The sequence below is a fragment of the Babylonia areolata genome, chromosome 20, assembly GCF_041734735.1.
Source record: "Babylonia areolata isolate BAREFJ2019XMU chromosome 20, ASM4173473v1, whole genome shotgun sequence".
In the NCBI taxonomy this organism is placed as follows: domain Eukaryota; kingdom Metazoa; phylum Mollusca; class Gastropoda; order Neogastropoda; family Buccinidae; genus Babylonia; species Babylonia areolata.
Window position 1 is genome coordinate 33,609,063 of NC_134895.1, and position 63,776 is coordinate 33,672,838.

General features: G+C 40.1%; 2 protein-coding genes across 4 annotated transcripts in view; both read right to left on the bottom strand.

Annotated features, from left to right (window-relative positions):
• Window positions 1-17,832, bottom strand: part of LOC143295434 (thimet oligopeptidase-like) — a 41,515-nt gene extending 23,683 nt beyond the window's left edge. For all 3 annotated transcript variants that reach the window (XR_013057015.1, XR_013057016.1, XM_076607129.1), the window contains exons 1-7: window positions 17,453-17,832; window positions 16,903-17,042; window positions 13,072-13,187; window positions 9,673-9,804; window positions 6,490-6,527; window positions 4,575-4,742; window positions 3,688-3,852 (exon numbers count right to left, since the gene is read on the bottom strand). Coding sequence is in view for 1 of the 3 variants with exons in the window: in XM_076607129.1 (XP_076463244.1) it covers window positions 3,688-3,852; window positions 4,575-4,742; window positions 6,490-6,527; window positions 9,673-9,804; window positions 13,072-13,187; window positions 16,903-17,042; window positions 17,453-17,740 (1,047 nt within the window). In the remaining 2 variants the exon portion in view is untranslated. The remainder of the gene's footprint in view (window positions 1-3,687; window positions 3,853-4,574; window positions 4,743-6,489; window positions 6,528-9,672; window positions 9,805-13,071; window positions 13,188-16,902; window positions 17,043-17,452) is intronic.
• A 14,530-nt stretch (window positions 17,833-32,362) lies between these two features.
• On the bottom strand, window positions 32,363-60,372 carry LOC143295241 (uncharacterized). The gene is made up of 18 exons (XM_076606820.1): window positions 60,250-60,372; window positions 58,831-58,891; window positions 56,911-56,972; window positions 54,863-54,937; window positions 54,144-54,348; window positions 52,863-52,948; window positions 51,877-51,956; window positions 48,503-48,577; window positions 47,848-47,962; window positions 47,347-47,401; window positions 45,709-45,820; window positions 44,133-44,263; window positions 42,614-42,839; window positions 41,014-41,090; window positions 39,148-39,319; window positions 36,605-36,764; window positions 33,686-34,504; window positions 32,363-32,599 (listed from the first exon to the last, which is right to left on the bottom strand). The coding sequence occupies exons 1-18, from the start codon at window positions 60,278-60,280 to the stop codon at window positions 32,481-32,483; spliced, it is 2,661 nt and encodes an 886-aa protein (XP_076462935.1). The 5' UTR covers window positions 60,281-60,372; the 3' UTR covers window positions 32,363-32,480.
• Window positions 60,373-63,776: the final 3,404 nt, after the last annotated feature.

Consider the following 63,776-nt stretch of genomic DNA (forward strand, 5'->3'; position numbering starts at 1 on the left):
TTCTTCATTCGTGGGCTGCAACTCCCACGTTCACAGTTTTCTAAGCGAAAAAGTATCCTTGCGTCCTTCTTCGATCTTACTAAAGCTTATGACCGAGTATGGCATAGCAGACTGTTATTTAAGCTGAAACAAACTGGTCTGTCGGGTCATGTTTATGACTATGTTAAATCCTTTTTAAGTGGGAGATATACAGTGGCAAAAGTGGGAGTAACTTTATCAACCTCTAGGCCTATAAACATGGGAATCCCGCAGGGTTCCATTATTTCTCCATTGTTGTTCAACATTATGCTTTATGATTTACATACATGTTTTTCATCATCTACCAAGCTGGCTCAATATGCTGATGATATTACTATATGGATTCAGACATCCTTGAGGAAAAGGACAAGCCTACATTACATCAATTATGTACAGAAACATTTTCAGGGTGAACTCGACAGACTGAGTAGCTATATGCAATCTAATGGTTTTGAGTTTTCTATAGAAAAAACACATTTGATCCTCTTTAATAATGGTTATAATCCCAGCAAACTACCATGATTTTTTTTTAGGAAGACGTGAAATATTTTTCAAGTCAGAAATAAAATTTCTTGGGATCCTATTTACTTCAAAACTAAACTGGAAGAAACACAATGATTCCATGGTGACTAAAGCAGTTAAAAGTTTAAATTTCTTAAAAATTGTAAGTCACTCTCCTTGGGGACAAGACTCCAAAATTCTTTTACATTTAGCGACATCTCTCGTAAGATCAAGATTGACCTACAGTCAAGAAATGTTCTTTTCTGCTCCGCCGACATTTCTAAAGAAGCTGCGAATAACTGACAGTAAAGCTGTGAAACTGGCTTTAGGGGTACCTGTGCATACTAAGACCTCAGAAGCCTATAAGCTTGCGGGTATTCTACCACTAGATGAAATCAGAAAATTAAGTTCTGCTAAATATATTGTGAGATGTACAGCAGTGGATGATTTTGAAGAATTAAATATTAGGTCTGATATTGATTTTCCAAAAAATGCACAAAATAATTCAAATCTACAAACCATTCGCACGTATGCGTCAGATATTTTAAATTCTTCAGACATTGATTTGCATGATATGGCACCTCGTGTTCTGGTGCCACCTGTCCCTCCCTGGGAGTTAACAAAAGCAAACGTCAACATATGTGCTTCTGACACAACAGAAGGAGAATCTCCACATATAATAGCAGCATCTGTCAGAATTGAATTAGAAGAAAATTTTGATTATCATTTAAAAGTTTACACTGATGGCTCGGTCCTGGACGATAGCAGTGCAGGATCTGCTTTTGTCATTCCTGACCTAAAAACAGAAAAATCATATTATTTAGGTAAGGGACATTCAATTTTTACAGCTGAATTGGTGGCCATCCTTATGGCTTTAAATCATCTTGTTGATATACCAATCATAGTAAGTAATATCCTATTTTGTGTTGATTCTCAATCGGTCTTAAAAGGTTTGCTCCTTTTTGAGAATAATCAAAGAGAAGATTTATTTTTTGAAATTAGGTATTTATTGCACTCCCTATCTGTGAAGGGTACAAATGTTGATTTTTGTTGGATACCATCCCACACTGGATTCCGTTATAACGACCAAGCAGACATATCATATAGATAGTATAAAAGTATATTGCCCATTGTCATACAAGGAAATAAGCAATATACTAGAAAGAGACTTTTATAGGTGCTTGAATTCAAGTCTAAAACCTCGTCAGTTGACTCTCTCAGACTTTGGTCCGATTCGCAGACCAATTCTGAGCTTAGCTCTCAGACTATTATCAAATTCATTACGGACCAAGTATTGTTCTAATGTCAAGTGTATATGCTTTAGTAACCTGACAATTGAGCATATAATTTTTCACTGTAGCTTGATGAAGCCTTTTGTACACGAAAGTGTGTCTTCACAAGTGACTGAGAACGTTGATGTTTTTGACTTTTTGCATTCATTATCAGTTGTTTCGCTTGTCAGTTTAACGACTTCTCTCTTACGAAGTCCTTTAAGTAATTTCCTGTAACTGTATTTAGAGGGCTTTTTGTTTTTGTTTTTTTGTTTTGTTTGTCTTCCAAATTTCACCCACATTTTTACCCTCATTTGCCCAGTTTCCCCCAACCCTCCATTCATCCACATCTCCCACCCCTTCTAACCGATAATACTCAGATGTATTCATAAATACTTTAACAAAATGTCTTCAATCACCGATATGTGTGACGGGACATTAAACAAAAATTCCTCCCTCCCACGTTCACTCATATGTACACAAGTGGGCTTTTACATGTATGACCCTGTTTACCCCGCCACGTAGGCAGCCATACTCCGTTTTTTGGGGTGTGCATGCTGGGTATATTCTTGTTTCCATAACCCACCAAACACTGACATGGATTACAGGATCTTTAACGTGCGTATTTGATCTTCTGCTTGTGTATACACATGAAGGGGGTTCAGGCACAAGCAGGTCTGCACATTGTTGACCTGGGAGATCAGAAAAATCTCCACCCTTTACCCACCAGGCGCCATTACCGAGATTCGAACCCGGGACCCTCAGACTGAAAGTCCTACACTTTAATCACTCGGCTATTGAGCCTGTCGTTTGTAAGAACAATCAGGCAATTTGGTAGGAACATTTCTGAATTTGGTAGGAACACTCGGACTCCGAGCCACATCAGCAAATGGATATTTTTCAGTTTGGCGAAACGTCTGTTCCGCAACTGCTTCTTTACAGCTGACACATCTGTGGCACTGTGTCACTTCCTTGGTCTTTGTTCGTCTTGTTTCTCACAATTGGAATCCATGGCTAACTTCTCTGTTTCCAGCCACTTGTTCTTTCCTTGCACTTCATAGCTAAATCAGCCGGACACGTCTGACTTTCACACATGATTACCATCTCCTCTCGGGACATTTCTGACTGTCATAAACAATTATTCTCTTCTCACCTCCCCTTTCTTGTACTCGAGGTACAGTTTGAATTCTTCGTCACGCAAAGGGTGCAGCACATTACTGGCTATCATAAATAATAATAATCTTTCTTGCCTCCTCTTTCTATATTCAAGGTACAGTTTGAATTCCTCGTCACACGGAGGTTGCAGCAAATAACTGACTAACATTAATAATTATTCTCTTCTCACCTCCTCTTTCTTGTACTTGAGGTACAGTTTGAAATCCTCATCATGCAGAGATTGCAGCACATTACTGGCTATCATAAAAACAACTATACTCTTTCTCACCTCTGCTTGTATTTGAGGTACAATTGAATTTGCAGGGCATAACTGGCTATCATAAATGATTACTCTCTTTCCCACCTCTTTTTTGTACTTGAGGTATAGTTTGAATTCCTCGTCACACAGAGGTCATAGGACATAACTGGCTATCATAAATAAATATACTCTTTCCTACCTCTTCTTTGTTGTACTCAAGGTACAGTTTGAATTCCTGGTCACGCAGAGGGTGCAGGACGTAACTGGCTATCATAAATAATTTCACACTTTCTCACCTCCTCTTTCTTGTACTCAAGGTACAGTTTGAATTCCTCGTCACGCAGAGGTCATAGGACATAACTAGCTATCATAAATAAATATACTCTTTCTTCTTTGTTGTACTCAAGGTACAGTTTGAATTCCTGGTCACGCAGAGGGTGCAGGACGTAACTGGCTATCATAAATAATTTCACACTTTCTCACCTCCTCTTTCTTGTACTCAAGGAACAGTTTGAATTCCTCGTCACGCAGAGGCTGCAGCTTTACAGCCAGGTCGCTGAGGAACGTGGACACATTCTCCGGCTTCTTCGCCATCCGCATGTCCAGGACAAAGGCCGCATGCGTTGGGAACCCCAGCAGCTGGGCTTTCTATGATGACAACACACACTGTGTCACTTTTTGTTTGTTCGGTGTTTTTTCAGGGTTTTTTTTTTTAAATTTTTTATGTCATTCTAAAGTCAGGAAAGAAAAAATTCTGTGGGACAGTAAACAAAAATTTCTAGGGACCATGGATGTGTATGTTTAACCATTAACATATATATAAACACACAAATGTCGACACATGTGCACACACACATACATACTCACTCACACACACAAAAACACATACACATCTGTATCACACACACCCACACACACTCATCTCCCCATCTACACATCCTCACACAAATACCACTCACCCCCCTCAGGCTCCCCCCACACATTACATCCCCCTCCCCCCACCCCTAGATACATATCACCCAACCACACCCCCACTTCTACACACACACACACATGCACGCACACACACATGCATGCACACACCCACACACACACACGAGCACACACCCACACATATCACTCAACCACAACCCCACCCTCACCTCTACACACACACACACACACACAGAGCTACACACATACTGCCCAACAACAATTTCATCCCAACCTCTACACACACACACACACACACACACACACACATACACACACAAACACACACACACACACAAACACACACAGCTACACACATACTGCCCAACAACAATTCCATCCCAACCTACACACACACACACACACACACACACATGCACACACACACACACCCCTACCTCATGTCGTAGTCGCACCAGCTCCTCCAGAATGGCGGTGTTCTCCTTCAGACAGCGGGAGTTAAAGGCTTTCTCCAGCTGGCGCCGGGTCTCAGGGTTCCGTGCCTTCTTCATGCATGGGAAGTAGTGGGGGTACTGCAGCGACACCTTGCACTTGCCTGCGTCTGTCTGTCAACATCATCAATGTACTGCATAGTCTTTACATTTACATTTACAGCTTAGTCTTTTGTGAAGGACTATAACTCTCAAACTAGGAGGCAAAATTGCACTGGCTCTAAGTGCTGCAGCCTTGGGGGGCTAACAGACCTTTGGGGAACCATCCCAACGCCAACTGTCCAAAAACCCTTTTGGCTGAGAGAGTGGGGATGTAACTTGGGCAAGACGCTCTCCACTATAATCAAATTCTAGCCCTGATAGTCGGGACAGCAGTTGCCTCCTCTGCTGTTCTGATGGTCACAGTCAGACATTACTGACTATCATACATACAAATACCTTTACACAGCTGAATCTTTTCTTCTTCTTCTTTTTCATATGCCCCAGAATTTGGGACTTTTTTTTGCTGATTTTTTTTTTTTGTTTTTGTTGTTGTTGTTGCCATATTTCAAAACTGTTGAATGATGATAGGGATGGTAACTTGGCTGCTCTGGGGGGTCCGTTTAGGTGTGGGACTACCTACAAGGCTGGGCTCTCATAACATATCCTGGCATCAACCAGGCTGACAGATACAGACACCTGCAGTGTTGGTCAGAAACTTTGGGCAGCACTTCCAAAGACGCATCCCTCGAATGCTTGGTCCCAGTCCTCAAATTTTGAGTCCTTAGCGTACTCAACTTGGGGTAGGAGCTGGTCATAGGCTGAAAAAACCCACCTCTAATGAGGACTGAACCCGCATCCTCCCAGTTGTCAGTCAGCAACGCTAACCACCTCACCACACAACCACTTCACCACAGCGGAAAACAAGGCTTATTATCTTGCGCAGTGACCAACCATACCATTAACAACAACCAAAAAAGTTTAGAAAGACTCAAACGGAACTGAAGTTGTGTCAGAAGGCACTGCTGATTCACTTTATACTCAGGATAAAGTATCTGCAGTCACACAGTAAAAAAGCATAAAAAAACGAAACAGCAAATCATCACAGTGTGAAAAGAAGAGAAAGGGAGTCTACAGATACATTCATATTTTACTCTTTTTTTTTTTGACTCACTTGTGTAAACAAAGTGAGTCTATGTTTTAACCCGGTGTTCGGTTGTCTGTGTGTGTGTGTGTGTGTCCGTGTGTCTGTGGTAAACTTTAACATTGACATTTCTCTGCAAATACTTTGTCAGTTGACACCAAATTTGGCATAAAAATAGGAAAAATTCAGTTTAAAACAATATTGCACCTCTGGGATGGGCACAAAAAAATAAAAAAGAAGCTTAATTATATGCAAACTGCATTTACTGTCATATTTAGATTTTTTGTATTCTCTAAACTTGGCACTTTGACCTCTTATTCTGACACAACAACAAGAAGAGTCATTATTATGATTTTTTGTTCAAACAGGAACTTCTTTTGCTAAGCATGGAATTTTTATTTATTTTGCAAACGTTTTGGTGCAGAGAGTAAAAAAGGGAAATTACTCTGTAATTAATGCTAGGGGATTTAATTTATCACAAGCGAGTCTTGAGGGCCTTGCCTCTCTTGTTAAGTTATAATGTAATCAAATGCAAAACTGAAAAAAAAAGAGAGAATGTTCAAGGAAATGACAAAGCTTCATTCAAATTTACCATCATATTATTGTATTTATTGCACCTTTTGTCACAATTTCTCTCTGGGAAATTTGGGCTGCTCTTCCCAAGGAGATCGCATCACTGTAATGTAATTGTTTTGAAGAAAAAGCTTGACCATGACAGAATGAGCGTGTCATACTTACTCGGTCCAGATTTTTCAAGAAATCCTCTGGAACACCAACTGAAATGAAATATACACATGTATATATCAATACAGATCATACACACACATATACAATGGATAATCAGTCAAAAGTGATCCCTGTAGTAAAACATGGAAATCACTGATTTCTTAATACATAATCCTTCAGTATTTCTATAACAATCTGTTCTTGTACATATAGACCAAACTAGATAAGAGATCACACTGATACCTGGATCACACTGTTACTGTGATCTTTATCAATCAATAGACCATAGTTAACATCACTATGGTGGAGCAGCAAATCAAAACATAATGATGGGCCAAAATCAAAAGCTTTTACAAAAACGGTTCATTCTTTTAATGATCTTTAAGGAGTTTAAAAAAAAAAAAAAAAGGGATGTCATCTTTTATAAATTCTTAAAAACTTTAAAAACTTGTCTGAACCCTGCTGTCATCACCACCACTATCATCTCCAACGAAGTGAAAAGACACACAATGCAATACAATACAATACACCACACCACAGGCACAACACAACCAAACCCAAACTAACACAAAACAACACAAGACACACCACACCACAAAACAACCCAATCCAATGCAATACCCCAAAAAATTACAACACAGCACAACACAACACAATAAAACACTCCACACACAACCTAACCCTTTACAATATACCATCAACCCAACCCAACCCAACCCACCCTAAAAGCCACACCACAATTTAACCCTACCCAACATCATACAATACATCAGAACACACCCCAACCCAACACAACAGAAATGAACATGATACACCACACTGAACCACAACCCAATCCAATACAACTCAATATAACATGACACAGCACAGCACAGCACAACCCAACCCAAAACAACTGAGTACAACATGACAAACCACACCACACCAGACCCCAACCCAACACAATACAACTCAATACAACATGACACAACACACCACGCCATAACTCAACCCCATACAAGTTGCAACTCAATAGAATATGACACACCACACCATAACCCAACCCAACCAAATGTAACTCAACAGAAAATGACGCACCACACTACACCACCACACATACTATAACCCAGTCCAACCAAATACAATTATCTAACAGAAAATGGCACACCACACTACACCACATTACACCACCACACATACTATAACCCAGTCCAACCACATACAATTATCTAACAGAAAATGGCACACCACACTACACCACAACCCACACCATAACTCAACCCAACTCAATAGAATATGACACACCACACCACACTACATTACATCACACCACACTGAACACAACACACCACCCAACCCCTCCACATCACACACAACACTGCATCGCACCACACCATACCACACCATACCACACCACAACACCACACTGCACCAGACCACACCATTTCGCACTGCACCACACCACACCATACCATAACCCAACCCAACTAAATATAATTCAACAGAAAATGACACACTACACTATACCACAACACACACCATAACCCAACCCAACTCAACAGAATATGACACACCACACCACACCATAAACCAACCCACCTCTATAGAATATGACACACCACACCACAATAAACACCACACCGTACCACAACACCACAGTACACTACACCACACCACACCAGACCAGACCACAATGCAATACACCACACCACACAACACCACACCACAATAAACACCACCACAGCACACCCAACACCACACCACACCACACCACACTGAACACCACACCACACTGAACACCACACCACACTGAACACATACAACACCACCCCACCCCAACCCACCCCACCCCACACTGAACACCACACCACACCACCACACCCCACACTGAACACCACACACCACCCCACACTGAACACAACACCACACCACCCCTCCCCACACTGAACACCACACCACACACCACCCACCCCACCCCACACTGAACACACCACACCACACTGAACACCATACAACACCCCACCCCACCACCCCACACCACACTAAACAACCCACCCCAACCCACACTAAACACCACACCCCACCCCACCCCACCCCAAACTGAACATCACACCACACTAAACACCACACCCCACCCCACACTAAACACCACACCACACTGAACACCATACCATACCACGCCACACACACTGAACACCACCCCACCCCACCCAGAACACACCCCACCAAACACACTAAACACCACACCACACCCCACCACACCACACTAAACACCACACCCCACCCCACACTAAACACCACACCACACTGAACACCATACCATACCACGCCACAGACACTGAACACCACCCCACCCCACCCAGAACACACCCCACCAAACACACTAAACACCACACCACACCCCACTGAACACCACACCACACCACACTAAACACCACACCCTACCCCATCCCACCCCACACTGAACACCACACCACATCACACCACCCCACCCCACCCCACACTAAACATCACACCACACCACCCCACACTAAACACTCCACCCCACCCCATCCCACCCCACACTGAACACCACACCACACCACCCCACCACACACTGAACACCACACCACACCACCCCACCCCACACCACACTAAACATCACACCACACCACCCCACACTAAAAATCAGACCCCACTGCACCCCACACCACACTGAACACAACACCACCCCACAACACACTGAACACCACCCCAAACCCCACCCCACACCACACTGAACACACCACACCACACTGAACACCACCCCACACCCCACACCACATTGAACACACCACACCCCACTGAACACACCACCCCACACCACACTGAACACCACCCCACCCCACCCCATACCACACTGAACACCACACCACACCACACCCCACACTAAACACCACACCACCACCACCCCACCCCACACCACACCCCACTGAACACACCACACCACACTAAACACCATACCACACCCCACACCACACTGAACACACCACACCCTACACCCCACTGAACACACCACCCCACCCCATCCGACACTGAACACACCACACCACCCCATCCCACCCCACACTGAACACACCACTCCACACAACACTTAACACACCACACCACACCACCCCAAACCACACTGAACACACCAACCCACCCCACACTGAACACCCCACCCCACACCACCCCACACTGAACACCACCACACACCCAGTTCCTCTTCAGTGAACTCCAGCACAGTAATGTCCTCGTTGAGGTTCTTGCTGTAATCAATGGACAGGTCGCTTATGCGTTTCTTCAGCTCCTTCATCTTGGTCTGCACCTCCTTCTGCAGGTGGAGGCCTGCAGACACACACACACACACATACACACACACACACACACACACAAACACACACACATTATTATCATTATGTAGACTTTCTTTGGGGGTACTCATGCGCATCCATAAACTGTGGGGTTTTTTGTTGTTGTTTTTTGGTTTTTTTAAAGTCTAATATCACTGATAGTGAAAAGACGCTAAACTAAAGGACGAACACACACACACACATCAATATCAGTATGTAGACTGTTTCTCAGGGGGATCTCACACACATCCATAGACTGTATTGTATTGTGTTGTACTCTATTTCTCTTTTTGTCACAACAGATTTCTCTGTGTGAAATTCAGGCTGCTCTCCCCAGGGAGAGCGCGTTGCTACACTAAGAGCGCCACCCTATTTTCTGTATTTTTTCCTGCCTGCAATTCTTATTTGTTTTCCTATCGAAGTGGATTTTTCTACAGAATTTTGCCAGGGACAACACTTTTGTTGCCATGGGTTCTTTTACATGCTGCACATGGGACCTCGGTCTATCATCTAATTAGAATGACCAGTGTGTCCAGATAACCACTCAAGGTCTAGTGGAGGGGAAGAAAATACTGGTGACTGTGTGACTTGAACCAGTACGCTCAGATTCTCTTGCTTCCTAGGCGGATGCATTACCACTTAGCCAACACTCCACATGACTCCACAAGACTGTCTTGAGGCCAGCATACACACATATCATTATCAGTATGTAGACTTTTTCAGGGGGAAATCACGTGCATCCATTGACTGTGTCTTAATGGAACCTCACAAGCAAAAAGAAGACATCAGTACAAGACTGTATCTTAGGGGAACCTCGCACGCATCCACAGACTTGTGTCTTTGGGGGATCTCACAGGCATCAAGAAAAATGAACACACGGACTGTATTTAAGAGTGTGTGTGTGTGTGTGTGTGTGTACGTGTACGTATGTGTGTGTGTTCAAAACTGTGTTTACGGTTGCATTCAAGCACATGCACAACTGTGTACATGTGTGTGTGTGTGTGTGTGTGTGTACGTGTACGTATGTGTGTGTGTTCAAAACTGTGTTTACGGTTGCATTCAAGCACATGCACAACTGTGTACGTGTGTGTGTGTGAAGAAGACAATTTCTGTTGAAAATTTGCTTTGTTTTGACTCTGAATTCTAAAGTCTTATGTTACATTACATTTCCCTATTAGACCTGACCTTGCATAGGTCAGGCATCTATCTGCCCCTCTCTCCCTTCTTTTATGGAGCAGTATACATGGTATGAATCAGTCTGCACGCTTTGACAACTCCCGGAACTGAAACTGCTGAGTCAGTGCTGTGAACAAAAACCACAGTTGCTTCGCCACCCTACGTCCCTTTTCAAAGCAGGGGAGTACTCCCACGCAAGCTGCTCCAAGCTTGTGTGCAGTTCAACCGTAGCCAGCTTCATGTATACACTGATCAAATGGCTTGCATGCATGTGTGTTCGTTTAATTGCAAGCTCTATCTCTCTCTCTGCAACAGAAAGAGGGAAAGAGAGAGAGAGAGATAATGTGTGTGTGTGTGTGTGTGTGTGTGTGTGTGTGTGCGCGCGCTCGTGCGTGTGCATGCGTGCGTGCGTGCGTGTGTGTGTGTGTGTGAAAGAGAGAAACTGTGTTTTTCTCTATGTGTTTCTGTGTGTATGAGAAAGAGAGAGAGAGAGAGCATGTGGTGTGTGTGTGTGTGAGAGAGAGAGACAAAGAGAGAGAGATTGTGTGTGTGTGTGTGTGTGTGTGTTCGTTCAAGTGTGTGCATGTGTATGAAGAAGGCAGTTGTGTTGTGCTTCACTGCATCCTGTTCTTTTTCACAGCAGTGACATCTGCTGAAAGCTGCTCCATGCTTTGTTCAGAAGACATGTATGCAGCTCAAATATCACCAGCTTATGCACACACTTTGCACAATCAGTATTTCAACATGATCATTTACCACAGAATGATTCAGAAATGGACACAAGCAAATATGATGTGCAGAGACTGAGTGACAAATAAGAGATGTGTGTGTGTGTGTGTGTGTGTGTGTGTGTGTGTGTGTGTGTGTGTGTGTTTGGGCGCGTGTGGGTGCACTGTGTGTGAATATGCAGGGAAAATCACAGAGAACCTTGAATGCTCAAGCCAGAAACCTTGGGTGCTAACAGTCATTTCTCAACGTAACCTCATTAACCTTAGTTTTCGTTTTTGAAACCCAAACCACAAACCCCTTCATACTGCTTTTTATCAAACTGGTTTCACTTAGAGAATTAGATCTTATCTGTCATCTCAACTGGTGGACACTATGTCAGTGTTTAGGTACAATTGCAAGTCATGTTATCACAACTATCTTTGCTCATGGGTCATGTTCAGCGTCAGCTTGATCAGTAACAACATATCATAATCAAATTTATACTGATGCACACAGCTGTCATGCAATGAATGTGAGCATACACTCACACATGCACAGACACACACAGGCACACAAACACACACAAGTACATACACACACTAACACACACACACACACTCACACACAAATCTAAGAAATATCTCACTCACTATCTAAAAGATGGACAATAATGCTTGCCTATCTTTAGTCAATGCTCCTTCATTATTTGTGTAATATTTTGTGCATGCTTGCGTTGGCAGTGCACTTGTGTTATACTTTGTAAAATAGAATAGGAGTAAAGTAAATGTACATGAGCATACATCAGGTATGTTTGTGTTTCTGTGAGTGAAAGAGAAATGCAAATATGTATTCTGTTTGGATGGATTTTATTTCTTTCTCTTCAAATTTACTTTCTGTTCTCTTTTCTTTTTTCCCAGATGGCTTGATGCAAAAAAGCAGTCGCTGCTTATTCAATATACCATCATGAAAAAAAAAGGATATATATATATATGTGTGTGTGTGTGTGTATGTGTGTGTGTGTGTGTGTGTGTGTGTGTGTGTGTGTGTGATTATTGGTGTGTCATGTGTCCATGTGTGTACATAATACGCATGCATGCCTGCATTTGCATTTGTCTCATTGGCATTGTGACTGATGCTGTTTGCAGCCACTAGCTGACATTGAATGTGAGTACACTGTGAAGCAGAACAACCTGGACTTCCTACAAGTACATGTGTCCACAGACACGCACAACAACCAGCCCACCTATGACACCCTCTAGAAGACACATTCATGCAACACGCACACTCACTCACACATGCACAAATGCACAGACACTCGAGTTTTAACAATAATAAGTAAAGCCTGGGAGGGAAAAAGAAAAGATTCATGAGTACATACCATTTCTTTTCCCCAGTTTGATGAGCCTTTCCACATAGCGTGAAGCCTCTGGATCCATTTTGGACGGCTGGCGCTTTTGGAATGCCACGATCACATCAAACACATCTTTCCGCATGCTGGTCAGAGGAATGAACCAAAACATATCACCTTACTGACACAAGCATGTCCACAAACATTAAAAACAATACAATCAAATTTCTGTTAAAGATATAACTAAGACAAATTATGAAAGATGTTGGAACAGTAAACTTGTATACCAACAGGAAGAACACATCCACCGCTAGTATGACAACCACTTATGTCATAGATACCAATTGATACTAAAAGTAAAAGAGAATACCAGTAACAGTAATAAGACATGTTTACCCCCTCACTTAATTACAAGGTCTATTCACACACAACAATGTGTTACAATGGAGGCAAAAATCGAGAAATATCCAGCAGTGTGTTTTACATTTGTAAATTACAAATACATGTATGTATTGATGTGTTCAACATCCTCAAGCGAAATGGACAACACAGATCCCATAAGAATTGGGGAATGGATCTATCTAACACTGCTGACATACTAGAACAACAACAGCAAAGTTGAGCAGCAAGAATTTTTGTCTTCAGAGAAGAGGGAGAGGGGTGGGTCAGATTCAAACTAACAACCCTCAAAATGTAAATTTTCCATCAATTCAGAACTGCAGCATTGAGCAGGGGGAACAAAAATGTAATTCTAGTTAAGCGAAAAGCAGAGGGAAGTAGAGGGAGATGCCACAAGATTTCAGTGACATCCCAAAACTGAAGAATATCAACAACAGTAACTGAGTAAGTGTTGAATCAATCAAGCTAAATTTTTAAAACAAGCAAGATTCAATGAGGAGTGACATTCTAATGTTAGAAATAATTATGAAGATAAAATGAGGAAACATCCATTTTAGCACACAGACTTGGTAATGTTGGCATCATCAATCATTATCCCCACCCATAAAATACAGAAACAGAGCAAAGAGAAATTATAATGAATTATTTTTAATAATTATAATGTGAATCTATATAGCGACTTTACTCTAAATAAGGCTGTGAGCACTTTACAAAGACAGATAAACACTCGCACAAACACATGCATACACATGCACGCACACGTGCGCAAGAACAACAGACACAGATGCACATGCACAGATAAGAAGTAAGCAATGAGACCAATGGGGTGGGACGTTGGCTTCCAGTCATGTAAAGAAGTGGGTTTTCAGGGAAGACTTGAATAAAGTGGAAGAAGAAGAGTTCCTAATCTTCACAGGGGAGCTGGTTTCTGACAGTTGAGCCATGAAAAGAGAAAGAATGCGGACTCTGTTCTGACAGAGGGGATCCAAAGCAGATGAGCATTGGAAAGAAAGATACAAAACAACAAACAAACAAAAATAAGAGAGAGAGAGAGAAGACCAGAAAGTATGAATAATAGTTTAATACTGATGAAAGACAATCACAATGTGCAGCAGACTTGTAAAAGCAACAGTATGCACTTTCGTAGGGAATACTTGTGTTACTGGAGCAAGATCTACAAAAAACATCAATTGATAGTCCACCAAAAAAACTTTCCCCAGTTTCCCCTCAGTCCATATGTTTTTAACTATAATTTTATGATATATATATATATATATATATATATATATAGAGAGAGAGAGAGAGAGAGAGAGAGAGAGAGAGAGAGAGAGAGAGATACATATGTCTAAACACACATACACACACACATTCAAGCCGCACTGGACCTCCTGGCCACATAACACAGCAAAACACAGCAGATGTTACTATTGGATTAACTTCATTAAGGCCACCCAATCATTATGTTCATGTGATGTGAAATGTAGAACATTCACTGATCTATATCAGGTCTTTGTACTGGCTTTTCAATTTTTTAAAATCTATAAAATTAAATAATTATCAAGATGAAAAGGTATGTATTTCTGTATTTACATACACAGCTTCCCTTTTTCAACTTTTTTAATCAACTGCCATCAGAATTGTGCTCGAACACATTCTCATTCTGTGCGCAACACCCTATGTTTACTTTCCCTTTATGTATGCTGACTGAAACAACAAACTGTATTGTATTGCACTGTATTGTGTTGTATGATATTGTGCTGTACTTAGTCACATTAATTTTACCTGCATGGAATTCCAGGTGCTCACTTTGGATACAACACATCTCCATCCAGACCTGCCTCGGCCCCCATATACCCTCCAGTAGTAGAACCCCAGTTTTCAGTTGTACAATAGTGGTTTTCAGTAGTATGAATGTGGTGGCATTTCCACAAAATATCATTTAAGCTCTTAAGGTTGTCTTCTCCCTTGTACTTAATAAGACATGATTTAGGGCTAACTTCCACACACAGATCAAGCTTTTGGTAATTACATACAGAGGTACCAATTTCAAAAGACAACATGAGGCAAAGCCTTCAAGACTCATGTGCTTTGCGCTTTATCAGTAAAGGAATCATGAGGAGAAAAATCAAGAGATTAAAAAATAAAAAAAGCTTGAGAGAAAAAAAAAGGCATGCAAGCAGGATCTAACCACAAGTTAAGTTCTGATGCAAGCAGACTAATCCCCAAGACTGTGGCACATCTGCATACTGCACACTGCATGCTTGTGCATTGTTTTCAGTGCAACCTCTGTGTGTGTGTGTGTGTGTGTGTGTGTGTGTGTGTGTGTGTGTGTGTGTGTGTTTGTGTGTGTGTGCCTGCCTGCGTGTGTGTGTGTTCAGTTCAACCCTGTGTGTGTGGTTAGAAAAAGGGAAGGGTGGAGAGAAAGAGTGTGTATGTGTGTGTGTGCATGCATATGTACTGCTTTCAATACAACTCTGTGTGTGTGTGTGTGTGTGTGTGTGTGTGTGTGTCCAAGAGAACACACACACACACACACACACACACATTTACAGATAGAGGAAAAGTGAGAGAATAAGTAAAAGAGGAAAGTGGAGAGAGAGAGACTTCAGAAAGAGAGAAACACTTTCTGTCTTTTACTTCTTTTAAATAATAAATGATTGCGACCTTCAATCCAGCAGTCACTGAAATCAGCAATGCTGAGTGTCCTGTCATAAAGTCAAGAGATCCATATTGCTTTTTTTGTGCTTTTTTTCTTTTTGCTGGGGAAAGGTGTGTGAGAGGAGAAGGGGCTACTAGTACTACTGAAAGAAAGCATGTTAATCACCTTGAAGACAGGAAAGTCACTTACAAGATAAAGACAGCCATTTACTTGAATACATGGTTATCATTATAAAGATTGGGGAAAGTTACATACATAGTACATATATACCCCACCCCAGCCCACCCCAACCCCACCCCTCTTCTCTCCCGGCCACCCCCTTGACTGAGTTTGAAGTGAACAAGTCCACTGTGTAAGTGTGTTGTTCTGACACAAACTGATTCCGCTGACAGAGAGCATGGAGTCTAAAATATTTGGTGCTGGGGAATGTTTTTCGCACAGAAACTTGCTGGCTGATGGGTTAATCAAAAGGTGGCTACATCTACAACATGTCCAGATGTGCATATTCAATCAAATGACTTTGCACTAATATAGCTATTATGCAGTTATGAAAATGCAATATTTCATGTGCCTATGTATTTTCAGAACTTACACCTCACAAAAGCTACCACATGCATAATGACCCTTGAAGGATAAAACCCTTATTCTAATAGCCACTGCTTTCCCACTGCAAATCAGTCTGGGCATCACCTTCATATTGTAATATCAACTTCATGAAATAGAAGAGAATACAATCGAAACAGAGCAAAATGACAGGTGGATAGATTTACAGCACACACACACCCACACACGGAAAACCCAACCTCATTTCTACATCAAACTCTGACAACTTCTTGTCAGCATCGCAACTGGCATCCCGCAGTTCCTTGTCTGTGGACACATGTTGTAGGAAGTCCAGGTTGTTCCGCTCCACTGTGTACTCGCATTCAATGTCAGCCAGTGGCTGCAAATAGTGTCAATCACAGCCCCAATGAAACAAACACAAATGCAGGCATGCATGCACATTATGTATACACGCATGGACATACACGACCACCAATAATCACACACACACACACACACATACACACACACACAGAGAAAAGTGGCGGGCGGACGCGGGCGCGCGCACACGCACACACACACGCGCGCGCGCGCGCATTCAGTGGCCGGCACTACAACAAACCGCTGCTAAAGCAAGCAAGTCACTGGCCCAGTCAATGAACAGCCCAATCACTGACTCAGTGAGTTAATAAGCGTAACTTCGTCAGCTTTGTGACCGATAAGTGGGTCAACTGACGAGTGGGGCGGGTAGGGTTGGTCAAGTGGGGGCATTATACAGTAAAGTAAAACATATTGAAAGTGAACACTGACCTTAATTACAGAATTGTAGGTTCCTTTTTCTGGAGTAACGGCTCCAACGTTATCGTAGACCGCCCTAGTTTTCGCAATCAAGGCCTCAACCTGTTCTGGAATTTCAGACGCTTCGATCTGCCATCCTAATTTGACTCCGTGAATCATGATGGTACGTCTCACGAATAAATCTAAACGCAATGTGGATACGGAGTTTGGTGTGAGTGAGGGGCTGTATGGAAGTGCTCCTGAGGAGGACCGGAACAGAAGCCCACTGAGAGTCCGGCAAGCAGTGACACGGGCGCACATTGACTCGCCGCTTTTGACAACATGCAGACGCAACGCTGAATATCTTCCGGTTAGTTATGTCCCTTGCACGGGTTTCCTGACAGCTCTTGCGGTGTTCACGAATCTGCCCGCATGTTTTTCATGCGTCCGGTCATAGAAGGTCAAGCGGGTCCAGTCAGCGCCATGAATAGTTCAGCAGCAATATTCATAGAAATATTTAAGATTTGAAATTAATTCCATGATGTGCTTTGAATAAAGCTGCGGCCTCAACGGATTCGGTTGCTTTGTTTTTCCACTTTCTTTTTATTCCAATCTGCACACAAAGATGAACTTTTATATTTCTATTTCCTTTTCCATTTTGTGTCTGTTGACCCGATTGTGTTCTCATAACAATTAAATGGGTCTCGCGCGCGCGCACGCACAAACATACATTTGACTTTCTTTTTTGTCTTTTATGTTATCAGATCCTGGATACAGACATGGTGCCAGAACCTAAGGCTATTCATGCGTGTGTGACTTCATGTGTGTCAGTGTGTGTGCGTGACTATTAATGTGTGTTTTATGCGTGTCTGTGTGTGACACATATTGTGTGCATGCAATATGTGTACATGTATTACGTTTTATCACAACAGAAATCTAGTTGTGTTGGAGTGTGCATGCGTGTGTTTGTGTATATGGCCCTCTGCGTGTGTCTGTGTGTATCTGTACATCTTAGTGTTTGTGCATGTCAGTGAATGTGTGAGTGCACGTGTGTGCATGTCTGTTTATGTGTTTTTGTTTGTGCATGTTGGTGTATGTGTTTAAGTCAGTGTATATGTGTACATGTCGATGTGTGTCAGTGTATGTGTGTGCATGTCAGTGTATGCATGAGGTGAATCATTCAACACCCATTCCTCAGTTTCCACTTTATTCACTATTCCCCTCACATTTTCTTCTTCTTTTTTTCTTTTTTTAAACTTTCATGGGACTGTTTCAAATGATACACTTACACATCAGACACCAGTTGCCTTGCCATAGTACCTATCAAGTTACACAGTGCATGGTGACAGTAGATGGAAATGGAAACTGAGGTCACCGTGGTAGCAAGACATGAAATTCTTTGCACTGGTAAACTGGGACAGTCTCTCAGTATTTCTTGATGGTGGGTGGTAACAAAGCTGCTATGGAGATCCAGTTTAAAACTATGTACTGTAACAGAGCTGTACTCTACATGTCCTTTTATCAAATTTATGTTCCTTGATGTCGAACCCAAGAAATGTAGACACACTGGTCAGTAAATTTGAGCAACATTCTCAAAGAAGTGGGTGACAAGATTGTGGTCCCGGTCTTACCATCTCAGCCCCAACATTACTCAACTGTGGCCCAAGAGCAGGCCACCAAATTCAACAATGACATACTTCTGATGTGGTTTGAACCTACAGTGCTTACTGCCTCTGTCACTGTGGTCAGTAGTGCAAGTAACATGATGGATGAATTCATAAAAACTGAAGTTTTGTGAAAAAATTGTACCTGTAGAGTGTGTGTGTGTGTGTGTGTGTGTTTTGTGAGTATGATTATATTATAAATCACAAAATCATCTTACCACACTCAGCTTTTTTTCCCCCCCATATATGTCAAAGCTTTTTTTTTTCAAATGTCAAAGCTTCTTTTTCTTATCATTTTTTGCACATACTGAACAGTGAATCTCAGCACCAGTGTGCAGACAATAAACCAATATTGTGTCTTTAGATTCCTCTTTCCTCTGTTCTCCAAAACCATTTCACAATATGTCTCACATATGCATTACGCACTGACATTCATCTCACTGCAAACTCACAACAAAGACACGTCCACATTACTTCAAGGAGTGAACAACACTTTATTACATGGTTACTTCCAGCAACACTGACACATCTATAAAGATACAAGACTTCAACAACAATGAGTGGGTGTATGTTTGATCCACAGAACAAATGACCAAGAACAAAATACAACAAACAGTAAATAAAGAGACAGACAGGCAAACAGATCAGTGGAAAAAAAACAATTAAAATAATTTTTTTAAACATGAAAAATGTTGATAACAAACAACATAGAGTGGGGAGTAATAAAGATGAGGAAGGCAGGAAAAGACCTTGACACCAAAAAGACCAACAAGAGGATCAAACAAGAGTATAAACAACAACAAAAAATAATGAACACACCCACACTGACAATGGGACATACAAGAAAAACGTTGACAGAAAAACAGCTGGTGACAGGTGGACAAAGGAAAGATAGCCCAAACTCAAAGGGTACATTGTATATAACTGTATAGCATTAAAAGAGTGAAGAAGAGCAATTAATACCAAGAAAAATCACTTTTCACAAAGACAGTCAACCAAAGCTGGTAAAATGCACCTAGACACACACATAGTCAAGAAAGTAGTAAAGTTCTGCACACACACACACACACACACACACACAAACAGTGACACACACACAGTGACACACACACACACACACAGGAATGTAGGTATGAATCCTTATTTCTCTCTCACCTCACTCCCCACCCCCTTTCTATAACCGTCCTCTCACCCATCCTCCAAACCCATTGTGTGTGTGCATGTGTGTGATGAAATGAATGAATGCGGGTGTTTCAAAATCACCTTGTTATAAAATCAAAGAAAAGAACACAAGCAAGCATGTACGCACACATGCGTGCGCGCACACACACAAAGATGTGCAAGCGAAAGTGAACATGATAAGATGATAAAAAAAACAAGAATATGAAGACAAGTTTACAATACATATTCTCCCAGAAAGATCAGTCATAAAGCCGAGTTATCTAGGGTTTTTTGGTGGGTTTTTTTGGGAGTTTTGTTTGTTTTTCTTTGGTTGGTCGGTTGGTTGTTGTTTTGAGGGTGTTTTTTTTTTTCCTTACTTTAAGTCTAATAAGTCAGAACTGACTTTTCTACTTTGCATGCATGGTTTTCAAAGTGATGTTCTCCAAATGGTTTGTATAGTTTACACTTCTGGAAGTGATGTTCTTCATATGGTTTTATTTAAAGGTGACAATGAGAAAAAAAAAAAAAAAAAAGCACCGCACACACAGAGAGGTGTGTGCAAGCCGAAGGAGTGGGTAAAGGACAAGGGAGAGAAAACAAAGCTATGTGGAAAAAGAAGGAATGATGCACAGAATATTGTGACAGCATAAAAATTTGATTAAGGAAAAACAAAACAAAATCAGCAACAGATCATCACTGACAGCATGTAACATCAGTATCGCAGACAAAAAATTTAATTAAACTAATGACAAACAAAAGCAGACATTACTAACAGCATCTAAAGGTATTAATCAAAACAGTTTTATAAGAATGGAGAAAACAAGAAAACACTTTTTTAAATCTAAAAAACAAGATATATGAGCTGAAAAACAGGACCATGTTGCCTGCCAGCCACAAGAAATAAAACAAACAAATGGTGAGAATCCTTGGAATAGCCTCTGTCGGAAAAACCTGCTGTTGTATAATGCACACACCCTGTCCGAACTGATGTCACAAACACTAGACCACACACAGGCAACCCAAGCAGACTGAAAGGAGGAAAACAGGATCAACCGATGGCCAGAATGCAATAAATGCAGGCACCACAGTTGACAACAGGAAAAAGAACGCTAAATAGTTCACAACAAACACGTAGACAACAGCTCTCCAATACCCATGGGCACACACCTTAGACCCTCTGCTCTTCAATACCCATGGGCATACAGCTTAAAGCCTTTCACCATTATCACTCACCACCAACTGCCCAAGCACAATGTTGTGCACTGTCTAGATAGTGAGACGACAAGTTTGCACCCATGATTAAGAGCTGATACTCAGACAGCAGAACAGGACTGTAGTCTATGGTCTCTTTTTAACACAACGGGCGAAAAGTTTCTCCTAGCCTGATGATTGCTCTTCCAACTCGGTATTCAATTTGACCTTGTTTATAATTCAGCCAACTCTTCTTCTTCCCCCTCAACTCCATGAAGAGTCACTGGGGTGCCCAAACAGAAGAGCTGTTCACCAGATTCCTCTAGGTCTGTCGGTTGTGTGTCAAAGCCTGGGTCTCTTTTCATGGCTTTTCAGTCAACTCTGCAATGTTGTGAGTCCATTGTGTTTTGTTGTTTTTTTTGCTTTTTTTGCTTTTTTTTTTTGCTTGCTTTTTTTTGTCTTCCTATCCGTCTCCCTCCCTAAACATTTCATTGGAGGGTTGTTTTACCAAAGCCACTGGATCTTGTTCTGTGGCCAACCATCAAGGCCCAATTCAATCCAATGTGGCATGGAGCCCCATAAACCAGACAAAACTGCGAAAGCCATCTCAAAGTTAGTAACAGATGACAAACTGTTCCCAGCTGAAAAAGTATCAATGTAAATCTGTGAGGAGGCATGACATAATTGTTTCTTTCAGGCTGACAAGCTGTTGAACTAAAGAACACCCAAGGTCTCTGACTGTACTTCAAATGGAAAATGAGACAGTGAACACCTGGAAAATGAGACAATATGCTTCCAATGGAAAATGAGGCACACTGAATGAAGTGTCCAGATTCCTGGCAAACATCAAGTACGCTGAACATAACAGTACCGCGAAGGGACCAGCAGACATTACAATCGCTGCTAACATTGAAAGTGAGTGGTACTGCACCGGATTACACTACAACAAGCACAGTGGAATCTGAATAATAACATGTTTACAGTTCAAACACCAAATACAGCTCAAGACTATGTGTTCTGCTGACACCACATCCCATTACAGAGTTCAAAACATTCACACCAACTACAGCTTAACAGTACATGTTTATGAATAATACACCGCACTACAGAAGTTCACAGCATTAATGCCAAATACAGCTCACAAGTATGTGCTTACTAACACCATGTTGTGTTTTACAGTGGACAATCAACACCATTTATGCTTTAAAATACAAAGACTCCAGCAATATACTACATAACACCTTGCACATGATAAAAGAACGAGCAGACTGCAGTGCTTTGGAGCAATGCCTGGCACTGTAGAGAATACTGCTTCTCAAAAAGCACAGTGGGCACAACTCTTGGTGAGATGAAACATTCTGAACACAAACGGGAAGTGTAAAACCACTAGAGAACACAAAACACGGCATTAAAACCAAAACAAAAATGGCAGATTGGTTTAGTGCTTGCTGAAGAAGAGAGAAATAAAAAGGCCATTTAACAGCCAATGAAAAATGGAGGCATACTTCTGAAGCGACATTATCATCTGGAATACTCCAGATGGCTGCAATACTCACTAAAATTTCAAAGCAGTGCACAATGCACATTCAAACAACTCACAGGTACAAGGTTTTACAAAGGCAAAAATACAGAATAAAGCAAAAACTTCTACCCAAATTGCTACACTGATACTCAAAAAGTCAATCAACATAATACTGATGCACACCCTGTGTTTTGAAAATGTACCCAAGTAAAACTGATATCTAACATACCCAAATAAAACTGGGTCTTTGTAAGGTTTACACAGATCTGTTTACATGTTTAATTATTGCAGTCATTTGTCATATACTTCATCTCCTTCCTGACCTCTACCAACAGAAACAATGAATTTATAAAATCTTACTAAAAAAAAAAAAAAGGGGGGGGGGGGGGGGGGGTTAGGGGGGCGGAACAGGCATCCTGTGAAATTCATTAACCAGAGCTTCCCTACTGACTGACACATACTTGAAAACAAAAGCTATTTTCTCAATGTAAGCTGCGAAATGCATGGCAGAGAGAGATATTCCAGTAAATTGCATGAAAAAACAAAAAGTATTCCAGAAAAGTACAGCACTCAGAAAACAACAAAACCACTCTGGAAACTGCACTGTAATACGACCCATAAGCCCACATGTGTTACACTTCAAATGACTGACATTAAAAACATTCTTGCACAGACTTCAATCTCAAATTCAGTCATATTATGCATGACACATCAATTAAGAAAGAGGTTAATTTCTTTTGAACATGTTTTTTGTTTGTTTTGTTAGAAAACAGTTCTTGTGTACAGAGTAATTTCATGAATATTTGCACAACATCCAAGTGACTAAAACACTTAATTTGTACAAAATAACTTTAAGTGACTCAAGAAAGATCTGTAAGCACAGTTTAGAGGCACACAGGGTTAATGAACCTGACATGTTGCATACAAATCATGTCACATGCTTGGTTTTCAAGTGTTTATTTCATTGGCTTCACCAAATATTGTGTTCTACAACAAATCGAAAGGCACACAATTGCTTCTGCCATGCATGTTCATCTGGAATTAGTTCATCTTACTGGCCAAAGCCTTTTGATTCGTCTTTCATTTCTATCCTCAAAACAAGTGTGACACTTTTTCTTAGTTGTTCATATGTGGACTCTGTCAACCACATTTTTTCTGGCAAGACTCAGATGTGGTGCCGTTCAACCACACAATTGTTTCTGTCAGGGTGCAACTTTCATAAACATAGTTAAAGAATATATTCACAAGATCATAGACAAAGCAAGCACAAAATGGGTATTGTGAAAAAGCTTGCTAACTTTATCAATGACAACAAAAAAATGACTCATCGGGAAATACAATGGCACAGTTTGGGACTCGGAATGTGAATGTGTACTGTAATGCCATCAAAACTGACTATAGTCTGTGTTTTCATGACACACAAGCAAATTTGAGACAACATCCAAGTTGGCACTTTATCTTACAAGGTCACCTTTGAGGCTGATGACAGACAGATACCAAACTACCTCACATGAAAATGCTGCCGGTCAAATGCATAATGATACTGGAGAAAACAGTGACAGCAAAAGGCTGTTTATGAGAGGGAAAACATACACAAAATGCTAACTTCTAAAACAAGCTGCTCTCCCTCTCTGAAGATATATACCGGTAAGTGAAGGCAATGGTGCAGAAATATAGGAAGGCAAATGGTGATGGCAAAGAATCCTGAAAAAAACCCCACTTGGTGTTAATATTTTAGAGAGCTGTGGTGTAAGTGAAAAAAGCTCAACTGAACTGTATGTTTACTGGCGCCATTTGAACATACTAGCAAAATTTCAATACAGAAATGTAGATAAACCAGGACATTACACTATCTTTCCAGCCAATATTCTAAGCTAACTACACTAAAAATTTATAAAACAGATTCATGTACTAACCAGAGGTGTGTTTCTTATTTGCAAGCATGTTCACATGCTAGTAGTGAGAGAGCAAGAGGCGAGGGTAAGAAATACAAGCGAAAAAAAATACAGGCAGGGGTTGGAAGTAGATTTTATCTTTTCTCGCCAGTGAATGATACTCGCCTTGACTAGCAAGAACCTCACCACTCTAGCCACAAGGTGGAAAAAAGAAACGCACCTTCTTGACATGTCTCGCAAGAACCTCATCTCACTAGTGTGAAAGGCACGCTTCTGGACATTACTCCACCATTTCTGTTGTCATTCTGGGCTGAACAAGCTGACAAAATATACAATACAAAAGCATGTAGTTGTACTAAAATCATTGTACCACCTTTTCAGCTGGCATTCACAGCTCTAAAAAACTGACTTAATTACAATACTGAAACATGTACTAACCAGGACATTACACCACATTATCAGCTGGTATTCACAGCTCTAAAAAGTTGACATAATTACAATACAGAAACACGCACTAACCAGGACATTACACCACACTGTCAGGTGATATTCAGGGCTAAAAAAGCTGACATAATTACAATACTGGAACATGCACTAACCAGGACATTACACCACACTGTCAGGTGGTATTCAGGGCTAAAAAAGCTGACATAATTACAATACAGAAACATGCACTAACCAGGACATTACACCACATTGTCAGGTGGTATTCAGGGCTAAAAAAGCTGACATAATTACAATACAGAAACATGCACTAACCAGGACATTACACCACATTGTCAGGTGGTATTCAGGGCTAAAAAAGCTGACATAATTACAATACAGAAACATGCACTAACCAGGACATTACACCACACTGTCAGGTGGTATTCAGGGCTAAAAAAGTTGACATAATTACAATACAGAAACACGCACTAACCAGGACATTACACCACACTGTCAGGTGATATTCAGGGCTAAAAAAGCTGACATAATTACAATACAGAAACACGCACTAACCAGGACATTACACCACACTGTCAGGTGGTATTCAGGGCTAAAAAAGTTGACATAATTACAATACAGAAACATGCACTAACCAGGACATTACACCACACTGTCAGGTGGTATTCAGGGCTAAAAAAGCTGACATAATTACAATACTGGAACATGCACTGACCAGGACATTACACCACACTGTCAGGTGGTATTTACTTATTGCTCAAAAAGCTGACAACATTACAATTCAGAAACATGCATTGTACTACACCTTTGTGATGATATTCATGGCTAAACAAGCTTTCTAACCTATGATACAGAGTACAGAAACACATACCAACCAGGACATTACACCATCATTTCAGACTGTATACATTACAGAGCTCAAAAAAGCTGACAACATTACTGTTACAATACAGAAACGTGCGCAACCCAGGACATTACAGCATCTACATGTGCACAGTTATAGCTGATGTTCAAAAGCATCTGTTTTCCTAGATACATCATCATTTTGTTCCTCTCTGAAAATGTAGATAACAGTATATTTCTATGCATGAAAAAGTCTCCAAGATCCATATCATTCCAACTGTACTGATGACGTGCTTTTCAATGTTTGGTAAAAAAAAAAAAAAAAAAAAAAAAAAGTTGGATGGCTCAATTGAGTTTTATTACAGGTTTTAAAACCAATAAGCTTGTATAAAAGTTGGAAGGTTTCAAGTGAATTAATCATTATGATTTTGAATCAATGGAACTGATTCCATCATCCGTAAAAGATACAAATGTATTTCATTTCAATTCAAAAGAAGGCCACTGATAACTAATTCATTGTCAGTTTACATGGCACATGCTTAAAATTTTACATCTAATTTTCACAAGCATTACCACCTAATCATTTAGCTGCAAATACATTATTAACTCACAAAAACAAATCACTGTGTGTAAAAATGCAGCCCCATATATATATATATATATATATATACATACAGACAAGCCATGCTCAATGATGAAGTTCAACTCAGACATCAACATACTTAAGGACAAACATACAATAAGGCCTTTACATGAAGTTTGGCATGATGGAAAGTCTTCACTGGTTATGCTCCGACTATGCAATGTAGTACTAGTCGACAAATTTGCATAAACATACGTACACCAAACGATCACACAAAACAAAACCTCAATAAAGATCTATAAATACATGTAATATACATATCTACAAAATTATGCCTCTGGAACAATAATTTTTCTCACTGACTGAAATGAAAGTAATTAAAACACACACATACTTTTTCATAAAATTGATAAAACTGATGAAGACAGAGACAGAGAGGGACAGACAGAGGAAGAAAGAGAGACAGACAGAGAGACATGATGGGGAGGTTAGGGGGGCGGCGGGGGGGTGGGGGGGGGGGATTAGAGGAAGGGAGAGGAAAAACGGAAGAAGATGGAGACAGAGGCAGACGAAGGAAGAAACTAGGAGAAACACCAGCAATGAGGGGTAGGGGTACATAAGGATAACAGTAAACATATTGAGGGCTTCTTAATTGTACTGTTCTGCTATGTAAATAATAACAAAAATAATAAATAAAAGGTTTCATCAACTATCTATCCACCACCATGATGTAATTACTCTATATAGTGCAAATAATCACATCAAACAACTATAGACTTCACAAAAAGTTATGGACTACCTCATGAAAGCAATCATACTTTCGTGTAAATAATCAATATGATTTAAATTATACAGGTTGCATATGGCCTTCCACTGGCCTCTCACTGAATACACAATCGGCTTTTTCGGCACCATGAACAGTTTGACGTTTCAGCTAAAAGTTTATACTTGTTCAGTGGTAAACGATAGCTGTGGTTTTTCACTGTAAAAAATGGAAGTACATGTGCAGAAAGCACCTCTGGTTATGAGGAGTGCTCTTTAGACTGTCTACACACACCACTGTGTACTGAACTATCAGCATCATTTCACCAAAACCCTAAGAAGAAAACTGCATTTTCCCAACAGGGTCATTTAGCTTCTTAAACCCTGTATATAATGTTAATCAGGTCAATATTCTTTTTGTAAGGACTACAGGCAGCTTCCACAATTTCTCACAATGCCTCTTCTCATCTTAAAAAACAGCATCGTTTTGTTGAACTTACTCTGTTTTGCCAAGTAATGACCTTGATCTTTTACCACAACCCTGTTCACCTCAAATCAAGAATTTAACCTAAGGGATGACTGGAAAGGTCTACCATCTTAGCATGTTTGATTCCTATGTAACTTCTAGCAGCCAAGAAAATGACAACATCCAAGTTTCCCATGAACACAAGCTTAGACACTGAGTCATTACATAGAATCATTTTGTTTACAAACTTGAGTCAGCAAAATGAACAAGGGGCCAAGCAAATGACAGATGGACAGATCCTGCACTATAACAGCAACAACAGACATGAAACCATGATGCTTAACGTCAAAAACACCCAGGTGTTCACCAAAACACACGTGTGTGCACGAAAACGAAATGCAGAAAAACATCATGTTTCAAGTATGCTTGTTTGAAGTCCCCCCATTCCCCCTTCCCATAATGTTATTTCTTGTGACCCCAATACACTTGTTAATAAAGACCTATTCTATTCTATGCTTCTCAACTTGGGCTCAGTCACCCACACCATCCTAACATGAACTGTGCAAGTTATGTCCTGAAGAGGACTTTTATCAACCAGTCAAATAAGTCTAGAAGTGCAATGGCATTCTTACTATACACTCTGGATGATTCCTTTTTCAATCAAAATTAAAAAGCCACCATGTTCAATCCAAAAAACTCTTTTTAAAGAAGATCAACAGTTGAAAGGTCTGACCCCCCCAAAAAAAAATCACCATAGGTTTCTCCCTTAAAATTAAATGCAGTATAATTAACCAAGTTATAAAGAATCATCTTTTGAACCAGACCAAACCCTAATAAATCAAATACATATTCTTTAACTCTCTCTTCCTTGACATCAAGACAACATTAAACTCAGTATATATTCACAGAGTATATAATCAACAGTTACATAAATAAATAAATAAAACCAACTTGTACAAACCTGCAATGAACATCATCTTATCGAATTCGATGCATGAGTAAGCAATGATCATGGAACTGGCAGCCACTTAGCAGATGATATTATGACGTGCAGCATTGGATTTTTAGGCAACAGCTGTACCGCCCCATGCTTTCATGATAATATCAAGAAGGCATAAAGACTAGATTTCACACATAACAAACATCAATAAATATCAAAACAATCAATCATGGTACTCTCCCTTTGTAAATCCCTCCCTTCCTTATCCATTTAAAAGAGAGAAAAAATCCCATAGCCTTTACCGACCATCAGGGCAGTGAATTCATTCAAGTTTATTGTGTCTACTCTCATGCCTGGCACAGTAAGGCAGGGCCGCAATCCTCTTCTGCTGTTTTCACCTTCCCAAACCAAAGTTAGGTACACATTTGCACCTGGGTGGAATAAGGAAAATCAGAGTAAAGTGGCTTTCCTAAGGAACGCCGATACGAAGCCTCAAATCCTGATTATCAGTGAGGCCAATGCCAAACCGACTCTGCCTCGCTGCCTTCTTATCCATCTAGTATCAACAATAATGCGATCAGTACTTCACCAATCTGCAATGCCCTGAACACACTGATTCCTGGTATTGCTGGTGCATGGCCATTGTTATGTGGCCTCTGACATTCACTGGCTAGAGGTCATGTAGCCTTGATCTTTCCCACCAATCTGAGCTCTTAACACTCTCTTCTGGTTGTTTTTTTTCCATTTTACCTCTAAGTATTTATCATTAATATCAGCCAGGCCCAAATATAATATTACTCTTCAATAAATAGTCCAAAATTAGTAGCATGACCATTCTCTAATAATCTGTGACTAAAGCGTTCTAAATGCACTGTCCAAAATCAAACTGTAAAATTTAACTTTTCATTTATCTGTTGTTGTTTTTACAGAGATTTAATGTAACTTATTGATTCATCTATCCACTGATAAGAAGATGGCAGACATTATAGAAAAAAAAAAAAAAATATATATATATATATATATACACACACCACATTGGGGTCCATATCAAGGCAAACAAAATGATCCTATATCAATAAAATCAATAACACAACAAAAACAAGAGAAAAAGGAATGATGAGTTCAAAGGAAAATAGACAAGAAAAATAGAAGGTGAGAACAGAAAATCAAAGCAGTTTCTTTTTCTCTTTTCAGTTCAATAACAATATCTGAAGATTTTATCAACAAAAGAAGGGAAAAAAGAAAGAAAACAGTGTCTGTAATCAAAGGAAATGAGCACATGGCTAGAAATTAGACCTATACAATGCGACTATCAACCAACATGCATTGGTATCTAGCACAATGCCACTGAAACTCAACAAGTGATGGTAAAACCATGATATCTCCCCAATGCACTTACTTCCGTAAACAAAAATAAAAGCCTTAAACATTCATCCGAAAACAACAGATTCACATCACAAACCTCCAATTCTATGCTTGCAAGTCGCAATCATCAACCTGATTCAACCATCACAACGGTAGCTTGCCGCATACTGTACAGAATTGTGTGAAAGTCGGTCGAGATTCCTTCCCACTGACTTCACTTTGCTTTCTCTTCTATGTGGTTCTCTCTCCTCCCAAGGGAGCAAGCACACCCTTCTGCCCAACTGTACAAGTGTAAATGCATCATGTACATAAGCGCCAACAATTATCCACCCTCTCCCCCCCCCCTTTTTTTTTTCTTTCTTTAACAGTATCATTGTCTTTCTTCCACTTCCTAATTTTATCAGGTAGAATAAAACACAGTTCTAAAATTTCATTTTAAAAATGTCCTCGTAAAATAAAAGCTTATTTCCTTTTCCACCAAAATTTCAGCCTTACAATTCATTCAAATTTTCAGCACATCATCTTTTATCTAGGATTCTTAATTTTATGCACTGTTCGGAAGTGTTCCACAAAATTAAAGCTTGATTCCTTATCTTGCCTTCAAGGAAAACACATACAAATGCCATGACATTCTTTTTGTACCCCGCCCCCCTCACCCCTCGAGTTATTTACAATTCTGCTTCTGTTCTTAAAACCAACCACTGAGAAAATTGTAAAATGTTTTAAGTGTGTAGTATAGAAGAATTATTAATCCATACCAAATAAATGTAAAAAAATAAATAAGTATATATATATATCTAAAAAACCCATCAGAACTGGTATGGCCCAAACAAGTATGATAAACAGACAACTGACTGACACTGTGAATATGATCTACAGTACATGGCACAACCCCACCACACATGTGGAGCAAAACAACAGTTTATAATGAAACATTCAAATTTCTTCAACATGTTAGCTTACAAACTGGAGCATGAAACTCAACAAATATCAATTTGATATATAACTTTACTGAAAAAAATTGGGGGCAAATATTTGTCAGTACACTAAAATTATTCTGAAATTGTTCATACACTGTGATTACCCCATGAATAAAAACATTCCAATGTCTTTCTCCAGTTTTCACACAAAATGATTAGCTAAAAACTTTAAGATCAAGCCATTCTTCTTCCAGTTTCCAGACTTGTACCACACTCAGACTACAACCTACTATGGCCTGGTGCACAAGATTTCACCCATACCAGTATGTGCAATAGGAATGCTGAAACCATACAAAAACTAAAACAATCATTACAAATGATGCCATGATTGTCTAAACAAGTAAATCTGTAGTCATGATTGCCTTCATTTTCAAACATACAAAAGGAAAGTACCTTTTTTTCATTCTGAATTATAAAACTAAAGAAAAAGAAAAATATGAAAAAAAGAAGAAGAAAATACAGGTATGCAATGTGACACAAGGTCGAGAAACATTTGGAGAAAGTCAGGTCTAACACTAACAGAAATGGAGTAGTTCACAGGGAACAGGGTTTGTAAAGTCAGGCGTAACAGGAATGGAGTGTTGTGAAGTCGGCTGTAACAGGAACAGTGTGTTTGTGAAATCAGGTGTATCAGGAACAGAGTGTCTGTGAAGTCAGGTGTAACAGGAATGGAGTGATGACTCGAGTCAGGTGTAACAGAAATGCAGTGTTGACTTGAGTCAGGTGTAACAGAAATAGAGTGGTTCACAAAGAATGGTGTTTGTGAAGTGATGTGTGACAGAAATGGAGTGTTTGTGAAGTCAGGTGTAACAGGAATGATGTGTTCACTTGAGTCAGGTGTAACCCAACCAAAATGGAGTGTTTCACAAGGAAAGGTGTTTGTGAAGTCAGGTGTAGCAGGATTGGAGTGTTTGTGAAGTCAGGTGTAGCAGGACTGGAGTGTTTGTGAAGTCAGGTGTAGCAGGACTGGAGTGTTTGTGAAGTCAGGTGTAGCAGGATTGAAGTGTTTGTGAAGTCAGGTGTAGCAGGACTGGAGTGTTTGTGAAGTCAGGTGTAGCAGGACTGGAGTGTTTGTGAAGTCAGGTGTAGCAGGACTGGAGTGTTTGTGAAGTCAGGTGTAGCAGGACTGGAGTGTTGACTTCAGTCATGTGTAACAGGAATGGAGCAGTTCACAGGGAACAGTGTTCGTGAAGTCAGGTGCAACAGGACTGGAGTGGTCCTCAAGGAAAGGAGTTTGACGTGCAGTCAGGTATAACAGTGGTCAGCGGTAGCCTGCACAAGGTCGGCCATGGCCTGGCCTATGCCCTCAGCGGCTTGCAGCATTCGCTTCTGCCCAAGGAAGTCGTCCTCGCATAGTGACAGTGCTGGAACCAACACAGCAAAGCTTACAGTGGTCATTTATCATGGATAAGGTCAGCAATGTCCAAGATTCAATTAACCTTTCATCCCTTTAGGGGCATGGAGGATTCCAGAAAACAACATAATCAGAAACACAAATTAGGCTTTATCATAACAATTGCATCAATCAAGGTAAAAAATAAGCGTTAACATTCCTTATCTGCATGAAAGTGTCCTATGCAATGCATGTTATATGCACACCAAAACTACAAATTTTTATACACAAGCTGATAGAAGGTTAAACAGGTCCTAGTAACATAAGTATCTTTTGCATTCCTGAAAAGAATGCAGAAATCACCTCAAGATGTAACATGTTTCAGTTCAAACACATTATTATGAAAGTGAAATCTGCAAAAGATCAAACTAAACAAACCAACCATAATAAGCTAACCATTCACTTCTTTACAGTTTTAAACTTTCTCTTGGTTATCTTTCTTTATTCCAACACATTTACATTTTTGTATCCAATCACACACACACACACATGGCAAAACCTATAATTCCTTTAAAAGGCATCTTTTCAGTCACTTAATAAATGTCACACACACTGTGTGTCTGACTTGCAATTCACAAACTATACAAACCAGACTAAGACAGATCAACTGCATACCAATTGTACACACCTTAATAAGCCAGATACACAAACTGTACACACCTGAATAAAAATAACACACAAATTAAACACACCTGAAAAAGACACACAAACTGTACACACCTGAATAAGACAGACACACATACTAAACACACCTGAAAAAGACATACACAAACGGTACACACCTGAATAAGACAGTTACGCAAACTTTACACACCTGAATAAGTCAGATACATAATCTGAACACACCTCAATAAGCGAGATACACAAACTGAAAACACAGAATAAACCAGACACACAAACTGAACACGCCTGAATAAGACAGATACACAAACTGTACGCAATAAGACAGATAAGCAAACTGTACACACCTGAATATGACAAATACACAAACTGTACACAATAAGACAGATACACAAACATTACACACCTAAATAAGACAAGACAAAACTGTACACACCTGAATACGACAGATCGGAAGGGAACGCGTTGTCAATCCACTCAATCATTTTGTCAATCTCCTGTCGCTCAGGAGTCTTCAGGATGGAGTCCCCGCGGGAAACAGTGAACAGACTTTTATCCACGCCGGGCGTTCGCGCCCCCAGTTTGTCCAATGACCCATAGCTCTTCAGAACTTTGGGCGTGACTTTCAACTGCCCCTCCGACACATCACACACACGCCGGGGGCTCAGGCTTAAATCCCCGGTTGAGTTTCTCCTGTCAGTCACGTCCAGCACTGCGGGAGACGTGGTCAGGTGGCTGTTGTCTGCCTCGTTTGCAAGCCGCGTGGGTTTGGACGCTTTCTTGCGGATGGTGCATGGGGTAACGTCGGCCCACATCTCATCGCAGCTTACCGCGTTTTTCACAACCTGGGGCGTCTTCACAACCTGGGGCGTCTTCACCACACTGTCTTCCTTCTCGTCCTCTTCTTTCCCTTCTTCAAACGAACTTGATCTCTCCACCAGAACTTCCGCATAGTCTGCAAAGTCCGCGGAGTTTTCATTCTGTGAAGACCGGCTGGGGGGAGTGTCGTAGTCGGGTTCGTTCTCTGCAGACTGGCTGTGGACCAAGACTTGGTGCACCACAGGGGGCTGGGTGGATTTAGGGTTTGCTTCCAGGGGGCTGTCCTCAGAGTGGATGTAGCTGATGGACACGGTGTTCTTCTCCCCCAGCCCAGTCAGGCGGGGTGGTTTGCGGGGACCTGGTTTCTGAGGGGCAGACATGGGCTGCACCGCTGGTGTGGAGGCAAACACCATCTCTGAGGGCTTTCGACCGGCGCCTGAAAGGAAACAGGGGGGTAAGGTTGTGGTGAACAATCTCTGTAACTTATCAGTAAAGCTGGGGGTAAGGTTGTGGGAAGCAGTCTCTGTAACTTATCAGTAAAGCTGGATAAGGTTGTGGGAAGCAATCTCTGTAACTTATCAGTAAAGCTGGATAAGGTTGTGGGAAGCAATCTCTGTAACTTATCAGTAAAGCTGGGGGTAAGGTTGTGGGAAGCAATCTCTGTAACTTATCAGTAAAGCTGGGGGTAAGGTTGTGGGAAGCAATCTCTGTAACTTATCAGTAAAGCTGGGGGTAAGGTTGTGGGAAGCAATCTCTGTAACTTATCAGTTAAGCTGGATAAGGTTGTGGGAAGCAATCTCTGTAACTTATCAGTAAAGCTGGATAAGGTTGTGGTGAACAATCTCTGTAACTTATCAGTAAAGCTGGATAAGGTTGTGGGAAGCAATCTCTGTAACTTATCAGTAAAGCTGGGGGTAAGGTTGTGGGAAGCAATCTCTGTAACTTATCAGTAAAGCTGGATAAGGTTGTGGTGAACAATCTCTGTAACTTATCAGTAAAGCTGGATAAGGTTGTGGTGAACAATCTCTGTAACTTATCAGTAAAGCTGGGGGTAAGGTTGTGGCAATATCAGTAAACTATCAATGAAGTTATCACAATTGTATTGTATAGCATCATGTCATATTGTATCGCATTCAATTGTATTGCACTACATTGCATTTTCACTTTCCTGTCTGCAAGTGTTTTTGTTGTGTTATCAAAAGGGATTTTCCTTCAGAACTTTGCCAGGACTACCCTCTTGTTGCTGTGAGTTCTTTTATGTATGCAAAGTGCATGCTGCACACAGGACCTAAGTTTATGTCTCATTCCAAGGACAAACATTGATGCATTTGAACTTACTGCTAGATTTAATTAAATGTCCCTCCTCTCAACCTAGTCCTCCCCCCCCCACATCATCTTTCCAACTTTTTCTTCAGTAAACTTCAACTCCCTTTTCTTGTTTGTTCATTCACAGTTTTCTTTAGGTTTGACAAATGTTAACTGATTCTTCTTCTTCTTCTGCGTTCACTCGTATGCACACGAGTGGGCTTTTACGTGTATGACCGTTTTTACCCCGCCATGTAGGCAGCCATACTCTGTTTTCGGGGGTGTGCATGCTGGGTATGTTCTTGTTTCCATAACCCACCGAACGCTGACATGGATTACAGGATCTTTAACGTGCGTATTTGATCTTCTGCTTGCATATACACACGAAGGGGGTTCAGGCACTAGCAGGTCTGCACATATGTTGACCTGGGAGATCGTAAAAATCTCCACCCTTTACCCACCAGGCGCCGTCACCGTGATTCGAACCCGGGACCCTCAGATTGACAGTCCAACGCTTTAACCACTTGGCTATTGCGCCCGTCTGATTCTATACTACCCGATGACTTCCTTCATTATACTCTCTGTACTGGCCGTTTGTTTATGTTACAAGAAAAATATCTAAAAATGAATGCAAATACATACATGATACAGCCATGAAATTTTGTGATGATATAAAGAATAGAATGGAGTAATATTTCACAAAGTTTCAAAGCACTCACTTAATTATTGACTGATTTATCTTCTTCTTTTTTTAATCTGTGTTTTTCATAACTGACATAAAGGGGGTCAATTTTTCTCATATAACAGAAATTTTACAAATCGAGGGTTGACTGCCGAAACGTAGTATCTCTGTTTTTTATACTTCTGCACAAAATGCTTTTGAAAGTTTCGAACACTTGTCATGATGCTGGAAATAAAATTTTCAAGTCTGAAAAAGGGTTACTGTACACTCACATGCACTGCATTCAAACGAAGGCATTTCTGCCATATTAAAACTACAGGTGCACTTTTGAGTTACTGTAGAACAGCAAAGCGTTGTGCACATGAGGTACGCTTTAGCGCACCTTAGTATAGAAAGAGCTAAAGTGACTGCATAAAACAACTATATAAATCATATATTTTAGGAATAAAGACTGCATTCATTCAAACTGAGGATTACAAGTGCTCAACACATACTCTCTTTCTTCTTCACAAACAGAAATAGCAAGGCACAAGAATGTTGTCTACACACCCTGGGCAGTGGTATCAAAGGTGGTGGTGGCAGTGGCGGTAGTGGTGGTGGCCAGAATGGAGTTGAAAAAGTCACTGGTGTAGGCCTGGCCTCCGCTCTCTGTGGTGGTGGATGACTCACCGATGGGACTCACCGTCTGTGAGAGCAACGTGGTGCCGTTCTGTGGTGACACCAGTCATCATCTTCATTGTGTTGTGTAGTGTTGTACTGTGTTGTGTTGTATTGTCTGAGTTGTGGTGTTTTGTCTGTGTTCTGCTGTGTCGTCTGTGTTGTATTGTCTGTATTGTGTCATACTGTCTGTGCTGTGTTTTGTTGTATTGTCTGTGAAGTGTTGTATTGTCTGAGTTGTGTTGTGTTGCCTGTGTTGTGTTGTTCTGTGCTGTGCTGTGTTGTCTGTACTGTGTTGTATTGTCCGAGGTGTGTTGTATTGTCCGAGTTGTGTTTTGTTGTGTTGTACTGTCTGTGATGTGATGTGATGTGATGTGTCTGGGTTGTGTTGTACTGTCTGTGTTGTGTTGTATTGTCCGTGTTGTGTTTTGTTGTATTGTCTGTGATGTGTTGTGTAGCGTTGTGTTGTATTGTCTGTATTGTGTTGTATTATATTATCTGTGTTGTAGTGTGCTGTGTCATGTTGCCTGTGTTGTGTCATGTTGTAAAGTCTGGTGTGGTGTACTGTGGTGTGGTGTGGTGTGGTGTGGTGTGGTGTTGTGTGGTGGGTTGGGTTGGGATAGATTGGGTTATGACAACATAGCTGCTGTCCCCAGTGAGAGTGCATCATTACAGTGCAGCTCTACCATTTTGTTTTCTTCTTTTCTTCTTTTTTTCTGCATGCAAGTGTATTGTTTTCCCTGTCAAAGCAGATTTTTCTTCAGAATTTTTCCAGGGACAATGGATAAAAAAGGAGGGAAAAAAAAAAGACTTATGATGATATTTTCACACTTTGTTTCGCAAAGAACAGAGAAAAAAAAAAACACCTAAAAAGTAGTACTTTTTCAGTTGCCCATTTTCTGTAGGTTTTTTCTATTTCTGTAACAATGACGTTCCATTCTGTAGTGACACCAGTCATGTCAAGTCATGCCAACCAGTCATCCACATATTTCCATTTTTTCTACTTTGATTAACCGGAAAAAAAAAGCAGTCATCCACATCTTTCTGTTTTTTCTACTTTAATAAACTGATAAAAAGGGGGGGGAAAAAAAACCCCAAAAAACAACTTCTAATAATCTCTTCTTCCATCTCCACACTTTGTTTTGCATAAATAGGAAATCATGACACACTATCACAATCTCTGCCAAGCCCCAAGAAAAATTCCCAATTTTGTAACTGAAATGGACAAACAGAAACAAAAGGCATTGATCCTTCTGACAATGTATCCCTCTCTTATGTATTTTGTCTTGTTTGGACTTTGATTATAAATCTACACCATCTCTGTTTCAAAAGACAAGTTATGTTTCCAAAAGAAAATGAACATAGTTTGTTTATCAAAATATAAAAAAAAAAAAAAAATTAACTGCAAGTACTATCTGCAAGTACTATCCAGGATAAACAATGTCACTTACAATGTGTCAATGTTAAGCATGGGTTAATATCCATATTCAACAGGTGAACGTGTGTATAACAAAAATTGCATCTGCATACTTGGCCAGTTCTTCGATACTTGGAACTAATAAGACAAACTACATAATTATGAGTCATACTTTCATTGAAATTCACCAAAATTCATTAACTTGGTCCACTAATTCCTGATTTCTTGCTTGAAGAAAACATGACAGAAGACGAAGGCATTTCAAAGAATGATGAACACGGACAAAGTAAGAGCATGCGTGTGACTGATGCATTCATGTCTGGCAGCAATTCTCTCTCACAAGCTGACATTACTGAGAGAGGGGGGGGGGATAAAATATAAAAAAAAGTGAGGGAAGCAACGAACACCAAGTTCTTCCAAAACTTTCTTGGCAAAAATCCAAAAACACTGCCACATAAGAACTTCAAAAAAGATGAAACGTCCCATAGCCTTTTATGGCTATCAAGCAATGAATTTATGTCCTCTGAGACAACATTTCAGCATAGGAAGGCAGAGCTAAGTCCTCTCTTTCCACCGTTTTAACCTTTCCAATCAAAGACAGGTACCCATTCAAACTTGAGCGGATGATGAAAGAGTAAAGTGCCTCTCCCAAAGACACAACACCATGACAAAATGAAACCTCGAACCGTGATCACTGGTGAACACTGGATCAGACATCCAACGTCAAAACAATTCTGTCACAGCACCCATCGTACTGTATTATATTTTGTCACAAGATTTGTGTGTGTGTAATTCAGGCTGCTCCCCCCTGGGAGAGCGCATCGCTAGAATGCAGCACCACCTTTTTTCTTTCTTTATTTTCAGTATCTTTTTCCCTGTCTGCAAGTGTGTTTGTTTTCCTGTTGAAGTATATTTGTCTACAGAATTTTTCCAGGGACAACCCTTTTATTGCTGTGGATTCATTTTTCATGCACTAAAGTGAAACATATTCCCTGGCGTCTCAGACACTCCTACTCACAGCGCTGTGTGTGTGAGGGGTGATTTCTGGTGTGTGCAGATCACAGGTGACGATGGAGTGGGGAGGCTGACTCCCACCTGATGACACCTGGGCTGTAGCCACCGACATCCACACATCCTGGTTGTGGTCTTCACTGCGGCTGGAGGCCGACCTCAGCTGTTGTCTCAGCAATCTGCAACGAGCACAGCTACAACACAGGACTGTAACACCACCACTTCACATGCCTGCCCCGAGATCTTTCCATCAGGAATGAATCAAGTGAAAAATCCAGAGCAAATTAAAATTTTCAATAATTTTCAAGTTCACTCAATATTCTTCTCTTGTGAATCTTAGTTGATGTTTTCCAAGGAAAAACTCCAGATATCTTTCCCCTTGGCTTTCTTCACTCTTTCTCCTGCAATCATCTTTCGTGTGTTTTTTTGGACTGAATATGTTGATGAAAATCAGCGCAACTGCTTGGCTCACTGAAAAATCACACTCACATTGAGTGCAAAAACAGAAGCTGTCTCTTTTTCAACAGGGCTGCATTAAATTCAAAGTCGGGGAATACTTTTTGATGCAGCTCTGACCTCATTGAATAGTTGTAGATGATTATTTTATCTGATTTTGCCTTAGGCGAATGTTCTGCATGCGTTCTCTTCATCACTGCTTCAGGACTGTTCAGCGCAGTTCTCATACGCATTCCTCTTCATCACCATGTTGATTTGCTGATTCATTTTGAAGCCCTTCTAAATTTCTAGTTCAGACAGAATGCTGGTGAATGTACATATACAGCACATGATTCTCCCACCCACCTACCCCCCACCCCCAGAACGGCCATATTCTTGCAGTTCAGTGACATGTTGGTTGGTTTTCTGGATTCAATACAGACAGATCGGGACAATAAACATGTCTGTTCCACCCATCTTTACCCTCTGCATCAGTCTGAAAACCAGAGTGTGTTCATGTGTCCAGACATTTTGGTGAACAAAAAGGAGAAACTGGCAAGTATAAATTGTGGCAACATCCTTCTGGAGTCTTAACTTTAAAAAGATTTTCCACGATTTTTCAAATATTAGGATGTACTAAACACTGCTACTAAAGACAACAAAAACTGGACCCCCAAATCACAATTTTCAGTGCAATTTTATTTATCAGCTTTAACTAAGATGGCTGTGATAAAAAAAAATTTTTTTAAGTAAATCATATGCAACTTCACTTTTCAGAAACTTACACTGCTTGAAAGTGGATGGGCACAGAGAGGTGAGCAGATGAGACTGCTCATGTACACACACAGTTCACAAAAAGTTCAGGGCCACTTGGGAAATTGCACGGTTTTCTTCTTCAGGGTACAGTGGAATAATGCCGAACTTTCGGCAAACACTGGTGTATCCACCCAATATCATGAGAATGTGTCATGACTAGTGGTGCATCCTTGCACGTGTAGTTCCATTTTTTTTATAATGAAAAACCACAGCTATCATTTATAAAACAATTAGTTTAATAACTGTCATGTTTTTGGACAAAACATCGATTCCTCAAAAACATTTTTCAAACTGTTCACGGTGCACTTATTCCCTAAGTGGCTGTTTGTGTTTTCATTGGGAAGCCAGTGGCAGACCATATGCAGCCTGCATAATTAAAATCATCTCTCAATTTTTAATATCTTATGAAAAAATACCTCCTTTTCATTAAGTGGTCCTTAATTTGTCATGAACCCTGTATAATACATTCATTTCATGTGCAAATATCTATGAATGGACATGCTGTGTTTCAATGTGAGTACAGATTACCAAGGGATGAAACAGAAATAAGAATGACTCCTTGATTTCCATTTGCTCTGCTGTATACTTTTTTCATGATCTTATTTTACCGAAGGCTTAATACCTGTTTTCTCGACGCAGTCGATGAACCAGATGAATGAGACTGTGCCGGTCCTGAGTCAAACCATTCTTTAGATGCCTCTGTAAACACAGTATATGACATACATCATACACACCACCAAGCAAAATGACAATAAAAAAGTAAATAATGTAGGAAAAAAAATCAATTAATCCCAACAGAACACAGGATGTGACATACATCATACACACCACCATGCAAGATGACAATAACAAAATGAAAGGTGCAGAACAAAATTATCATTTAACCCCTTGACTGCTGCTGATGAGTACACAACATACACCAACACACACACATGCACACACCGCACAACCCCCCTCCCCCCCTCAACCCACACACACACAAACATCCTGAAATAAGACAGAGCTTACAGGTCAGGATATCACTATCATTTGTCATGATTCTGTATTTGGACTTTTTCCTCTTGGAAATGCATTACTTTTGTTCAGCAAAATCAACGACACCATTGATAAGTACACAGAAATTTGTAACTGCCCTTCAAGATCGTGCCACACTGCCCTCGTTTCGCCCAGGTCCACCAGTCAAGGGGTTAATTCTACAGATGATTTCAGAACAAAATGGTAAGCTTAAAACAGTAACTGGAGTAACAGTTGTGCAATATGTGGAGTGATGGCCTAGAGGTAACGCTCCCACCTAGGAGAATCTGAGCGCGCTGGTTCGAATCACGGCTCAGCCGCCGATATTTTCTCCCCCTCCACTAGCCTTGAGTGGTGGTCTGAACACTAGTCATTCAGATGAGACGATAAACCGAGGTCCCGTGTGCAGCATGCATTTAGCACACGTAAAAGAACCCACGGCAACAAAAGAGTTGTTCCTGGCAAAATTCTGTAGAAAAATCCACTTCAATAGGAAAAATAAATAAAACTGCACGCAGGAAAAAATACCAAAAAATGGGTGGTGATGTAGTGTAGTAACGCGCTCTCCCTGGGGAGAGCAGCCCGAATTTCACACAGAGAAATCAGTTGTGATAAAAAGAAATACAAATACAAATATGTTTCTCTTGGGAGTTTCTTCCTACATAACAAATTATTTCTAAAATATTTTGGAACAAGAAATAAAAGGAAGCTCTGTCAGGATCTTCTACAGGGACAAGAAAAGGTTATGAGATGATTAACCCTTGCAAACAGATGTGACTTTCTTGTCATCCATTCAGCATGTTTTAACTCAAATGATAGTGTTAGCACATAATATCAAACACACTCAAAGGACTGTACAGTTTCAAAAAAGGATGTTGTTTTAATACATTATTATAGGGCTCGATTCAGGCTGTTTAGAAATAATCTCATCAAGAAATAACATCTAGTGTGAAGTGTAACTCAAGCATCACATCATATACACACACATATACACAAAAACCTACATACACAAAACACACTCACATACACCAACACACACTCATGCACACACTCACATACCAAACATCCACCCACACACACACACATAATCAAACATCCACTTACACACCCACTTAATACAAATGCACACCTACCAATCCACCCACCCACACACTACACACAAACACCAACGCACACCCCAACCACACTGTGACACACATCCCACTCACCTCCTCCAGGTATCTGGCGGGAGAGTTGCTGTTGTCGTACAACGACCCAGGTGTAGGGGAGGAGGGCTCGTCACACAACCTGGGGTCCGAACCTTCACCCCCCTGGTCCGAGCTGTTACCGCTGTCGTTGGATGACGCCTCCCCCTCCGCCTCCAGTCCACCCCCATCCCCACCCACCTGGACGGGTGAGGGAGGTGAGGGGGGTGTCGGCACGGCGCGCATCTCCCTGCACGTCAAGCTTCACATGACTGAGTCTGACAGGCAGGATTCCCAGGGTCTGAGGGAACTAAATTTCTTTTTATTTTTTTTTCTTAAAGCCAGAACCCAGCATTTTATATTCCAAGACCCCCCTCCCCCTCCAAAAAAATACAAATCATGTTTTCTTTCCCTTTATGAACACTTTGGACAGGCAATTATATATATATATATATCACCATATCAATTTTAGATTTTCTCGGATGCCTTACAGCTGTATCTGAACTTTTACTAGTCTTAGCAAAACTCAAATGCTATCCACAGCAGAAGCTACCCTTGTCACAGTGGTTGAAAAGTTTCTCAGTAAACAAAACAAAATTACGTCTTCTCTCTCTCTCTCTCACACTCTCTTTCTCTCTCTATAAATATATATGTGTTTGTGTGTGTGTGTGTGTGTGTGTGTGTGTGTGTGTGTGTGTGTGAGAGAGAGAGAGAGAGAGAGAAATCTGTTGTGACAAAAAAGAGAAATAAAATACTTTTTTTTTGTGATGGTCAATGAAATGAAGCATATTGCAAGCATGCTTCCCAATTGTATCCAAGTAAATTCAGTTTCTTTGTCAAACATATTTGATATGTTCCTCCATTCAATGTATCAATCATTCCAATTTTGATCCATCTTGAATGTCTGTCGTAAGTAAAGAAGAAGCTGCAGTGGCAGAATCAATTTGGCATTTCACTTCTCATCCAGTGTTCACTGGTGATCTGGGTCCATGGCCCTGTTTCCACATGGTGTTGTCCCCCTTGGAAAGCACTAAACTCCAATTTTCATCACTCACCCAGGTGTGAATGGATACCTGACCCAGGTTGGGGAAATTTTAAAACGGTCGAAGGAGAGAATTGGGCCCTACCTTCCTACGCCAAGCCCGAGACACAGTGGATATGAATTCATTGCCCAAAAGACCATGGGACCTTTAACTCTTTTGCCGCCATAAGCGATTTCAGTTAACTAGACAGTTCACTGCCATCGGCGAGGGGTCATGTTAAACAGTTTTTCACACTGTATCAAATCTTGACAGCTGCAGCCATTTTTCCCATCCCCTTGACCAAGTCTGAAGCGAACAAATCCACCGTGTTGTTTTGACTTGAACCAAATCGTGCGACTGAGACCATCAAGACTAAAGAATATTTGGTGCTGGGGAGTGTTTTCCACACAGACAATTGGAGGCATAAGAAAACTTTAAACTGTGCGTGTGTGTGTGTGTGCGCACGCGCTCATGCGTGCATGCTTGTGTGTGTGTGTGTGTGTGTGTGTGCTGGTGGTTACCATTCCAGCAGTCCATGGTCAGGAGTGCTGTCCACAGGCAGGAAGGCCACTTTCTTGGTTCCCCGGCTCCGTCGACTCATCTTGTTGCGCACCATTTTGAAGAAAGCCTTTGTTTCGTCTTTTGCTGTGATCTGTTAGAAACATCCAGGGCCAGACTTTTAATGAAACAGATCTTAAGTGCACTTCTTTTTCTAAGGTATGTATGTATGTATAATAGTCAGTCATGTCTGGCTATCAGGACAGCAGAGGAGGAGGCAACTATCTGGGCTAGAATTTGATTATTGTGGAGAGCATCTTGCCCTAGTTACATCCACACTCTCTCTTGGCCAAGAGGGTTGGTGTTGGGATGGTTCTCAAACACCAATGAGCCCCCCAAGGCTGTAACACTAAGAGCCAGTGCAATCTTGCCTTTTTTTTCTTTCTTTTTTTTTAAAGTCATAGTCCTTCACAACAGACTAAGCTGTAAATGACTTCCCATTGCAGAGGAGAAACCATTGATCATACAGCTCTCACTTTTGCTGTTGGTGCAAATGTAAACCAATCTCTGAAAAAAGCCAAGCAAAAGGAAATGGTGACAGGCAACACAATCAGGTAACCCAGTGTCACTGCCATCTATGTGACAGGCTCAGGATTAAAATTCTCACAAACTTTACATACTGATACAAAAATATCTGCAGCATGTGCCAGAGTTTCATCCCCCCCACCACCCACCACCCCTGACTCTAGTATACTGAATCCAACTATTGGTCTGCATTTCTGTGAACTAGTTTTTTCATGTCCAAGATTTGTTTCAGACTATCACTGCACAAAATCACATCTGATCTTAATCCTCTTTATGCCCTGGGGCATCAAAAGCTGCCACCAGATGTCCCCACTGTGACCTAACTGTATAAAATGGTAGCAACAATGAGGAAGAATGCTGAAAAAGAAAAAAAAAAAAAAAAAAAGGACTTTTCATATTTTGAAAACAAACTTCACAGTCTCACCCATTATCTCCCACTAAATTCATATCTCTTGCCAAGTTATTTCTTCAGATCTTTTTCCTTCTCTCTTAAATTCAAAGGTAAAAAAAGAAAAGAAAAAAAAAGGGGGGCGGTTGGCACTGGGTTATGGGGATGAGTTCTCCCAGAGGACAGCAGTCACACTGAGAAGTTTGTTTTGATGGAAAAATTCTCATTGATACTTCTATATCACCTATCTTTGGTCAGAGACCGAACTCAAAGCGCTTTACAAACACGGGTTTATTTGCACAACAGGCTGCCTACCTGTGTAGAACTGACCGACAGCTGCCTTTAAGCGCTCATCATTTGTCTCCCGTGTCAGTCAACCAAGCTTCAGTCATGCACACTCACACATAAATGTAAATCAGAATGCATTTTACAACAAACTTTTTCCAAGGACAACTCTCTATGACGAACATCTAGATCACCACTCAAGGGCAGGTGGAGGGGGGTGAAATTCTGGCAAGCATGAGATTCGATCCCGCACCTTCAGATTCTGCCGCTTCTCAAGCAGACACATTACCACTTGCCCACCACTCCACACGCTACATGACAATCCAGTGTTGATGACTCACCGGCCAGCAGTACTCCTGGACAGGGTGCCGGACTTGGTGGTTCTTGGCCACACGGCAGTGGAAGAAACAGTCCTGACAGATGTTGAACTTGAAGCACTGCAGACATTTGTACCTGGCATGCACACACACACACACACACACACACCATTCTCCTTTCATATTATGCCTTTTATGTGTACATATTGAATAACAGTGATTCTTGTGTACTGGAAGTGGGAGAGACAGTCCTGACAGATGTTGAACTTGAAACACTGCAGGCATTTGAACCTGGCACACACACACACACACACACACACACACACACACAATTCTCCTTTCATATCATAACATTTATCTGTACATATTGAATGACTGATTTTTGTGTTCTGGAAGTGGAAGAAACCATCCTGACAGATGCTGAACTTGAAGCAATGCAGGGATCTGCACCTGCAGCACACACACCCACACACACACACATGCACACACACCACACCCACACATACACACACTTTTCCTTTTTTCTTATGCCTTTTATGTGCACATGTTGAATGAACCTGATTCTTATGTAGTGACACACTCAGCATTTTCCTTTCTTCTTATGCTTTTTATGTACACATATTCATATTGAATGAATGTGATTCCCATGTACTGTTTATGTCTTTCACGCTACAAAACAACTTCTCTTATTAGAGATAATATAGCATTCTGTATTGTATTCCAATAATAAAAAGCTGACAGATCTCCTGCATAGCCCATGCCAAGAAGTCTCACCAACCAACTATCAATTCCATAGACCTCCAATAAAAATCAGGAAGAGCTGACTACACTAACCCCTTGTCTGCTGAACAATGGTGAAATGAGATCAATGCAGCATGAATCTGAACTGCAAGAACTGCTTTTTGCGCTGTGTAACTGAATTTAATGAACAAAGGTAGTGCAACCCCATGAGGATACAATCCTACTTAAGAACGGTGACTGACGTCTAGATCTGTCACCTCAATCCCAGACAGTCAGCCATATGCTGACAAACACTTGTCAGCAGCAGACGAGGGGTTAACACCAAAATAATAATCAAAAGTCTGTCTTTTCAGCCAGCTTAAAGCAGGGAATAAAAATGGAAAGGTATTATGAAAAGAAATTGTTTGATCTAGACTGAATCGTACCGAAGAGGGGGTAACAATATTCTAATAACAATCAAAAATGCTCAGCTCCTCCCTAGCTCCAACAAAAAAAAACGGAGGTATAGTGTTAGGTTGCAGCCACTCCAAGCAACAGCACTTTTCGGACTTATCAGCCTGGTGTAAACCCTTTCACTGTGCTCCTTGGCATTCAGACACCAATTTTCCATATTCACTTCAGATGTTAAAGCAAAAGGCCCCCGAGGCTTTAAGGTTAAAGGTCCTTCCGAAAGCCTTTTACAGCCACTAGGAGAAATGCAATGAGCACAGATATGTACAGGGAGACAAATCACTACACAAACACAAGTATTCAGTTTTAGAGTTATGCATGCATGTGAATGACTGGTGTGAAAGCGTTTAGATTTGTCTCTGCACAAGATTCAACGCTATATAAATACTATCATTATTATTATTAAAATAAAAGTACATTTTCAGACACAAGTACCACATACCAACATGGACATACACACACACAGCTCACCTGAATCCAACAATAGGCATTGCTTTACATACGCTGCACTTGCAATCATGTTTCACTGCAAACAAAAAAGTGTTGATTTAATTTTGTGCAAAAAGATAACAATAAAAAAAGAGCGCTCCTTAACACAAGACAGAATGTATTAGCGAATCATGCACAAATATATATATATGTGTGTGTGTGTGTGTGTGTGTGTGTGTGTCATATATATCTACATACATATATATATATATATTATACATATATATGATATATGTATGTCTAGGATACAGGAGCCAACTAGTGTGTGTCTTGAAACCGAAACAAAGTAAAACATAAGAAAAAACTTCTTTTTTTTTAAATCTTCATAATGCACATTAGGGAATCTGTATAATAAGAATATATATACTTTAACCCATGGGTTAGGAGTATCCAAGCGGGTCTTCCTTCACATACGTTTTTTGTTTTCCACAAAACTGTCCAGGCACATTAAAAAAATCAACAACAAAACATGCTACAACTGACCTGATTCAGCGGTGATGAGACGATGCATAGTCGGCAGCCAGATCAGTGTCTGGGGTTCCCGCATCAACCAGGCATAGAACCCCTTCTCTGGAACCCCATCTCCAAGAGTGCCAGCCTGACACACACACACACACACACATACATACACACACAGACACGCACGCACACACACACACAAATGTTGGAACAGTTTAAATGACAAGGTAAGGAAAGCCTAAAGCGATATCGGAATTACATCAATGGCATACTACATGAAAGAAACACTTCATACTATCTGTGCTAAATGAAAGAAAGCAGAGACACATAATACTATCAATATTTAATGAAAGAAAGCAAAGACATATCATACTATCCATACAAAAATAAAGAAAAGCAGGGACACTCAACATTTTTTATACTAAATGAAAGAAAGCAGACACTTATAGTATTCTATCAATACTAAATGAAAGAAAGCGGAGACACATAATACTACCTGTTCCATCAAAAGACAGCAAATACAAGTGGTCATTTCAGGTGTGTGTTTTTTTTTTAGTCACTTATGTTTCAAATACTGTTCAATAATTCTAACTTTGATGCATGCGGTTTCTGGCAGAACCCTGATTCCAACATCTCTCATGTACTGCAATTCAGTGTAAACACCGTAAGTGATACTCACCACCTGCACACAGCTGTCCACAGCAGCAGTCACGTTTTTCCCAAATGCCACACTTTCCCTCAGCAAATCAGGAATCTGCCAAATATATACATGATCCTGATTTAAAACAACCCTTACAGAATACCCACACTTACAATTCATTAAAAAAAAAAAACTTACAAAAAAAATCTGCACTCAACCTGTCTCTTGATGGTGCAGACGCACTACACAGCTCTCAGAACAACATTCAAAACAGACATGTGTGTGTGTGTGTGTGTGTGTGTGTGTGTGTGTGAGAGAGAGAGAGAGAGAGAGAGAGAGAGAGAGAGAGAGAGAGAGAGAGATTTTATCTTAATTTACATACTTTCTTAACTTACTCAGCTTTAGGGTGTGTTTTTTTCTACAAGCCAAGCAGTGAATTTATATGCCCGTGTTAGTGTGTATAGACAACAAACAAGTCTTGTGTATAGAAAGCAACAGAAAATCATAACAATAATGATAAATGTGTTTATTTCGCTCTATATCTTGTGTGGAAACAAAGGGATTTCACACCCAACTTTCACACAAACACACACACACACACATGAATCTGAAACAAAAGGGATGAAGGACAAAACTTCTAGATATGTGTAGACAGAAGGCTAAAGAAACAATGGATGCAGAAATGGAAGTAGGTTTTAAGGCGAGACATGAAAGAACTGAGTGCAGGGATTTGGCATACCAAATGGGCGATGGTAGTTGATCAAGTGCAGAGTTAGCATAATACATGTATCAAGTTCCAATGCTGCTGATGCATTAAACTGTATGAAGAATTTGTTTCACCTGGTTACTGAATCCAGATGTGTAAGACACAGGCATGCATGTAGAACACTTGCTTATAGCATTTTGGCATTTCTGCATTGCTAATCATTCTGAACTATCTATATTATCCTGAGTTTCGTTGGCTATTTCACTGTTAATCATTCTATTCACTTATTTCTCAGTTTTGATTTATAAAAATCTGGAAATTTCCCAAATGGCAGATGGCAGCCTTCATTGAGGACACCGGGCTGCTCATCTAATGGGAGGCGAACGAGGAAGAAGAAATCTGATTTAATAATCTGCTGAATTTAAAACTGAGAAACAGATGACTCATTTCTTTAAGAATATTGCAAAGAAATATTTTCATGGACTTCAAAGCCAGTTTGAAATTCATAAGTCTGATTCTGTAGAAGCAAATTAAAATTGAATCACAGCACATATCCGTTATCATACTCTGCATTATTCTGAATACAATAACTTGAACCCAATTGCTTTCTCAAAGCATTACTCCTGTGGGAGATAAATGCAACAATTCTTTTATGATCAAATTACAGGATTTATTTCCCTTATTTCTGCCAAGCCATTTGGGGCTTGTTTTCCATAGATGGCAGCAATAATAATAAACAGCAAATGCGAAGCATTCAACAGCTGACTGTTCAGACTAAATTTACATCAAGAATTACTGTTTGATAAAAAAAATAAATAAATAAATTACTGGTTGAGAAAAAAAAAATTTTTTGAGAAAAAAAAAATTGGTGAGTAGAACATATCAAGTTCTTTTACAATTTTTGCTAGAATAAAAGCATATTATGTATCAGCATAGACGATTTTTAACATTTTTTAAAATCGTAATGTATATTTTCAAGAGCTGAATATTTATCTAGTTTATATGACAGCGTACCAGAGTTTTTACCGCATACCTGCCATCTTTGAAACTTTGCTTTGGCTGGATGTGGCAACTGAACTGTTACTATGATACAGAAGGAGAGGAGTTGCAACATGACTGGGAAAGATGAGTTATGCAAATCATATAGAGTTATTGAGGATGAACCACAATTTCTGGATAAATGTATTATGTATTTCAGCTTGAGATCATGACTCCCTGTGACTGTTAATTCCCGATTTTAAAATGGCCAGATGGCACTGACAACACAATACCCCAAACTCAAGTCCTTGTTGCCACTGACCTTTTTTCAACATGACCTGGCAAGATATCAGTGTTTTATCAATCGCAATTCATAACTAAGTCTTATCTAAGATCTGCATGTGCTCGCAATTCATTGCTTTTATCTGTATGTTATGTTTAGCTTAAGTGTCCATAATTCCTTTGATGGGTTTTACAACAAATTAACCCCTAGGCTGCCTATATGACGAGAAAACTCCTCAGCGCAAGCATGTATGCTTCGCTGCCACAATGACAAGATAACTCGTCATCACAATATTCTGACTTTTCCCTGGTTTGCATTCAGTTTGTTGACAAAAATTCTGGTAGCTTGGGTAATCTTTCTGGATTCTATTCATAGCTAGAAACACCATCTATGTCATGAAGCAGTCCTTTATTTGAACGTTTTGGCTGGGGTACTGGCCGCAGTGTTTGCCTGACTCCTCTCCTCGCTCGCTCAACAAAATGTTGGACTGACGCCACGCTCAAGACATGTGATTGTGGTGAACTAAATCAACCAAGATTACTTTCTTTAGCTGACGCTCAGAAAGAATTGAAGCCTAAATTTGAAGAAGACAGTGATGAACATTTATAGGACGATTTGATAGAAAATAAAGGGAGCAATCAAGAGAGTGGCCAAGATATGACTATCAGTAAGTGATGCCGGCTGTACAGCTGTAGCAGATGACAGAAAGTGACCGAATTATTAGCAGGACACAGTGTGAGCGATTTTCTTGGCACTCAGCCAATACAGTATGATGAGAACTGGATAAAGTGACTGTGTGAGAGGGGTGAAGAGGAGGGGAGTGGAGACTGAGGGAGTGTGGCCTCACATCCATATTATCACTTGGAGAAGTCACAATGCATTGTGTATCTGTCTCTCTTTTTTTTTTTTTAATTTATTGTGGTTGTTCTAATATGATTTTGTGCAGTGTGCAGATATCCATTTGTCCAGAAAATATATTTTAGTGCAAATTACCTGACTAATGTTTGTAATGAACAAGTTGAAAATCTGACACATAACAAAACACTGATTTCAAAACAACAGCATGTCACTGAAAATATCAGAAATGGGAAAACATCACACGTTTTATATTATTTATTCATTTACCTTTCAGAAAATATATACTTTTATGGGTCTTTTTCCAATAACAAAGAGCGCAGAATTTTTTGGAAATTTATACCCATTTTTGGGGAAAAAACCCTGGCAAATAGATTTCACTTAAATCTTATTTTCCTGGCAGTGAAGGGTTTAAACAGACTTCTGAGTTTTACACAGCTGAAACAAGGTAAATACATAGACTCACTTTTAGTACAAACACACAGAATCACTTTTACTACAAACGTGTGTCAAACATGGTCAAAAGTCAGCAGATGAGTCATGATATGAAATATCACAACATAATCATGCCATGAAGTTTGTCAGTCTGACCTGAATGAGATCAGAGATAAACGTGGACAGCTGCTCGCGACTCACAAAGGCCCGGCTACTCTGGATTTCACGGAAGAAATCTGAAACAAAAATGATTGTTGCTTTTTTTGTCAGTGTGATACTGCTGACCAATGATTTTTCTCCCAGAAGTAATATGTATCCATTATTTTACAACCCGCTGATAGTTCAGAAAAAGGAAAGGCAACTTGTCTGAAAATTGTAAAGGGGCTGAATTTGACTTTGTACTTGCTCACACACCCAGTAACAAAAATAAATTAATAAACACATGTGCAGACACATCAATGATGACAAGAATAATCTCCCACTGCAGTAATAATAAGTGTACTGAAAATATGCTGCATGTAATAAGTTACAGTTAAATCAGAAAGGCTGCCACTGCTAAGATCAAGGCAAAAAACAACAGGAAAAAAAACATCCAGAAAGAAGATAGAGACAGAAATACCCACCCCAGAAAATACGCAAACAAGGTAAATACAACCGAGACACATCAGATTTGTTGACTGGAAAGTAAGGTCAGACCCTGTGTCCTTTATCAGATGCTATAATGATGCAGCATAAAATCTAGTGTGGTACAAATGGTAAATGTCAGTGACTGGTCGGAGTGATGTAAATGTCATGATACATGATTCATTCATGCCTTCACATAACTGAGTTTATCTGCTCAGATTGTTCATTGAAGGTATGGACCAGAACATTGTGTGTGTGTGCGTGTGTGTGCGCGCGCGCCAGTTCATGCGCACAAGTGTGTGTGTGTGTGTGTGTGTGTGTGTGCATGTGTGTGTGTGCGCGCGTGTGCAAGTGTGTAAGAGAGAGAGAGAGAGAGAGAGAAAGAGAAAGTGTGTGTGTGCGTGTGTTAGTGTGTGTGTCCGTGTGTGTGTGCCATGCACAAGATTTGATAATGTGCATTTGTGTGTGTGTGTTTATATGCATGCCATGCATAACATTTAATATTAATGAAAACTCACAGTTGTATTTCTCCGACAGGCTGCTGTTACATAGAGCGGCTAAGGCAAGCTTCACACTCAGCACCCTCACCACACCTGTCCTGGCTCTGCCAACATAATGCACAACACACACGTATGTCTGTCAGACTTGCTGTTCTCATCATTCAACATGTATCTTATCCTCAGTATTCCTTACTTGGACTTTGGCTGAAGAAATATAAATAAAAATCCTCAAAAGGAAAAGCTCCCAAAATGCATCCAACACTGGGTAAAGTGTCAAAAATTATGTTTGTGCAAACCATTCTACTGCCATCTCTCTTGCTTTTTCTCTCTCTCATTCTTCTTTTAACTTCAAAAGTAAAAAAAAAAAACCTGTTAAATACTGACTCTTAACCTGAAATATATATATACATATATATATATATATATATATATATAATGCCTTTTGTTAAAATCCTGTATTACCATAACTTCAGCAGACTCCAAAAACATACATCAAACGCTAGCTCCCACAAACATTCATGTCAAACAACCCCCCAAAAAAATAATGACAATGGACCACCACTTCCTCTTCTTCTCCCTCAAATAATATAACACATGTGCGTGTATACTGTGCTTAATCTTGTAAAGAAACAATCCAATGCTTGAACATGCATGCATGAATAACTTTGAAACAAAAGGATGAAAGACTTAACCACTAAAAATGAATAGAGAAACTATGGACAGAAAAAGGGGGCAAGTAGATTTTGGAAAGAGGTATGCTTTAGGGCCAGACTTTAAAGAACTCAGTGCAGTGATTTGACAGCAATTTGACAAAGTGAAATAGAGAGCACAGTCCAAGTGTTAGGTCGAGAGAAAAAGCGGCAACATTTTGTGGAGTGTTTGAATCTGGGAATGCTGAAACAATGGATCTGAAGCTTATCGTAAACAGCGAGATGGAGTGTAGAGGTGAAGGCAGTTACTCAGATAGGATGGGGCAGATTTGAAAATGCATTTATGGCGGAGAGGGCAAATCTTGCTGGAGGGAGTGAATGAATGAAGCAGGCAAACCTGACAGTGAGTTACAGTAGTTGAGACAAGAGATAATGAGAGAATTGACGAACACAACAACCTTGAGCAGGCAAACCTGACAGTGAGTTACAGAGGTTGAGACAAGAGATAATGAAGAGAATTGACGAACACAAGCATGAGCAGGCAAACCTGACAGTGAGTTACATTACTTGAGACAAGAGACAATGAAAGAACTGATGAACACAACAACGGTGAGACAGAGAACTGACAAAACAACAACAGAGAACTGACACATCAAAGAGGTTGAGCAGGTAGTTGTGGAGGAGCTCCAAGGCCACGTCCTGGCGGAAGGAGTCAAAGTGCCGGAAGTCTGGGGTGTGGAAGAGATCCAGCAGGATCAGCTGCAAACACTGACTCTCCATCAGACCAGAGCGGCCCAGGGGGAACCCATGGTCAGCCAGTACTGACTGCAGACTCTCCAGTGACAGCAGGTGCACTGGGAAAAAGGCATGAAGAACACACCTGTAATTATCACTATTATTATTAATGTCATTATCATTGATACTTATATTAATACATCGCCTGATGGGTGCAGTGGCTGAATGGTTGGACCTAGAGTGCTGGATTTTATCAAGTTTCAATGCATGCACCTGATGGGTTAATGGTGGAAATGATCTCTCACATCAACAGATGTGCAGACTTGCTAATGCCTGAACCACCTTCATGTGTACGCATGCAGAAGATCAAATATGCATCTTAAAGATCCTGTAATCCATGTCAGCATTCAGTGGGAAAGAAACATGTGTGGGCCCTCATGTGAATTTCACTCTTCTGCAAAGTCTTCATCAATGAACTTGAAAGTTTGCAAAGGTCTTATCATTCTTTAATTTTCTCTGAACTGCTCCTAGCGCTTGCAGATGCTGAGAAAAGTGCCATGGTTGAAGGACAACCAAATCAGGGTGTCTACAATGATTATACATTTAAGTCAATGAAATATAAAGAATACTTACGTCCAAATTTTTTCTGAAGATGGCGCAGTTTAAGAGCTGTTCTGTAGGCTGCATAACGCACATCTTGGTACGCATCTGTTGATCAACAAATATTTTCATTCATAAACAAAATAAAATTCAACCTATCCATATGATATAATGATGATAATAACAACATATTACCACCAACAATAATAGCAATAACAGAAATAGCCATGCATACACTAAAACTAAAAGTGAATGAATATCACACACACACACACACACACACACACACACACACAGAGAGAGAGAGAGAGAGAGAGAAAGAAATCAAACCAATATCTAAAAAAAAGAAAATAAAAAAACAAGATTATTGATTTATTACTTGATGTACCATTATATGGTCAAAATATATCTTCATCTTAAACAAAAAACAAAAACAAAAAAAAGATTCAACATGGCATTCTCTCGATTCATCCTGGCAAATTCTTTCTCTTTTATCTCCCTCACTGTTCAATTTCAAATAAAAAAATCTTGAAAGTTGAAATTACAAATTAACGGTATACATTACTTTATCATCTTGATCTATAGCCATTAAAACACAAATCATTAAAAAAAAAAAAAACAAGAAAAAACAACAAACAAAAAAACAATCATATCCAGATGAACTGCCTTCAATGATGCAAGTACTAACATACAAAGTTCTAATGTTAAATAATTAAGTTCATCACATTAATTATAAAGCACCAAAAGTGGATTACTGCTGACGATTATGCTTGTCAGTGAAGGGTTGACACTTGTTATCCACTGAAGTATGACTTTATAGCTTACAGATCAGGCTGACAGTCACAATTGTGAAATACACCTCAAACACATGCCATGCAGACACCATTTCACTCAGGATCAACAATCAAAGCGTGAAGTTCTGTTTTTTAAACTATCACACTGATGACCTGGATCTGAGGCCATCCATTGTCTCTCATTCTCAAGCCATCTTTCAAAACATTCATTACCTTGTGAACATTTTACTTTTACTGAGTGTGCTGATGTGTGGGACCTTACTTTTCTAAAACAACAAAAAAATTTACATGTATACCACTGTTAAGTGACTTAGTAGTTTTATAAACCTATACACCAACGTTACCACACAATGTCACAGAAACACTCCAACAGTCACGGTATCTTCTTCTTCTTCTTCTTCTGCGTTCATGGGCTACAACTCCCATGTTCACTCGTATATACGCGAGTGGGCTTTTACATGTATGACAGTTTTAAACCCGCCATGTAGGCAGCCGTACTCCGCTTTTGGGGGGTATGCATGCTGGGTATGTTCTTGTTTCCATAACCCACCGAACGCTGACATGGATTACAGGATCTTTAACGTGCGTATTTGATCTTCTTCTTGCGTATACACACGAAGGGGGTTCAGGCACTGGCAGGTCTGCATATATGTTGACCTGGGAGATCGTAAAAATCTCCACCCTTTACCCACCAGGCGCCCTCACCGTGATTCGAACCCGGGACCCTCAGATTGAGGGTCCAACGCTTTAACCATTGGGCTATTGCACCCGTCAGTCACAGTATCAATCTTACTGATTATAATCTCTGTCAAATCCAGCAGATACACCCCCATCCCCTACATTCCCTCACATCCCCAATAGTATAATGATACATGTCTATCATTGTATCGTGTATAATACCGTATTGAAATGTATTGTATCGTATTCTATTGTATTCTACTGTATTGTATTACTCTCTTGTCACAAACACTTTCTCTGCATTAATTTTGAGCTGATTTTTTTTCTCCTTTGTTCTGTCTGTGAGTCTATTTAACTATCAAGTATCAGAGAATTTGATCAACCAAAAAAAATTTGGCCAAGCAGAGCAAACCAACAGGCCTAGTTTGCATCAGTTCGACATGGTACAGTATATGACACCAAACAACCACTTTCCACCATCATTCCCCAAAATCCTCCAGTTGATACCAAAATAAAAGGTCACATCACAGTACATGAGTTATAGAAAACAAAAATAAAATCATATAACTCTTTTAGTCTTTAAGGGAAATAATCATCTTAGTTACTTACCCAACTCTTCAAAGACTTTGGTATAGTATGGATGATCCCAGTCAGTTTTGCCATCAGTTTTACTGCACAAACAAGGGCCACCGATGATTCACAAAAATGTGAGTCCAGTCTGAAGAACATTAATGTGAATAAGAATGGAATAGAGAACATGGATTTAATTAAAAACATCAAATAAGGTTTATAGTAAATTATACTAGTGGAAATGCATATCAAACGATTTTTTTTTAATACAGTAATAACAGGACTGATCAATCTATGACTATGACTGGTATGAGCTCTAACAAATCCAACTGTATAATTCATTTTAACTAACCTCCACACACCCCAACCCCAACCAGTCAACACAATTCAAGCAAAGTGTGATTTTAAACCACAAATATAGATTTATTTATATTTTAAAATACTGCAAATAAAAAACAATATATGCATGTCATGTGCTGTAGAAGCGCAAAATTGTAATTTAAACAAGTGAAATAATTTTCTTCCCTGCTCCGGAACAGCATTCATAACAATGGGTCAAGTAAAGGTAAAACTAAAAAAAAAGAAAATATATATTTATCTAAGTTTTGTATAAACAGAATGACAACTGAGATCCATGTATGGGATACTTAGGGAAGAGCAGAAATGAGAAAAGACAGAGAGGTGCAGATGCATGAACAGAAAGAGAAAGGAAAGTAATGAGTGCCCAGAGATTCAACAGTTGTGCAAGTTTCTTCTCATGGGTGGACTCATCAATGAGGCGTGTGGGCAGCATAGGGTAAAACTAAAAGAACTATGGACTGCGGGCACTGATGCAGGTTGTGACTGTCATAGAGTAAGTATGGTCATCTACAGGGAAGTCAACATGAGTTCTGTGAAAATCATTTAATAGACTTATTCAATTTATCAAAAAAATAATTATATAGTGCATGCCTGCAGTGCACTATATATAATTTACAATGACATAAAAACAATTTAAAGGTGTATAAAGCATTCCAATTTATCCTGAATGAAAACTGAATTTCAGTAATCAACATACTGTAAGTTAAACAAGGGTATATACACACACAATCCCATAACAATAAAATACCCAGGCACACACATTACAGTTTGAAAACACACATATTTGCACACACACACACACACACACACACACACACACACACACACACACACACACACACACACACACATGCACACTAACACACAATATACATAAACATACATGTAATTAGGTGTACAGTATTAGAACAAATGCAAACAATGACACACAATTCAAGCCACAGACAGAATGAATAATCACCATACCACACCCAACCCCAAGCATTCTCTCCTCACTACCATATGTCTCCTATATCATGGTGATTTCATAAAACATTATAATTTACTTTGAGATAAAATAAAACATTAAAAGTTCGATTTTTTTAAAAGTTAAAGCGTATCATTAAGATTGAGATTCCGATTGAAAGGGCACACAGGATGATAACAGAAAAAAATAAACAAAACAAACAAAACAGAAATAGCAATGACACTGTAAATGTCAACACTAATTCAAATGAAGTGCAAACTGCAATACACATTATATATATATATATATATATATATATATATATATATATATATATATGATATATTTACAGCATACAACTTACAAGCAAGGAAATAATAATTTACCTTTTACTGATTGATACTAATTAGTATCAATCTGATAACACTATTGAATTAATGCGAAATAAATCTGCAGTTTTTGACTTGTGAACATGACTTAGTTAAAATATAAACACAACAGATATATATATATCCACATTTCTTCCCCTCTACTCCTATGTGTGAGTGGCAGAAGGAACGTCCACTCCTTGATGTAGACACTACTCAATCCATCTTGAGAGGAAAAATTGTGGATACTGCCAACAATACATGTCAATATATATGGTGCCTTACTGAATGTAAAATGGCACACCACGGTCTGTTTCCTGGCACTCCCATCCTTTCATCACAATATCTGAAAACAGATGATTTGCCATTATCATGATAATGATGATAATGATGTAAAGTTCATCTCAATGTAAAACAGTAAAACACATGCATAAACACAAATCATACACAGATAAATAGTGAAACAACACACCTTTGATAACAGACATCTGACTAGTGATTACCAGGTAGTATCATGTACAAGGGCACCACTCTCTCTGATTCAGCCACTCACTGAATACATTTGCATCAGGCCCAGTCATAGCCAGTGACACATACAATGATACACATCCCTAAAAATTCTGCTGAGCGGACATGGATTATACTATTTATAGCCATAGTGGCCATTGCAGTTTCTCTTAAATTAGTTAAAACAAAGTAATCTCTGAAAAAAATATTATATTACCAATACTTCACCTTAACTGTTACACAAAAAATTACACCATATGCCTTTCCTCCAAATTACTACCAGTATGAAATATCTTAATTCATATGAAAAAAAAAAGAAAAAAGGCAAAAACAAGCAATGTATCCATACACAATGCATTGCACACACACACACACACACACACACACACACAAACTTCTGTCCTTCCCCACTCTCTCTCTCTTTTGTTTCACTAATTTCAAGTAAGCCTATCACATCATCACTAACTGCAGAAATATATGCAGACATAGCCAACATATAATTGTCAATGACAAGTGCTGTGCTGTTTTATCTTTATTTATTTAATGTGGAGTTTATTCAGGTCGTTGGGTTTTATTATTCTTCTTGAAAGTGATAGAGAAAGAATCTTGGAAAGCTCTGCAAGACAACGACTTTCCCCGTACAGGTGTGAAAAGACTTTGATATGGGGCGTGGGAAAAGGAGAGACCACAGGGCGGAGTCCGTGAGCATCAGACTAATCAGTAGGCAGAACAGTATGGGCCACATAATCTTATGGTTATTTTCCCCCACACGCCTAGGGAAATAATGGTGGGCAATCACTAGTAATCGCACACGGAAAAAAAAACCAAAAAAAACAAAAACACCTCAACGATAATGGCTGAATGTCATATGCGCAATGGAGCGTGGTAAGGCTGTCACCTGAAAATGGAAGAACTAACCAAAAACAACTCAGAAGGCTGCGAAACCGCTCATACAGCCACTCTCTCTCTCTATCTCTCTCTCATGTCTGTGTATCTGTTCAAGGTACTAACAACGAGCAACAAAACGAATCATTAAATGCACAGCCACTTGTCCTACCAGCCAACGCAAAAAATCAATATACACCAGTCATCAACACACAGCATCAGATGCGTCATGAACACAATGTGATGAAAGGATGCAGCGAGACCCAGAGAAAACCAGAAATAGCAGGCGAAAACCACGTAATAAAAACATACCGTAGCTGTCGTCTGTTTGCACTGGTGCCATTGTAGCATTTCCGAAAAATACAGCTCTTTGGATAAAAGTCCTTTCTTCCTAATTGTGTTCGTTTCAAACATCGATTTCACTGTCACTGCACCATTGTTTTCCTCTCTCTCCACATTTGAATATCGAGCCAGGAACGGCCACCAATGTCTGTTTCCTCTGGTTATTGCGCATGCGTCATCAAGAGCGAAAGGAGAAGTTGCAGCGCAAAAGCCACTGTTGTGCATTGAATGTTTTGTTTATCGCCTTTAATTAACTTTCTTCTTTCAATAGACAACCACCATAAGTATTTCAATAATTCTGTAGTCTGGTATGAGTGAATGAGAACATAATTGTGTGATGAAAATATTGCTGCTCCACACGTCTTACACGATCAGCTCAGTTTTCAAAGTGTCAAGGATAGGCTGATGCGCCGTGTGGGTGGGGAATGAGGTTAGCTCCAGAAAGCACACAGGTATGGACAGGAAGTTGTTAAGTTTATATCTGGCATTTAAAGGCTTAGACGGGCTTCCTTATCCCCAGATTTCCGGTCGTTTCCATATTTTTTTCCCAACTGACGGTGAAAGCCGCGGCCGGCTCGGTTGTCAGTGGTGAGTTTACCGACCTAAAGGTCAAGTTGTTCGTGACTATGATCTTTTTCCGTGAAGGGTGGTGTTGTAGAGGCGTAGGTCCTGATGAAAACCGGCATTAGGGTTTCATTTATATTGGATTTCCCTTTGGAATTTTTTATATAATTATCAGTGATACCAGAACACACACGACAATAAGTTCAACTGAATCATCGGGGGAACTTGAAGAGGCTTGTACACAATAAGATGGGTGTATCTAGTTTATAAGATTCTCGGGCCCTCTCAACTCGGCTGAGGGACAACGACTCAGGGAACGGTGATCGCGGCAACTGTGGCCAGGCCTTAAATCAGTGGTGAGTTAAACACCGCAGTCAGTGTTGGCAATCTGCCCGTAACGTTAAGTTGTTCATGACTCGGTGGTCATTCTCTGCAAAGGATGGTGTGGTCGAGGCGTTGGTCTGCTGGTGTTCTGCGGGGGTATAGCCTTAGCTGGCGGCCCGGGGTCGGGGGTCGGGGGTGGGGTCCTAACGGCCAGACCGAGGACCTCGAACTTATACTGATGGAAGTCCGTGCCCGGGACACCCGGTAGTGTGATTGGTTTTGGGCTGGCCATTAAATAGACAGGACGGACAAAGTCGCCAACATTTCTCCCCGGGGTGGGAAGAAGGGGTTCAAACCACGAACCTATAAATAGATTCTATTTATGTCAGTGGATTGAAACTCGACTGAGCTGATGGGGGCAGCGCCGATTTCCTTCCTCGACAACGTCCGTGACCTACGCTTTCACCGCTGACGTCATTGTGAAGTTGGCGTGCAGTCAGTCACAGTTTCAGTCCCTTTCGGCAGCTTGCTATCAGTTTTGATTATTAGATTATTTTTCCTATCTGCCGAGAGTTACGAATTCTGTGGGCTCGACTACTGAATAAGAGCGAAGATATAGCCACATATAACAGTCGAGTGTTCGGCAACTACTGCGGGGTAAATTGTTGACTCAAGAAAAACCACCTTAACTTCGCTTTCGTTCTTGGGGTGTCCAATTGTTGTGGTCCGTCCAACACCACATGCATGGTTATTCATTGGGACATAGGCCTATTATTAAAGGATTAATCATGAAAGGTTTAATTATTTAATTTCATTTTATGTATATGCCAACTAAACTATGATAGGTTCTCTGGGCCTGACCGGCCAGCGCGTCATATGTTGGGTTTATGCGAAGATCAGCCATCACTTTTTTTTCTTCTCTTTTTCTCTTTTATTTTTCAAAAGCAGATGTCAGTGTTGTAACGCACGTTGATTAGTCCGCATGCTTTGACATCTCCTTGAAACTGAAATACATACAATGTAAGGAAGAGAAGCCAAGTTTCAGTGTTACTTTAAAACAAAAATGGATCCCCATTTATGACATCCCGTCATCAAAAATTATCTTCTTTTTTTCTGTGGCCTTTCATCCACGGCTGTAATTGTGACTACAGTTTCGATTTCCCCGGCCTTCACTTTCACATCTATATAAATTATAATGAGTTTGTGTCAAAAGTTTTGGGTGCTGACGGGATCATGAGAATAGTATCTGGAGGGATGTGGTGGCGATGCCTTCTCGGTCTGGCTCCATGACGAGGCAAATAATTCTGCTGCAGTCAATAGTGGGCGTAGCAGCTTTGTGTTCGGTATATTTTGAAACATCATGATAACAATAACAAAAGGAAAATATTATGTATTGCAAGCATCTAAAAATAAACCGGTGGTTAAAGCACTGGTCGTTGCTTTTATTTCTTTAATCCGCTTGAAATCGCACACACACACACACACACACACACACACACACACTGCCAGCGTGATGCATACAAATGCAAACGAGTAACTTGCGGAAGTCATTGTAACTGAACAAGTATTGCTAAGCACCACTAAGGGACTCAACACCGGTGGAACCAGCTGTAGGCCAACTCGTCAAATGGCCACCTATGATAAAAGCGACGTGTGTGACCTGACAGTGACACTTACTGGCTGCTGCCGCTAGAATCCCGGATGTGGTCGTGTTTAGAATTGAAATATGGGATGGGAAACGTGGGAGTAATGTCAAGTGAGCGAACAGCAGGAGATAGGACAGCAAAGCACTAAAAACGTATTGAAATTGTCCAAAGTGAAATAACACAAGTACACCATTGAATGGTTGTGATATAGAACATACATTCTGCGTGATATTCTTTTTTGTTTGTTTGATTATTTTCATTTGTTTTGTTTTGTTGTTGTTGTTTTTTGGTGTTTTGTTTTTCAAGTGTTTTTGCTCTCATATCAAAATTGGGGAAAGGAAAAAATGTTATTGTTACAAAAGCTCACCCGACTGAAATTCATCGGACAATATTGCATCGACGATGTTAATTTGTTGATGTTAATCTGTTTATAAGTATTTTGCTTTTGTTTCCATACACAATGCTGATTTTCCACTTCCATGTTATGGACGATATTAATAAAGTTTCACTACCATATGTGCATATTAGGTATACTTTGTTTTCAAACTTTCAAGGGTAGGCGCTCAGAAACAGGAAAGTGATGACTGATAATGTTAAGCATCAAAATGTAAAATGAAATGGTCCAGTACACGACGCATTCACCGATTAAACTGACCGATATTATGAGCCACTCTTTGCAGAAAGTTTTGGGCCTAATCTGTCTGGCTTACAGTTGCAACACAGGGTCTGCGACAGAGTGTTTGTCTGCATGTGCATATGAATGATGGAACAGAGCAGAATTGAATGTGTCTTTGTTGCTAAGTGAACGGGGTCACAAGGAATACATAAGGTGAATAGTATGCAAAAGGTACAGTCATATATAATGTCAAAAATCATATACAAACACAAATACAGTAGAATTTTAGACACATGCATATAGGTACTTATGCGTGCGCACTCACGCACGCGCGCACACACACACAC

Bases quoted from the DNA above. Each gene is read 5' to 3' on its own strand.
- LOC143295241 (XM_076606820.1), bottom strand. From the start codon at position 60,280: ATGGCACCAGTGCAAACAGACGACAGCTACG. The intron at 54,938-56,910 runs GTAAGTAACTAA...GTTGATCAACAG, and splicing joins CAAAGTCTTTGAAGAGTTGG to ATGCGTACCAAGATGTGCGT. The intron at 45,821-47,346 runs GTGAGCTGTGTG...TGTGCATGCCAG, and splicing joins ATGCCTATTGTTGGATTCAG to GTACAAATGTCTGCAGTGCT.